The following is a 72,089-nucleotide window of genomic DNA, read 5'->3' as shown; positions in this document are numbered from 1 at the left end:
TCAGGGCCTTCTGAAATCTGGTGGTGGAATCCAGGCCTTCCCCTTCATGCATTCTCAACCCACACTGGCTGGAAGGCAGAGCCTGACAAGGCTGGCAGCCTGCACACTGGAGAGGCTCCAGCTCTGCCAAGGTGATTGGAAAGGGCTTCTTAGAAATAGCACTTGTAAAGGGTGTCTTGCTTAACAAGGAGGATCTGAAGGAAGCACAGAGTGCAAAGGTGCTGCAGATGATGGACAATGTAGCAGAGCGTGTTCATTTCCAGCCAGGGCTGCTGGTGAGAGACTTGGTATAGATGTGCGAGACTGTCCCAAGAAAGGCCTGAGGGGTCACAGAAGAACAGCTATCTAGGGCTGGGATTACGTCTTAGAGGTAGAGGGCTCGCCTAGCACACAGGAAAGCATGGGTTCGATTCTTAGGTCCTGCATACACAGTAAAAGCTGGAAGTGGCTAAGGTGAAAGAGCACTGCCCTGGAGATGAAGAAAGTCATGGACAGTGCCGGTCCATGAGGTCAGGCCCCAGGGCTGTCACCATAAAACAATTCTCCCAGGGACCTTGGTGACAGTTGGATGGCTATGCCCTGAAGCTCTCAGTAGATCCATCCGTGCTTTGTGTGTCCTTTGACAGAGGGGACCTGGACACTCCTTCTGCCCTGGGCACCCCTGGGCCTGGTTATCAGTAATCCATCCAATGTCTTCCACTGGGACGTGGAGCAGCTGGCCCCAGAAGTCCTCAGGTATCAGTTGGGTGGGGCAGGGGAACATAGGGCAGGCCCCAGAATTCCTCGTGGGTCTGATCTGCCCTGGAAGACCAGGCAATCCAGAGGAGGCAGATAGGAGCTTAGAGGGGGTTATTGATGTGGAGGGGGCTTTTTAATCCCCATGGCCCCACCCAGATTCTAGCAATCCTTTGCTGTCCCTGAGGGAGGTAGAGGGGTGTCTAGGTGGTAGTGTCTAGAAAAGGACTAGGTGGAAATTCTGAAGGACTAGACACCTTAAGCTATGAGTCGATGGCTCATGCCTGTCATCCCACACCTGTCATCCTGACCACTAGGGAGGCTGAGATCCAGCGGATCTCATTTCCCAGCCCAGGCAGGAAAGTCCCACCAGAGACTCATCTCCAATCTCCACCGGAAGTGGCACTGTGGCTCAAGTGGTAGAGCACTGGCTTTGAGGAAAATTAGACATCAGTGACAGTACCCAAGCCCTGAGTTCAAGCCCCTCAACCAAAAAACAAAAACAAAAAACCAAACAAGAAAGAAAGAGACCCCTTCCTTGCTTGCAAGTGATAGTGAAGTAGTAGGTTTGCTGTGGTTGTGAGACTAGGTGCTGGCCTCACTGTACAGACATTTCTAATAACTCCCCAGGTTTACCCCAGTGTGAAGCCATAGCAGGGTGGGTGGTGTCTTACCAAGAACTCCAGAGGTCATGGCCTGTGGCAGGCAGGGAGTGGGTGAATGGGAGCAGCGGTGGGATGGTAGTGTCAATTATATGCTCTCCATCCATGGAAGAATGGTTTTAAATGCTGGTGACCAAGTCTGAAGTGTAGGATTACATTTGGTCTGTGTCTTGATCAGTTGTGTTTTCCCTTGGTATAAGGTGGCTGCAGAGGAGGCTACAATGCTTGATGAGAAATGTATTCCTTATCTGGCCCATGTAACTGTAACCCCTCTGTACAGTATTTTCACAATAAAAAAAAAAAGAAAGAAAAGAGCTGAAGATAAAAAAAAAAGTTGGGTGTAGCCTGGTGCTGCCAGTGGTTCATACCTGTCATCCTAGCTACTCAGGAGGCTGAGATCTGAAGGTCACTGTTTAAAGCCAGCTTGGGCAGGAACGTCTGTTAGACTTTACCTCCAATGAACCACCAGAAAATTGGATGTGGTGCTGTGGCTCCAGTAGTAGTGCGCACACCTTCATCTGAAGAGCTGAGGTCCTGCTGGCAGGCCCAAAGTTCAAATCCCATAATCTACAATCAAATAAAATTTAGCTGAATTTTTTGCATAACTGTGTACAGTAGAAATGCCATGATGTGTTGTGAACCATTGCAGACATGTGAGAGGCTCTGAATTTTGTCTACATTGGCTCTGATGATGGTAATGCCATCTTCTCTGGGGTGGAATATTCAGGGTGCTCAGGGACTGCTGAGGGTTTGGGCTACCAGTGTGTGTGACTGTGTGTTTGTGTGTCTTTTGTCTGTGTGTGTCTGTATCTGTGAGTTTGGATGTAGAAGACGTGGGCCTTGAACTCAGGGTCTAGGTGAAGTTTCTATGCTTCTGTGCTCAAAGCTAGTGCTCTAACACTTGAGCTGCAGCTCCATTTCTGGCTATTTGGTGGTTCATTGGAGATAGAAGCCTCACAGACATTTCTGTGCTGGCTGGCTTTCACCTCAGCCTCCTGAGTAGCTAGGATGACAGGTGTGAGACACCAGTGCCATATTTGTGTGTGTGTGTGTGTGTGTGTGTGTGTGTGTGTGTGTGTGTGTGTTTTCCTCATCTTTCTCTATCCCCTTCCTGGGTGCCTGTCTGCCTCTTTCTGACCTGGGATGGTGCCCCTCCTCCACACCGACCTTGCCTTTAGCCTCCTATCAGGGTCTACAATGAGTCCTAAATGGCCAGAGACCTGAGTTCAAGCTTTTCTTTGGGGCCAAAGTCCAGCTGTCCAAATCTTTGGCCACCTGCAGGGGATTCTGGGTCAGCCAAGCCAGCTGCAATAGAGTCTTGCCTATCTCTGGGTGGGGAACTCAGACATAGGATGTCCTGCCCTTTTCCTCAGCTAGACCTCTGGCTGCATGTTCCTCTCAGCAGGCTGGCAGTGGAGTCGGGGAAGGGGATTGCAGGTGGCTCTGACCAACTCTGGCTTGATAGTGGACTGAAGGCCGCCCAAGCAAGGAGGATTTCCGGCTGCATTGGAGGTGAGGCCAAGGTGGCTTGGAAATATCTGTTGGTGTCTAGGAAATGTCCACGTACTTTATCACAGGCAAGTCTATCTTCCAGCCCCAGCTGGGCCTCTCCAATTCTTCTAGAGAATTCTGGATGCCCAGAATACAGAGGCACAGACTTTAGATTCCAGGGCCAGGGAATTGGGGGAGGAGAGACTGGTGTGGCCAATACCTCAATTTTCTGGGGCTTTAGCCTTGACCTGGGTATGCCCCCTTGTGTGCATTCACTTCTTAACCCAGAGCTGGCCAGAAACAGGCCACTTGTGGTGGTCCTGTAGAAGTGGCCGGAATGGAAGTGAGACCTAGGATGACCAACATCTGGATTTATGGCCTAATGGGGGGAGGGGCAAAAGGTATCTTTAAAAAAAATCTCTTTGAGCTGGAACTCAGGGCCTAAGCACTGAGCTTCCTTTGCTCAAATCTAACACTCTACCATTTAACCACAGCTCACATTTCATCTTTTTTAGTAGTTTAGTGGAGATAAGTGTCTCACGAACTTTCCTGCCTGGGCTGGCTTCAAACTGCCATCTTAAGAACTCAGCCTGTTGAGTAGCTACGATTGCTGGTATGAGCCACTGGCTAAGAATGTTAGTGTGTGTGTGTGTTTGTGTATGTGTGTAGGCCAGGGGGTGAGATGAGATGGAAGAGCTCTGGACTAAAGGAGGTACTGCTTTGTCTTGGAGCACTTGATCAATTCCAATTATAATTAAATCCAATTATATTTGGCCCATGCCAATCCCAAAGACAACATGCAATGCCTCTCCTTGTTGGCCATGAGTGCTGTCCCTGAGCTCTTTTGCTCAAGGCTGGCACTCTACCACTTGAGCCACAATGCCACTTTTGTTTTCTGATGGTTCATGGAGGCTAAGAGTCTCACACACTGTCCTGCCCAGACTGGCTTGGCACCCTGATCCTCCAGATCTCAACTTCCTGAGTAGCTAGGTTGACAGGCATGAGCCACCAGTGCCCAGTATGTGATGCCTTTTGAAGGCATCTTGGAAAGTTTGTAAAGGATCCCAAAGGGCCTGGATAGACCATCACACAATCAAGGAGCAGGGATGGGGGAAGGTTGACCTTCTAACCATTCTGTTCTCCCAAAATTAAAGATGTCAGGTGCTGTTGTCTGCATCAAAAATCTAGGCCAGCAGACACCAGGGTTAGTGGGGGAAAAGTAGAGAATACACAAAGATCGCAGTGTAGAAATCTCTGATTTTGCATGCATGTGGTGTGTGTGTGTGTGTGTGTGTGTGTGTGTGTGTGTGTGTGTGTGTGTGTGTGTGTGTGTGTGTGTGTGTGTGTGTGAACTCAGGGCCTAGGCTCTATCCCTGAGTTTTCCTGCTCAAGGCTAGTGTTGTGCCACTTGAGCCACAGCCCCACTTGATTGTTAATTGTAGGTGAGAGTCTAAAGGACTTTCCTGTCCAGGGTGGCTTTGAAGCATGATGGGGGCCCTAGGGAAGCAAGAGTAAACACAACTTGCAGATACAATCCCTATGGTGGGGCACTCCTGCCGCCGGTTGGCCATACCCGGAACATGCGACCCGGTGCCATCATCCTCTAGAGTTCAATTTGGGGAAGTGACCAGAGGCAAGCTGACTTTTGCTCACTCTGCTGATGCCAGAGCAGGTCTTTTCCACCATAGGCCAAGAGAGCTCCAGGAGGTCCGGCTTTCCAGGGACACAAGGAAGGGAGAGGTCAGCTCCAGGCTGAGCTAAGAGCCTTTGCCCACAGATACCCCAATTGGCCTTATTTATCACCATAAGACCTGTGAAAGAACAAACCCAAAAAAACAAAATTGGATCTGTGCCTCCAAGTGGTAGAGCTCTAGCATTGAACCAAAGAGCTCAGGGACAGGGCCCACAAGCTTTGAGTTCAAGACCTCCATCTGACCTTCCCCCATAAAACACAGGTTGTCTGAATGTGAACTAGTAGGGTTTGTGAAGTGTTTCTGAAGAATGGTGATACTGAAGAAAGCACCCTAATTCTAATGATAGCTGAACTTGTGACATACACCTATGTGCTGAGTCCTTCACAGGGAGCTATTTGCTGGGTCCTTCCCTCATGGGGGTTTTGTGCTGAGTTCTCAAAAAGGTGCTGTTTGCTGAGTCATCGCAAAGCATGCTATGTGCTGAGTCCCTGAGAAAAGTGCTGCTATGTGCTGAGCCCTTGAGAAGAGAGGGATGAGGTGAGTTTTTTGAGTGCTGTGTGCTGAGTCCTTTACACAGGGTGCTGTGTACTGTCTTTCAAATGGTGCTGTGTGCTGAGTGCTTCCACAGTGTGGTATGTGCTGAGGTCCTACAAAATTGTTCTATGTGCTGAGTTTTTCAAAGGGTGCTGTGCACTGGGTGTTTTACACAGGGTGCTTCATACTCAGCCCTTCAAAGGGTGCTATGTGGAGTCTTATAGGGTGCTATGTGATGAGTCCCTGGGAAAAAGTGTTATGTGCTGGTTTTTCAAAGCATGCCATGCATTGAGTCCTTTACACTGCAGGCTATGGACTCCCTCCTTCAAAGGGTGCTGTGTGCTGAGTACTCTACCCAGCGTACTACATGCTGTGTCCTTCAAAGGGATCTGTGTGCTGAGTCCTTTACACAGAGTGCTTTGTGCTGTTTTTGGAAGTGCACTGTGTGCTGAGTCATCCCAAAGGGTGCTATATTCTGAGTCCTTGAGAGGTAGTTATCCTCAACAATCACACAGACTGAAACACAAACACACATACACACACGAGTGTCACCATGCACCTGCTTGGAGTGTGGAGTGAAAGGAATGGAGGAGAGTGCCCTCCAGGGGTGGGGCTGAGGGGAGATTCAATCCCCAGTGCAGGTACTGGGAGGGGGGGAGTGAGAGTGCTGAGCTAAGGCTGCAATTGCCATGGTCTGGAAGCCTTAGGGCCTAGTCAGGGCTGCAGTTGTGGCTAGCGGTGGGGGGCGGGGCCCAGGGGAGTAGGGGGCGGGGCTCATGGGCACAATTTGGTGGCAGCAATGGCCAGGGGCCCAAGGGAGCAGGGGCCTGTGTGCATCAGGGCAGCGTGGCCCAGGAGAGGAGTGTGGGGCTGAGAGAGAGCAGAGAGAAGAGTGAGCAGGAGCACAAGTGAAGTAGGCCCTGAGAGGAGACTCGAGCTGGGACAGCTTCTTTACAGGTTTTGTTTTTGTTTTAGGGATTTAAGAAAAAAAAAACAAAACTTGGCTCCAACCTGCCCAGTTCTTGGAATGAAAAAAAAATCCTGTTGGTCCCCCTCCCCTTAATAACTTAACCCACCTTCATTGTTCTGTTAAGGACTGACAAACTAAACAGTTAGCCAGTAATCCTGCTCAGGCTGGCAGGCTGAAACATCCTGAATTTACTATAAACTCCACCTTTTTCACATGCTTATGTTAAACTGCACTAAACTCCTTTGTGTATTTTTACCTTAAGCTCTGCTTTACCATTGAATTCTCGAGTCATTTAAACCAAAAAGTGATAGGCTGGTTTAAACAGCCATTATGTGACAAAGTGTAACCTCACTGGCCACCTGGGTGTGGTCTGGTATGACTGTGCAATCTTTTGGGTGTGTGAAAATCTCATTGGTCACCTACCTGACCAGGCTTCACCTTGTGATTTTTGCCTTTAAAAACCTAAGCACATGGGCCGCTTGGGGTCGCAGTATCAGCTCCTGAGCCTGTGCTGCGGCCCTGGCCGGTCAGTGTAGGAACCTTCTAAATAAAGTTGCTTCTTTAATAACAACTTTGTTGCGGTGGGCTCTGTAACTCCAGATGAGTAGGTGGGCTTGCCTGCCTGAGTAGGGGGTCTTCCTACTGTAAGGTCCACTCCTGGATGGCTAGCAGACTCCACCCTCCTTGCAGCAAAGTCTCCACCCAGTACCTGCGTTACCTAGGCAACTGGGACACCTGGAAGAGGTCACATCTGCATCCCCTGAGGTCACATCTGAATTTGATGTGGCCACACCTTTCCCCCGATACCCTAGATAAGGCCTAGCGCAGGCCCAGGCTCTCTCTCTGTTCCTTTCTAGCTCTCTGCTCTCTCTGCTTTCTCTCTCTTTTCTAGCTCTTTTCTCTCTCTTTCCTTTCTTTCCTCTTTCCTTTCCCAGCCACGTGGAGTGCCAACCTTGCCTGGTCCCAGCAGGTCTACTGAATAAACCCACCCCTTACCTGAATACCACGTGAGTGCTGCTGTTCTTACTCAGCTACCTCCTTTTAAAAACCGAACACCTACTACACAAGCACCAGTGAAAACGGCTTCAGTGGCTGGCAGCTGCTCCGATCATAGTGTGGGTCCTGGCCCGGAAGTGCAGAGCATGCGGCGGCGAGGCAGCTATGGCTGCTGAGGTGGAGGCAGCAGTGGCGGCTGACACAGGGGAGGAGGCCGCTGAGGCGGCGGCGGCTGAGAAGGATCAGAGGCTGCGCGCAGCCCCGCCATGCGCCCGCAGACACCCATGCCCCCTCTCAGCAGCGCTGCTTTTCAAACATGGCACTGCCAGCTCTGAACCAAAGAGCAGCTTGCAGTCACCTGGTGGAGATTGCCCGCCCCTGGCATGCTTGTGGTCCTGGCCCCGGGTCCTCAGATGCCAGGTGCGCACCCGATCGCAGCCTACAGCTTCTTCCAGCAACACATGTGAGTGGCTGCCCTGCGGGCCAGAACCCCACGACCCCACTCCCTGCGACCCCACACTCTATCCAATTCCCCACCCCAGTGGAGCCAGAACCCCGCCTCTTGCTTCCCCTTTCCCATCACGCATGCACCTCACCCATGCGCCACAGTATGCCCTGGCTCTGCCACAAATGCACCCCAGGGGTGGGGGGTAGAGTTGGGTGTTCACCCGGGGATCCCACCCTCATCCCTAGCAGTTAGTGTCCCAGGAAAAGGGGATCTTCAGGGATGGGTGAGGAGGGGTCACCATAGATCCTCTAGCCTGGAGCAGTGGGAGCCACACAGCCTTGCATCTGCATCCTTTCTCTCCAGGTGAAAACCTGGTGGCTTTCATCAGAGATGGGGAGCAGCAACCAACACCTGCCTTCTTAGGTCTTTTCCTTTTTGCTGGGGAGGGAGGTGTTGGATACAGAAGATAGCCTCCCCTTGCTGTGTGAGACCTTGTCTTCTGTGCTCAGTCACCCTTTCACCTGAGGACATTCCCAGAAGAGCCCACTAGAGAGGTGAGGGCACTGGGGTCAGATAGAAGGTGGGTATTTGGGAGAAAAACACACCCCCTTCTGACACACATACAACCTCCTGTACCCCCAACCCTAGCTGTCAACAGTTCTGACTGGGTGATCACATTTCCCAGTTCTGCCAGCTTCTGGTAGTGCTCCCAGTCCATCTGGTCTCCTTGTACTCCCCAAGAATCTGCCAAGTAGCCCAGAAGTATGTAGGCTGGAAGTAGGGAGTCCATCCATGTATATAGCCTTTAGGACCTCATCAAAGTCCCCAACAACGCCCCCACCCCAGGTCAGACAGCTCTCTGGAGGCACCATGACCCCCTGCTTTATTTTCTGTCCAGGCTCTGAGGAGCCACATGTCTCCGGACTCCTTCACCCAGAGTCCTAGCCTAGGGTTTTGGTGAATGGGGAGTCAAGGCTGGTTGTTCCCAAGGGGAAGGGTCTGTCCCTGGAGAAAGGGGGAGGCAGGGTGGCTCTGCATTATTAGAGCATTGTTCCCCTTGGGTGGTTGTCCCTGGTTCTGACAAGGGAACCCCCGTGCTTGAGCTGGTACGTTGCCTAGATGAGAAACCAACAAATTCAGGAGAGGCATTGCTTAGAGTCTGTGTTTAGGTGTGTATGAGACAGAGAGAGAGAGATCATCTTTCTCATTGTGCAGTCAGCATGTCTAAAAAGAGGACAATAATTTTTTTGCGGGGGATCCGGTTGTGGGGTCTGAACTCTGGGACTGTGTGCTGTCTCTCAGCTCTTGAGCTCAAGGCTAGAACTGTAGCACTTGAGCCACAGCACCACTTCTGACTTTTTTCTTTTTGCTTATGTGGTGCTGAGGATTCGAACCCAGGGCCTTGTGCATGCAAGGAAAGCACACTACCACTGAGCCAACTTCCTTGCCCGAGCAAAAACATTTTATTTGTGTGCATGTGTGTATTTGTTGTTCTTTTTTAATTAATGCCCAGTATGAGCCCAGCCACAATTTTTGTTTTCTCTTTCACAGTGTCATGGCTCCTTTAGAGAAGGTTTCATTAGATGTTCCTTCCCACCACTTTCTTCCCCTTTCCTTCAGGCCACAGTAGCTGTTGGGCCTGCGTGGGTCTCTCCTAGGAGGCCTGTGTGAACCACAGACCAGATTGGACACCTGCCCTTCTGTCTTTAGCCAGAAGGCTCATGAGGTTACTATGATCACAGCTGCATTCTTGCAGCTAGACAGTCTGCTCTCATGTGTATAGTTGGAGCTAATTCAAAGTTGGGAATGTGTCTGCCCAACATAATTAGGGAACGCGATAGGGAGTGTACGGCAGGGGCTGTGAAGTTAGGAGGGTCTGGGAATTGATGAATGGTGTGACATGGCAGATGGTTCACCATGACCCAGGATGAGAGGGGAATCTTACACAGGGCATTGATGGTGTCCAAGGGCATCTTAGCAGGGAGTTCCAGGTCCCAATTGTTGCCATGGATTTCCTCCCAGGGCAGTGCACTGGTGGGCAGTCTTCCCTGGAGTCCTGCAGACTCCAATCTGTGTCCCTCCTGAGCTATTTCCAGCTGGGCAATGGTAGGCAAGTGTGGTCCCCCTGCTGGACCCTGCGTGGGATCGGGACATGGCAGTTACCTGAGGCTCTCTGAATGCCATTTTCTGTAACCTGCTGTAGGCTGTCTGGAAGGAAGTGGGGACTACTGATTTTGGAACCCATTAAGTTTGATTGGGACAAGTGAAATGCCAGCTTTTCCAGGGTTTTTTCTTGAAGCTGGCAATTTCAACTAATGCTTGGGATTCTGGGTCAAATTAGATGGACCATTTCAGCCACCAAACACTGACTTTCAAAGCGGCACAAGCAGATTTCCTAAGCCAGAAGGTTTCATGCTATGAACGTCGTGCCTTGACTGCCTTTCTCCCGCAGCTGCTGATTCTCCACCGGCTCTCTCTAGGGTGACAACCACAGATGAGGAAGTCTTGGGGAGCAGAGATTGTGACCTCGCCATCTGCAGCCTGCCAGCTGTGAGCAGAGACAATTCCCAGCACCTGCACTGGAATCTGGGAGATTCAGAAACCTGGAATGCCTCATGGTTCCTTTCTCTGCAACATGAAACTTGGGGGGCAGATATAGTGGACCATCCTGTTTGCCCCAGGGAGTGGAGAGGAGGCCCCTTGAGCCTGGCGTTCACCTCACAGCAACCTTGTTCACAGCTGAGTGGAGAATGGAGTGCCACAGAGCTAGTCAGTGGCTGGACAGAGATCTTGGAGAAGATAGGCATCCCAGAGGCCCTGGAATCCAGTGAAGACATCATGGCTCACGTCCGTGGAACCAAAACAGATAAGTGCAGTGGCACCAGGAGGGTGGGAAGAGGGAGGAGGGAGAACTGTTGGAGAGCTACATCAGGATTTGCCCCTACCCAGGATGCTTACCTGAATTAGGGACTTTGCTGTAGTATTGTCATAGACAGATGCTCTTTTATTCATGCAAAAAATGATTACAGTGTGTGCCAAGCCCGGGGGGGAGGGGGGCGGGACATACACGATGAAAGGTTCCAGTGCTGGATCCACAGCACATGAAGAAATCTTGGTTTGAGTTGGATACCATTGCTTCACTTCTGTCATCCTAGCTACTTAGGAGGCTGAGATGGGAGGATTGAGGCTTAAGTCCCATGCAGGAAAGGCTGTAAGAATCTTATCTCCAACTAACTGCCAAAAAGAAAATGCCAGAAGTGGATGAGTGGCTCAAGCCATAGACTGTTGGCCTTGAGTAAAAAGGTTCAGGGACAGCACCCAGTCTCTGATTTTAAGGCCCAGGAGAGACACAAAGAGAGGACAGAGAAAGAGTGGAGGGAAGGGTGCAGGGAGAAAAGAAGGAAAGGAAGGAAGAAGGGATCATGCAGGCCTTGGTTTGGAGTTCCTGGATCAAGGGAGCCAACAATTCACAATCTCTGTGGGGACAGTTTCAGAGCCTAAAGCCAGTGTGGAGGAGCAAGCCACTGTCCCCTCAGCAACTTCATGACATCCAGGATCTGAGTGGTTTGCTTACTGCAGAGGGAAACAGTCTGGGGTAGACCCTAGGGCTCAAGGTAAGTCACCGAGTTTCAATCTCCCCTGGCTCACCGAGTTTATTTTCTGGTCAGAAAAGAAGAAAGTGTCCAAAGGCTTGGGAGAATAGGGAGAGGGAATGTCCAGAGGGGTGTGGCAAGGGATAAGCAGGAATATGAAGAGGGAGAATGATCCCAGATCAGGTGTTTCAGGCCATTGAAGCCATGACCTCACCTTACAATCTATACCATCAGTGATAGAGCATTCAACCCAGCCACATGGCTATTAAAAGTACTGGCACTCTGGGTTCACCCTTGACATCCTCACTGTCATCCACTGCAGGATACCTGTGCAGTACGTCCTTGGGGACTGGGACTTTTGCTGGCTCAATCTGAAGATGACACCCCCAGTATTCATTCCTCAAACAAAGACAGGAAACCAGGCCACTGGCACAGGACAGTCAGGAAATGAGGGAAAGAGTCAGATGCATGTTGCTCTGAGACTTCATCTAAGGGACTCTAGGGCCCCAGGACTGCCATTCTCAGAGTTAGAGTTGGGTCTCCTTGCTGAGTCAGCCTTTAGTATAGATGGCAGATGTGGGATTTAGAGAGGGTGGACTGAAGGTCGAGGCTTGTGGGAAGACCAGAGGCACTGGGCTCTGAGCTGGGTTGTTTCTTTGAGGATACTCACAACCCAGGATCATTCCTGAGATGGATCAGCCCTTTTCCCCTTCCTGAAAGAGAGGGACCTAGAGCCTGCCAGTCTGCATCCCTTGGCTGAGAAATTCATTCATTCCAATAGCCTTTGGTTGGATAACTGGATCTCACGTGACTGTCCAGTGCCAAGGCAGGACAGTGAGAGATCTTGAGTCCTTGATGAGGTCACGGGATCCTCAGTATGAGATTGTACTTGAATGTCCTGACTTGGTGCATGGTCAGTCCCATCTAAGACTGCCATGACCTAGGACATAGAATCTAGAGAATCAGAGCAGGACGGGATCTATTCTGAGAGTCTTTAGTATTATGTGTGAGCTTTGAGCTCCCGTGTGCTCACCTGCTTCCCTTTCTTGGGTGGGTTTAGGCTAGAAAAAGTTTAAAACTAGGGCCTGGTTCCCATCCCTTGTTTTATGCTCAAAGCTAGCACTCTACCATTTGAGCCACAGCTCCACTTGCAAGGTTTTTGGGTGTTTAATTGGAGATAAGAGTTCTCAATGACTTTGCTGCCAAGGGTGGCATTCAACTGCAGTCCACAGATCTCAGTCTCCTGAGGGGATAGGATGACAGGCATAGAAAAGCCTCTTTGGCCGGGTGCCAGTGGCTCATGGCTGTCATCCTAAGTACTCAGGAGCTGAATCTTAGGATCACGGGTGAAAGCCAACTTGGGCAGGAAAGACTCTCAGACTCTTCTCTCCAATAAAGCACCAAAAAACTGGAATGGGTGCTGTGGCTTAAGAAGTACAGTGCTGGAATTGAGCTGAAGAACTCAGGGATAGCACCCAGGTCCAGAGTTCAAGCCCCACAACCAACAAAAAGAAAGAAAGTAAAACATCTTTGCCTGCAAAGGACGGTGGAGGTGTGTTTGTGTGTATGTGTGGGGGGGGAGGTGGGGGCTGATAGACATTTAGGGCTCAGCCCAGTCATTGAATTAGACGGATTGTCCCAAACTCAGTTCACGGCTGCTGATTCTTGACCACAGGTGAGGCTCTGGGTTGGATGTCGACCATCAGACCTCAGTCTCCTCATGGGACAGTTGTGAGTAAATAAAGGACTAATACAGAGGGATCTCTGGAGCAGGGCCAGGAATAGAGGGAGCCGGTGTCACATACAGGTCTCAACAATTCTGTGAGCATATGACAGGAAGTTGCCAGGAAAGGGCTCAGATTGGGTCTGTTATTAATCATGCAACAGGTGTGGGATCATGAAACAAAACATGGCTGTCTTTCATCATTACCCTATCAACATGAGGAAGGGATCCTTCACTCTATTCATTTTTCCAGTTGGGGAAAATGAGTCATGAAGGACCCAGGTGACCTACTCATGATGCCCACCTGACAGGAATCTTGGCCTGATTTCTCTGCCATGCTTCCTAGGACAGTGGGTGTTATTCAGTCCACTTCTTGTGGTGGGAAGTCCACTTCTTGTCATTTGTGGGGCTTGAATTCTGGATCTAGATGCTGGCCCTGAGCTCCTCAGATATAGGCTACTGCTCTACCACATGAGCCACAGCATCACTTCCCATTTTCTGTTAGTTCTTTGAGGATAAGAGTCTCAAAGACATTCCTCCCGAGCCAGATATGAACCAAGATCTTCACATGTCAGCCTCCTGTATAGTTAGGATTATAGGTCTGAGCCACCAGCAACTGGCTTAAGTGTAATTTTGTCCCTCTGTCTCTGTCTGTCTCTGCTTCTGTCTCTGTCTCTGTCTCTCTGTCTCTCTGTCTCTGTCTCTGTCTCTGTCTCTGTCTCTGCCTCTCTCTCTCTCTCTCTCTCTCTCTCTCTCTCTCTCTCTCTCTCTCTCTCTCTCTCTCTCTCTCTCTCTCTCTCTCTCTTTCTCTCTCTCAGGAATTGGTAGAATGAGTGTTGGAGGAGGTGGCCCAGCATCCCCATGTGGCTGGAACCCAAGGTGGCTCTCTCATTCTGGAGGTGGGCTGTGGGTCAGGCGCTGTTTTGCTCAGCCTGTTGAAGCAGCTTCATGAGGTAAGCCCCTCTGTGCCCTGGCTAGACCGTGATGGTTATTCATTTTCCATCCCATGAGTCCTTCCCCACATCCCTCAGCTACACCGTTAAAGGAAAGTGGATGAGAAGGTGTCACCTTGTCCCTCTGCCCAGCACAATCCAGAGCCTCTGACCTATACCACCCCCTATCTGACAAAACCTTGGCTATAAGACAATAAAAACACTCTGTGTGTACTACGCTTTGCTGGGGAGTGTTATTTTGGTTAGGGGGCGGGGTTCAGAGGTAAGACCCCAGACCTGATTCCTCCTGGGGGACATTTGTTCTTGTGACAGAGCCAAGTCAATGCTTTGGATAAGGAAGAAGCCTCCATCAGACTGACCCAGAACAATGCTCAAAGATAGGTAGGTTGTTGAAGTATCAAACCCACTCATGTCTGCTTCCTACTCCCAACAAGGAGGTGTAGAGTGGTGGCCTGGCCCTGGGCCTAAGGGACTATAAATGGATGGTGGCAGTCAGGAGCTCATGGCTCCCACCCATCATCCTGGCTCTTTGGGAGGCTGAGGTCTGATGGTTGTGACTCAGAGTAACGTGGGCAGGAAAGTCCGTGAGAATCTTATCTCCCATAAACCACCTCCCTCCCCAAAACCACACACAAAAAAGCCAGATGTGGTGCTGAGGCTCAACTGGTAGAGCTCAGCCTTGAACAAAAAAACTCAGGGATAACACCCATGCCCTGAATCCAAGCCCTAGGATTAACACAATCATGAAATAAATGAACACTTTACACCTTTTATCTGACTTCCACGAAAGATGTATTCAGTTTTCTCGCTGGTACATGTAGCCAAAAGTAAGGGGCTCCCTTTCATGTTCCCCTAACCCTCTCCTTCTCTCCTTTATCTGTGCAGGCTTTATCTGTTGCAGGACAGAATTCGGATCACCCCGTGGATGTGACCTTAGGTACCCTCCCTCATCCACCTCCCTTGGGGTCAGGATCCTGGATGCACTCTCTGCTCAGAGGATCAGACACCACAGAGTTGAGGGTAGGTATCCCCAAACACTCACAGACATACACACACACAAACACCCCTAATCCAACTCAGACTAGCCTTTTCCAAAGACACTTTATCTCCTTGGATTAACTGACCTAGGAGAGGAATTTGATCCCCTGTAATGATTATTTTAACTTGAGTTTGATAGTTGATAGGAGATAAATGGGAGCAAAAAAAAAAACCAAAAAGCCTTTGGTGCGCATCACCTGGGGTTCGGGCTCATGCCTATCACCCTGGCTACTCGGGAGGCTGAAATCTGAGGATCACAGTTTGAAGCCAGCCATAAGCTGGAAAGCCCGTGAAATTCTACTCTCCATGGAACCACCAAAAAGCCAGAAGTGGAGCTGTGGCTCAAGTGGTAGAGCACCAGCCTTGGGCAATAAAACTCAGAAAGACAGCTCGCAGATCCTCAGTTCAAGCCACAACAAAGAAATGACCCTGTCTTTTTGTCTACATCTTGCCCATGCCTCAAGTCCCCTCTCACGGAGTGTGGTACAACACCTGCCCATTGGTGGTGTATCAAGGTCTTTACAAATGGGTTGGTGGAATCGAAGTCTTCCCCTTCGTGCATTCTCAAACCACACTGGCTGGAAGGCAGAGCCTGACAAAGCTGGCAGCCTGCACAGAGGAGTGGCTCCAGTTTTTCCAAGATGATTAGAAAGGGCTTCTTGGAGACAGCACTTGAAAAGGAGGTCTTGCTTAACAAGGAGGATCTGAAGGAAGCACAGAGAACAAAGGTGCTGCACATGATGGGGAACATAGCAGAGCATGTTCATTTCCAGCCAGGGCTGCTGGTGAGAGACTTGGTTTAGATGTGTGAGACTGTCCCAAGACAGACCTGAGGGGTCACAGAAGAACACCTATCTAGGGCTGGGATTTTGTCTTAGAGGTGGAGGGCTCGCTTAGCACACAGGAAAGCATGGGTTCGATTCCAATGTCCTGCATACACAGAAAAAGCTGGAAGTGGCATGGTAGCTCAGGTGAAAGAGCACAACCCTGGAGACAAAGCAAGTCAGGGACAGTGCCGGTCCATGAGGTCAGGCCCCAGGGCTGTCACCATAAAACAGTTCTCCCAGTGACCTTTGTGACAGGTGGATGGCTATGCCCTGAAGCTCTTAGTAGATCCATCCATGCTTTGTGTCTCCTCTGATAGAGGGGAACTGGACAGTCCTTCTGCCCTGGGCACACCTGAGCCCGCTTATCAGCAACCCTCCCAATGTCTTCAACCAGGACATGGAGCAGCTGGCCCCTGAGGTCCTCAGGGATTGGTTGGGCGGGGCAGGGGGACACAGGGCAGGCCGCAGAACTCCTTGTGGGTCTGATCTGCCCTGGAAGACCAGGCAATCTGGAGGAGGAAGATGGGAGGATAGAGGGTGTTAGTGATGTGGAGGGGGCCCTTTAATCCCCATGGCTCCACCCAGATTCTAGCATCCCTTTGCTGTCCCTGAGGGAGGTACAGGTGGTAGCTTCTAGAGGAGGACTAGGTGGAAATTCTGAAGGACTAGACATCTTTAGCCATGAGCCAGAGGCTCACACCTGTCATTCCACACCTGTCATCCAGGACACTAGGGAGGCTGAGATCCAGAGGATCTCATTTCCCAGCCAGGCAGGAAAATCCCTCCATACCCTCATGTCCAATCTCCAACCGGAAGTGGCACTGTGGCTCAAGTGGTACAGCACTGGCCTTGAGGAAAATTAGACATCAGGGACAGTACCCAAGCCCTGAGTTCAAGCCCCTCAACCAAAAAACAAAAACAACAAAAACAAAAACAAAAAACCAAACAAGAAAGAAAGACACCCCTTCCTTGCTTGCAAGAGATAGTGAAGTAGTAGGGTTGCTGTGGTTGTGAGACTAGGTGCTGGCCTCACTGTACAGACATTTCTAATAACTCCTCAGGTTTACCCCAGTGTGAAGCCATTGCAGGGTGGGTGGTGCCTTACCAAGAACTCCAGAGTTTGTGGCTTGTCGCAGGCAGGGAGTGGGTGAATGGGAGAAGGGGTGGGGTGGTAGTGTCAATTATATGCTCTCCATCCATGGAAGAATGGTTTTGGATGCTGGTGGCCAAGTCTGAAGTGCAGGGTTACATGTGTTTTATGTTTTGATGAGTTGGGTTTTCCCTTGGTATAAGAAGGTGGCTGCAGAGGAGGCTACAATGCTTGATAAGAAATGTACTCCTTATCTTGCCCATGTAATTGAAACCCCTCTGTACAGTATTTTCACATTAAAAAAAGAAAGAAAGAAAAGAGCTGAAGAAAAAAAAAGATGGGTGTAGCCGGGCGCTGCCAGTGGGTCACAACTCTCATCCTAGCTACTCAGAAGGCTGAGATCTGAGGATCACTGTTCAAAGCCAGCTTGGGCAGGAAAGTCTGTGAGACTTTTATCTCCAAGGAACCACCAGAAAATTGGATGTGGTGCTGTGGGTCCAGTAGTAGAGTGCACACTTTCATCTGAAGAGCTGAGGGCCTGCTGGCAGGCCCAAACTTCAAACCCCATAACCTTCAACCACACAAAAGGTAGCTGAATTTTCTGCATAACTGTGAAATGCCATGATGTGTTGTGAACAATTTCACACATGTGAGAGGCTCTGACTTTTGCCTACAGTGGCTCTGATGATGGTAGTGCCACCATCTCTGGAGTGGAATATTCATGGTGCTCAGAGACTGCTGAGGCTTTGGGATACCACTGTATGTGTCTGTGTGTTCATTTGTCTTTTGTCTGTGTGTGTGTGTCTGTGTGTTTAGATGGAGAAGACCTGTGCCTTGAAATCAGGGCCTAGGTGAAGTTCCTATGCTTCTGTGCTCAAAGCTAGAGCTTTAACACTTGAGCTGCAGCTCCATTACTGGCTATTTGGTGGTTCATTGGAGATAAGAGCCTCACAGACATTTCTGTGCTGGCTGGTTTGACCTCAGCCTCCTGAGTAGCTAGGATGACAGCTGTGAGACACCAGTGCCATATTTGTGTGTGTGTGTGTGTGTGTGTGTGTGTGTGTGTGTGTGTGTGTGTGTGTGTGTGTGTTTTCCTCATCTTTCTCTGTCCCCTTCCTGGGTGCCTGTCTGCCTCTTTCTGACCTCGGTTGGTGCTCCTCCTCCACACTGACCTTGCTTTTAACCTCCTATCTGGGTCTACAATGAGTCCTAAATTGCCAGAGTCCTGAGTTCAAGCTTTTCTTTGGATCCCAAGTCCAGCTGTCCAAATCTTTGGCTGCCTGCAGGGGATTCTGTATCAGCCGGGCCAGCTGCAATAAAGTCTTGCCTGTCTCTAGATGGGGAACTCAGACATGGGATGTCCTGCCATTTTCCTTAGCTAGACCTCTGGCTGTATGTGCCTCCTAGCAGGCTTGCGTTGAGTGGGGGAAGGAGGTTGCCGATGACTCTGGCCAACTCCAGCTTGGTAGTGGACTGAAGGCTGCCCAAGCAAGGAGGATTGTGGGCTACTTTGGAGGTGATGCCAAGGTGGCTTGGAAGTGTCTGTTGGTGTCTAGGAAATATCAATATACTTTATCTCAGGCAAGTATATTTTCCAGCCCCACCTGGGTCACTCAAATCCTTCTAGAGAATTCTGGATGCCCAGAATACAGAAGCACAGACTTTAGATTCCAGGGCCAGGGAATTGGGGGAGGAGACACTGGTATGGCCAATACTTCAATGTTCTGGGGCATTAGCCTTGACCTGGGTATGTCCCACTTGTGTACGTTCACTTCTTAACCCAGAGCGGGCCAGAAACAGGCCACTTGTGGTGGTGCTGTGGAAGTGGCAGGAGTGGAAGTGAGATATAGGAATATCAACATCTGGATTTATGGCCTGAGGGAGGATGGGGGCAAAAGTGTCTTTAAAAAACAACTCTTAGAGCTAGAATGCTGGGCCTAGGCACTGAGCTTCCTTTTCTCAAATCTAACACTCTACCACTTGAACCACAGCTCACCTTTCATCTTTTTTAGTAGTTGAGTGGAGATAAGTGTCTCACGAACTTTCCTGCCTGGGCTGGCTTCAAGCTGCCATCTTTTTTTTTTTTTTTTTTCAATTTTTAAAAGTAGCATTTATTTCCATATATCACAGAAAGTATACCAATATTAGGTATTGATCTCATTGTCTGGGTGCTGTACCTGATCATTTTATCTTAAGGATCTATAACTTGAGCCATCCATTAGTTTTTGCTCCTGGATTTTTAGGTGATTAACTGTAGATAAGAGTTTCATTGACTTTTCTGAAAGGGCTGGATGAAAGCTCAATTCTCAGGTCTCAGGTTTACCACCATGAGACACTTGTGTCCAGCACCTTTGTGTCCAGCACCTTTAAATATTATTATATGCACTATGTTATTTGTGATATGTTTTTTTCTTTTCATCATTCACACTGCTTGATCTTGGGCCTGGGCTGCAATTACATGGGCAGGATAATGCATACATTTCTTACCAAGCATTGCAGCCTCCTCCTTTGTTTACCCTTCACTTCCCTTCCCCGCCTCCCCCTCCCCCCACCCAATTTTACCCCCCTCCCCCCACCCAATTATACCCCCCTCCCCCCCCCACACCGACATTGTAAAGCTGGTTTTGACATGACATTTTGTACTTCTCATTGTTGCAACAGGTCCACCTGAATCCTTAAACGACTTGTTTGTCCCCATCTCCTCCACATGTTATACTGACATCAAATATAGTGAAAACAGGGGTTACACTGTGGGGGAGGGACATACAAAGCAACAAAGAAATAATCTTATAAATGCGTTAGAAACACATGCATGAAAGAAACGAAAACATTAAAATACATATTTAAGGGTTCATTTTCCTAACATCACATTATCTGACCTTTTCCACTTGACTTATACCTATACTAGATATTGCAAATAAGGGAAACCATGGGACCTATGCTTCTTTGGGCCTGGCTTACTTCACTTAATATAATTTTTTCCAAACCTTTCCATTTCCTAACAAATGGGGAAATGTCATTCTTTCTGATGGAGGCATAGAATTCCATTGTGTATATATACCACATTTTCTTGATCCATTCATCTACTGAGGGGCATCTGGGTTGGTTCCATATCTTAGCTATGGTAAATAATGCTGCAATAAACATAGTTGTGCTGGTAGCTTTAGTGTGGTCTTGTTTGTAAACATTTGGGTAAATGCCCAAAAGTGGGATTGCTGGATCATAGGGGAGATCTATGTGAAGTCTTCTGAGGAACCTCCATACTGCTTTCCAAAGTGGTTGAACAAGTTTACATTCCCACCAACAATGAAGTAAGGTTCCTTTCTGTCCACATCCCCTCCAGCATCTGTTGTTGTTAGAGTTCTTGATTTTTGCTGTTCTAACTGGAGTGAGGTGATATCTCAATGTTGTTTTGATTTGCATTTCTTTTATGGCTAGGGATGTTGAACATTTCTTCATGTGTCTATTGGCCATCCTTGTTTCTTCTTCAGAGAAGCTTCTCTTTAAGTCTTTCGCCCACTTATTTATTGGGCAGTTGATTCTTTGAGGATTTGTTGTTGGGTTGTTTAATTTTTTGAGTTCCAAGTATATTTTAGATATGAGACCCTTGTCCGTTGTATGGCTAGTAAAGATCTTCTCCCAATCGGTGGGCTTTCTATTGATCTTGCCAGCTATGTCATTTGCCCTGCAGAAGCTCTTCAAGCTGCCCTCTTAAGAGCTCAGCCTCTTGAGTAGCTAGGATTGCTGGTATGAGCCACTGGCACCTGCTAAGGAAGTTAGTGTGTGTGTGTGTTTGTATGTGTGTGTGTGTGTGTGTGTGTGTGTGTGTGTGTGTGTGTGTGTTGTGTTTTTACAAGGGCTTCAACTCAGAGCCTAGGTGGTATCCTTTAGCTTGTTTGCACAAGGCTCGTGCTCTACCACTTGAACTACAGTAGTTCTGTTTCCCAGCTTTTTGGTGATTCATTGGAGATAAAAGTCTGCCCACCAAGGCTAGCTTTGAATCTTGATTGATCCTCACGGGTCAGCCTTGAGTAGCTAGGATTATAGGCATGAGCCACTGGCATCCAGCTGCAAGGATGTCTCTTCTTACTGTCTTCTGTTCTAACAGCTGTCTACTTGCCCTGGCCTAGATCTCTGATCTCCACATCAGCTCCCAGCAGCCCTTGACTGTGTGGAGAACATAAAGCTCAATCCTCTCAAGCATCCAATTTCTATGTCCTCAGGGGAAGGGACGGTTCCTCTGAAGCCTGGAGGAGTAAGGGGAGGGGAAGAAAGGTTAGCTGTAGATGGATGCTAGGCTGGAAGGGAGGTACACTGTGTTAGCCAAGAAGAAAAGTGTGACCAGATGTTAATATCTCATGCTCTCATATTCCTAGCTCCTCAGGAGGCTGAGATCTAAGGATTGGCATTCAGAGGCAGCCTAGCTCACCTTTTCTTTTCTTTTCTTTTTTTTTTAGTATCAGTAGTATCTTTTTTTGTGTGTGAAAATACTCTACAGAGGGGTTACTTTTACATGGGCAAGATAATGAGTACATTTCTTAGCACCAGCTCACTCTTCTAAAGTGTGTGAGACTCTCCTTTCCCAATAACCACCTGAAAGCTGGAAGAAAAGCTATGGCTCATGTGGTAGATTTGCTAGCCTTGAATGAAAAAGTGAGGGACAGAGCCCGGGTCCTGAGTTCAAGCCCTAGTACCAAGATGTGCCCATGCACACACACACAGAGGAAGGTAGTAATGATGAGCTGAGCTGGAACTGGGGGCAGTCCAGAGGCACAGTCATAGTAAACTCTCGACACACAAGTTATTTCTCCCCAACTCCTTCTTGGGCTGAGGAGTATGGGCTATGGCAGTAAGTCCCATGGAACCTGCACTTCCATGTAAGCATAGGGTACAGGACCAAGGGAAGAACACTATGGATGCTGGTTTATACTCAGTGCATGATTGCAGACCTTCATCTGCCGCTTAACACTGGTGAGCAAAGCAGGGATCTGAGACCTGGGACTTCTGGGATAACCACTACTACAAGTAGCAACCAGCCAGCTGTGGATTCCTGAGCCTACAAGTCTTTCATAATCCCAACTCAACACCCACTCAAGGTGTGCCTGACAAATTTGCCCCCGTGAGTAAGCATTACATGCTGTGCCATCTAGCAGTCTTGCCCCTCCTGACCCAGAAACCTAGTCTGAAATATTGACTTACTGCTCAGATCCACACTGCTCCCATGATAGATGCCATGCTGATGACCTGGCCAATGACTTCTGTGCCCTAAGGCTAGAAGATTCTCTGATACTTTGGCCCACTCTGTAGGCAAAGGCTCCCAAAGAGGCTGCTTTCAAGACTTGTAGGACACGTAGATATTGGGAGACCCTTAGCAGTCCACTGGAAATTACTCTGCCTAGATCCACAGAGTGAGGTTCAAGCAGGTCAGGTGGGCCTTGAACTGTGGGTCAGGGCACTGTCCCTTCAGCTCTTCAGCTTACCACTTGAGCCACAGTACCACTTCCAGTTTTCCTGTGGTTCATTGGAGATCAGAGTCTCCTGGACTTTCATGGCCAGGCTGGCTTTGAACCATGATCCTCAGATCTCAGCCTCCTGAGGAGCTAGGAGGATAGGCATGAGCCACCAGCACCCAACTAATTTGGACTTTCACCACAGTGGACTAGGAACTCCTGAAAGCTTTTCTTTATTTTTTATGTGCCAGTACTGGGGTTGGAACTTAGTGTTTGGGCTCTGGTCTCTTTAATTTTTGTCTCAAGGCTGGCACTCTACTACTTGAGCCACAGCTCCATTTCTGGCTTTTGGTAGTCCATCGGCAAGAATAGTCTCACTAACTTTCCTCCCTGAGCTGGCTTTGACCCACGACTTCTGATCTCAGTCTTTTCAGTAGCTAGGATTTACATGGGTTGAGCCACCACTGGCATTGGGCTAGAAGCTTTTCTTTTCTTTTCTTTTTTTCGGGGGGGTCTGATTGTGGGGACTGAAATCTGGTCTTGGGGGCTATCCCTCAGCTCTTCAGCTCAAGGCTAGGGCTCTACCACTTGATTCACAGTGCCATTTCTGGGCTTTTTTTCTTTTTGCTTATGTGGTGCTGAGGAATCGAACCCAGGGCCTCAGGCATGCAAGGCAAGCACTCTACAACTGAGCCACCTTCCCAGCTCCTAGAAGCTTTTTTTAAGCAAGTGTTCTTCCCTGCATTTTCCCTGACTCCTCCATGTAAAGGAGGACTGAGGATCAGGAGCTGTGAAAAATAGGCTTCCAGCCACAGGAAATGGCTGGGGTCCATGGTGCAAAGCCAAACTAATCTTCTCCTGGGACCCATTCTGGGACCTCCATCCTCTGTCCTCCCAGTGACTCAAGTACAAACCTTGACCCAGCCTTTAATGTCCTGCCGGACAGGTCTGAAGCCACAGAACCTTCATTCCACCCACACCACCTATTCTACACCACACCTCAGGAAACTTTGTGCATTGTTGTACTTTCTGCCTGCGGCTCTCTATCTTGATCCACATCTTAGAACTCCACTGGAATTTTGGCACTGGTTATATCACCTCCAGGAGCAAATCTTTCCTTCCCTTCTCTCTCTTTTTTTTAACATTGAGTTGCTAGAGATGGAACTTGTGCAGGCTGACTGGCAAATGCTCTGGCTTGGTGTGTGTGTGTGTGTGTGTGTGTGTGTGTGTGTGTGTGTGTGTGTGTGTGTGTGTGTGTGTGTGTGTGTGTGCGTGTGTGTGCGTGTGCCAGTCCTGGGGTTTGATTTCATGGCCTGGATGCTATCCGTGATGTTTTGTGCTCAAGGCTAAGCACTCTATTACTTGAACCACAGCTCTACTTCTGACTTTTGGGGTGTTTAATGGAAGAAAAGTGTCTCATATAGACTTTCCTGCTTGCAATTGTGATCCTCAGAACTCAGCCTCCTGAGTAGCTAAGATTACAGTGGTGAACCACCAGCAACTGTCCTCTACCCTACCTCTTACCTCTAACCTTGGCTCTCCTATGAGTACCAGAAGAATATCTCACCAGGCTCACTTATTCGCCAGTCTTGAGGCTTGAACGCAGAGTCTGGTCATGTTCCTGAGTTTCTTTTGGTCAAGGCTAGCACTCTTATCACTTAAGCCACGGTGCCAATTTTGGCTTTTTCTGTTTCTGTGATACTGAGGAATCAAACCCAGGGCTTCATGCGTGCTAGGTACGCACTCTACCACTAAGCCCAAGGCTCATTTCTGACAGGAACTATGAGGGTGGGATTTATTGGCTTCCCCCTTTTGGTGCAGAAATCGCTGGCTATTTCATATCTTTGCCAAGATTTGGGACCAGTCTTTGACTCAGCAATGAGGAATGGAGAATGAGGGATAGTCACCAGACCCCAGAGGAGTAGGCTCACATATTCTACAGAGAGATAGAAAATATGGAGCCAGAATCTTTGACAACTCCTACAGCCTAGGAACTGTGGTCTCCCTGGAGGCAGTGGCTGGCTGCTAGGTGTCCCAATGGGACATCTCAGCCGGAACATAAGGCACTTGTTGCACCACACAGCAAAGCCGACAGGGCTTCAGTTATTAAATGGCAGGGAAGGATGCTTTGTTCAAGCTGCTGGCTCAGACTTAGGACTCTCTGAGGCCTTTCCCAGGTTGGGGGAGTGGACATGGGCAACCTGCTGAATGCCTATCATCCATACATCATCCATCCATACACAGAGACTTGGAATTATTGCTTCCTTTGGAGGGGGGGGCGGTGAGGCACGTCCAGGCTTGTAGTATGAGCCTAGGCACTGTCCCTGAGCTCCTTTTGCTCAAGGATAGCACTATGCCCTTGAGCCACAGCCCCACTCATGATTTTTTTTTCCCCTATGATTTCTTAGAAACAAGAGTGTTGTGGACTTTCCTGCCCTGGATGAATTCAAATTGGCATTCTCTACATCTCAGCTTCAGGAGGAGTTAGGTTCATAGGCAGGAGCGACTGACACCTGGCTTTCTTTTCTTCTTGTTGTTCTTTTTTTTTAATCATGACAATCTGAAATCTTCACGGTGTCATTCCAATGGTTTGCATTCAAAGTAATCTACCCAGGCCTGGAATTCGAATGCTATGACTACCTCCCACAAATGGAGGGACATACTGATGAACTAATTCCTGTTCATGTGAATGCTAATGGAATGTAATAAAAGTAATAATTAAATTTGCAGTTAATTCATGATTCTATTTTAGAATGCCACACAAAAATTATTGGATTTATATCTTCATTCTAGCACCATGGTATGATTAAGGATATTGACTAATTTGTAATTAATGCTTTTATAAGTATTCAACCATGATACTTCATTAAATGGAGTCATAATTTAGTAACTAATAATTGGTAATTATGTATATATATATAAAATAATAATATCCTCACATTGTTTCTTTGTATGTGTGTGTGTATATATACATGTATATACATATAAATGCATTTATATATGAATGTATACATATATATATATATAATATCAATCTACACATCTATTTATTGGGCACTACTGTGGCTTGATTACAGGTGCTCAGAATTTCCTGGATTCTCAGTTTGGTGGAGGCTGGTGTGCTAAGACTGTTCCCCATTTATGGATTGGGCATTGTAGGTGAGTTGAAATCCCAGCATGGCCAAAAATTTATTTGTGGAATAAGAAGCCAATTTGACACATTGTTTTCCTTCTCTGTGAAATTCCTGGGTCTCAATATGATGTATAAACCATATGCAAATATGTCCTATGAAATATGATGTAATAAAAGAAATGTTATATGTGTAATAATGCTAAATAAATAAGGGTAATAAATGTCATATGCAGTAGAACCCATGTATGCTGGTCTGAATTTCTTTTTTTTTTTGCCAGTCATGGTGCCTGAACACTGGGCCTGGGCATTGTCCCACAGCTCTTCAGCTCAAGGTGAGCGCTCTACCACTTGAGCTTCAGTGCCACTTCTAGCTTTTTCTGCTTATGTGGTGCTGAGGAATTGGACCCAGGGCCTCATGCATGCAAGGCAAGCACTCTACCACTGAGCCACCTTCCCAGCCCCATGAATTTCTTGTCTTCAAGGATGGTGAGCTTTCCCCTTCACACACAGTGTCACAGAGTCACCCAGACCCTGAGTTCAAATCCCAGGCCTGCTACAAAAATAGTGCAATTTCCTAGCCATGGTCTTATTGTTATTATTACATGTTTTTGGCCTAGCACAGGGCTTGAACTCAGGTCTTCACATCTCTGCCACAGCTGATCATTAGATCCTATGACCCTACTTCAAATTTCGGAGCTGGCAAAAATAAAAATAAATGGAGAAGGATAAAACTGAGAAGTTCAAGAAGGTGGTTTTACTTTTTTTTTCCTTTGTATTGTGACCATCCTGGGTCTAACTGACAAGCCCCAGAATGTGTACATGACATTGCATTGCTAATGTTTGGTGGGCTATTAGGGAAGCAATAGCTGAAACAAGCAACTTAGGCCTGGAGGTCGAATCTTAGAACTGCCACTAATGAATGGTGGGTGGTTCTAAGAAATGCATTCTGATATACATCCATACAAATGGAATGTTATAAAATTAACATTTAAATTAGTAGTTAGTATATTATTATATTCTAAAATTATACACAACAATTATTCTAGATTGACTAATTTTCAATTAATACTCTATTATGTATTCAATCATGATACTTAAAAAAGGAAGGAATAATTTAATTGCCAATAATTGTTAGTAATATTATATATGCAGTTTCATAATATATAGATATCTCTTTTGTTTTATACATATACATCTATCTATCTATCTATCTATCTATCTATCTATCTATCTATCTATCTATCTATCTATCTATCTATCTCTATCTACCAATCTACACATTTACCTGTTTATACACTTGTCACTCCTGGGGCTCAGTGATAGAGTCCCCACCGAGTATGTACAAAGCCCTGGATTCCATTCCTCACTACAAGTTGCACAGAAAAATCCAGAAGTCATGCTGATGCTCAAGCAGTCGAGTACTAGTTTTGAGCATAAGAGTTTAGGGACTGTGTCTTGACACTTACTCAAGATGCACTTACTCAACTGCCAAAAACTTAAGTAATCCTGGTGGAAGAAGACAAATGTCCAATTTGTCTTCCTTATCGGTGAAAGTCCTGGGTCTTAGGAATGAGGTATAGTACATTGGCAAATCTATGTCCTATGTAATAAGATGTAAAAAAGGTTATGTATGTAATCATACTCACTAAAATACATAAGAAATAAAGAAAACACAAAATAAAATGAGTAACCACACTAACTGTAATATGCAGTAAACGTGTATGTAAATATGAAGCCTGTATTTAAAATGCATACGATTATTATTTTTGCAAGAGCTAGGACTTGAATTCAGGCCCTGGGAACAGGCCTGACTTTCTTGTCTACCAGCACGGTGAGCTTCCCCTTCTCCCACAGTGCTGTAGATGTACCTAGGCCCTGAGATCAAATCCCAGGACTGGCAGAAAAAAATGGCATGAATTCCAAGCCAAGCAGCCTCATAATTTTCAAAATATTTTAATGTGTTTATTTATTTATTTATTTATTTATTTATTTTTATTTTGTCAAGCACATAGCTTGAACTCAGGGCATGGCAACTCTGATGCAGCTTAAATCTCTCCAGGCTGGGGTGCCGCCACTGGACCCACAGCCAAACCTGAGTTCCTGGGCCCAAATGCTGATAGGAATAATAAATAATTAAAACAACACAGAAACAAAAAAGAAAAACCGGCAACTTGCAGATGGCTGCCGGTTTTACATTTGTTTTCGTTGCAAGGTGATCTTCCTGGGTCTGAATGACATGGCTGAAAAGTGTTGGAAACCTGGCATTGCTGAAGGCTGGAGGGCTACCAGGGAAGCCATAGAAGAACACGGCAACATAGGCCCTGGGTTCAAAGCTTGGTCCTGACCCCTACAATTGGTGGGAGATCCTAATAGTCTTGTTCCTATTCATAGGAATACCGATGGAAGGTTATGAATGTCAAGGTTGAATAAGTTGTTCCTGAATGATGCTACTATAAAATTAGAGTGATTTTAGGAGGCCGATGGATTTTCATGAATATTTTTGACACGTTAAAAGAATACTATTAATTACATGGACGCAATAGTTTCGGTACAGTGGTTGATTTAATTAATAATTCATTAAGATGAAAACAATAATATAAATGACATGGAGGCATTAAAAATACCCAAATATTGGTAGGAATGTAGCCTATTTAACTGAATAATGGATAGACATCTCTGGCACTCTATAAAGATCTATATTTATTTGTGTACTACCATCTGCATGTCAATCTTCTTATTTTGTCAACCTCTGGGGCTCTATCTCAGGTGCTGGAAACTGCTTGTCAGCTCAATATGCCCCAGGCTGGTGTACTGACACTCACCCATTCATGAAATGGGCCTTGTAGGTTGTGAGTTCAGATGCCAGCACTCACAAAAATTGATTCATAGAGTAAGAAACCCTTGGTGACACAGGTTTTCCTTTGCTGTGAAAGTCCTGGATGTCAGGTGTGAAGTTTGATACATAGGCAAATCTATCCTATGTAATAAATAGTCCATGTGTAAGAACAGTCAAGAAAATAAATGGTAAATAAATGAATAAAACAAAAAAAATGAATAGCTACACTAAGCACAATATGGAGTCAATATATGGGGCTCAATCTCAGGGCCTGGGAACAACCTGGCAGCTGAATTGGCTAAAGGCTGCTGTGCTGGCAGCCACACATAAATGAATTGAGCCTTCTAGGGCCTGAGTTTAGATCCCAGCACTGCCAAAAATGTAATCATAGAGTGGGAAGCCGAGTGTGACACATGATTTTCTTTTCTTTGAAAGTGCTCAGTGTCAGGTAGGATGTATAATTTAGATGCAAATCAATATGCTATGTAAGTAGAATGTCACAAAGGTAAAAAAAAGTCATAGGTAGAAGAATTGTCACTATAATAAATGATAGACAGATTGAATTAATAATGAATCATTCTAGGATAAAATTAGATGTGGTAATTATAGGATGTGGATTAAGTTTAATTAATATTTTATTAAGTATTAACAGAATAAAAATTGCATGGAGACAGAAATACCTAATAAATGGTAGTAGCACATGATGCATAATTTAATAATATATAGACATCTGTCTCTTTCTATAAAATATTTAATTATATGTATGGATGTATGTACATATATGATAAACAATAACAGGATATTGAGTGTTAATTAATGCTTTATTAATTGTTAGCTGGAACACATCATTAACTGGAGATATAATTTAATACCTAATAATTGATAACAACATTATCTATAATGTAATAATATAGACATCTCTCTTTTGTCTATATAATATTTATATACAACAATCTATTTATACATCCTTTACTCCTGAGGCTCAGTGATTGAGTGCTCCCCTAGTAAACATGAAGCCCTAGGTTCAATTCCTCAGTGCCACATAAGCAGAAAACCTGGAAGTTCTGCTGTCTTTCAATCAATTGAGTGCTAGCCTTGAGCACAAATGCTTAGGGACAGTGTCTAAGCCCTTACTCAAGCCACCTTACACTGCCACCAAAAAAAGGTAGAATGTTCTAGTTGCAATTATAGAAGGACAGGACTTCAAATACCACATCACAGAACAAGCTAGGAGTCTGGCACTGACAGTTGCCACCTAACCTGACGTAGGCACATGTAAACAGCTGCAACCCAACTCCACAAAAGCAGATGCTGTTGGCTTACCCCCATCGTCCTGGCTGCTTGGGAGCTTTAAAACCAAGCCATGGTAGGAAGTTTGTGAGACTCTTGGAGATGTGGCTCTAAGTAGTAGAGCCTTAGCCTTGAGCAAATGTTATTAGAACAGTATCCCCATGCGTTCAGTTCAAGCCCTATAGGTAGCCTGCCCCCCCAAAAACCACCCCACTAAACCATTAGATGTGAACTTGTGTGATTTGTGAAATGTTCCTCAAAGAATGGTGATACTGATGAAAGCAACCTAATTCTAATGACAGCTTGTGGAATAGAGCTGTGTGCTGTGTCCTGCATTAGGTGCTGGGTGCTAAGTCTTCACAGGATGTTGTGTGCTGAGTCCTTCAAAGAGTGCCATCTGCTCTCTCCTTCAAAGAGTGCATTCTTTCATATGGTCCTTGTAAGAGCTACACAACTGAGATGATTATGCAGACAAGAATATGGAGATGCAGATATGTCCCCATGGCAGGGACAAAATTATATATTACTGAAGAGTGGGTGAGTTGTTTACTGCAGACAATTGTTTCGTTTTGTTTTTTCTCAGTCATGAACCTTGAACTCGCGGCATAGGCAATGACCCTTACCTCTTGGGCACATGGCTAGCACTTTACCACGTGGAGCCAAGGACCCCCTTGCAGTAGAATGTCACAGCCTAGGGGTCTATAGCTGATGTCTGTCAGCTTGCCTTCTCAGGAAGCTGAGATCTGAGGATCTGGCTTCCAAACTATGCCAGACACAAAAGGTCACATGAGACTATTATCTCCAATTCACCAATAAGAAACCTGAAGTGGAAGGTGGATGCTTGTCACTCATGCTTGTCATCCTAGACCCTCAGGAGGATGAGATCTGAGGATCATGGTTCAAAGCTAGCCTGGGCAGAAAAGTCTTTGAGCCATTTAGCTCCAATGAACCATGAGAAAACTTGAAACGGTGCTTTGGCTCAAGTGGTAGAGCACAAGACTTGAGGGACAGCACCCAGGCCCAGACTTCAACTGCTACAACCAACAACACCAAAAGAGAAAAAAAATAACAAACCTGAAGAAGAGGCTTGGGAATGTACCTATGGTAGAGTGCTTCGCATCTATGAAACTCTGGACTTGATTTCTCAGGTACACATCACTAGAAAAAAGCCTGAAGTGTTTCTGTGGTTCAATTGGGAGAGGGCTATACTTGTGCAAGAGGAATTAGGTACAATGCTCAGCTTCTGAGTTCAAGCTCCAGGACTGGTGTATGTCTGCATGCGCCCCCGCACACACACACACACACACACACACACACACACACACACACACACACACACACACACACACACACACACACACACACACACAGACCAGAAGTAAAGCTGTGACACAAAATGGTAAAGCACTGGGCTCCTGCACTGAGCTTATGGTCAGCACCCATGCCCTGTGTTCAAGCCCAAAACTTTGCCACGCAGGGCTCAGCTAGCAGATGTCAAAGTTTTAAAAACTAATGTGCTTCAGCAGTCCTAGATGACAGGAAGCATGGTGATATCAGACATGTGCTTGGATTTCCAAAGCTTCCGGAAAACTAGCAGAGGCATCATAGGCCCATCATCATCCTGAATGGAACATTTCTTGAGTTAAGTGTCCTAGTTGTCTGCCATAAGGACTCCTGAATTATATTGAGCACTGTATCTGAACACCAGAATATAGACTTACAAAGACAAAATAAGTGCTGGGAACTTGGCCTGCCACAGGAGGTGGCACAAATGAAGGCTTCCTGTCAAAATGGAGCACTGGGGAGAGAGATAGCTTGGGGTAAAAAGAAGCCTTTTTGTCCTGACCTTCAGAACCCATCCACATTCATCCTCACTAATTGGCCCATATGGAGTTGTTTGTTACACAGCTGTACAGGACTGAGGCCTTTTGTCTGCCTGTCCAGACAATGAGAGAGACTTCTTCCAGCAGGCATGGGAGGCAGAGGAACCCTCCGGCTGCACTGGGAACTGTGAGGGGCGTCCAGGAACATGCACTGTCATGAAAGCAGTCTCTGTGTTATGAAATCATTGTATTGAAAACAAATTTTCTAGCTTGGTGCCTTTCATCATAGCTACTAGGGAGCTTCACGTATAGGAATAAATCCACACATACAGAAACACATGGAAGCAGGTCCTGGGGTTGAACTGTGAGCATAGTTGTTGTCCCTGAGTTACTTTTGCTCAAGAGTAGTGCATTAACGTTGAGCCACAGCCCCACTTCTGGGTTTTCTGTGATCTCTTAGAAATAACAGTGTCATGGACTTTCCTATGCTTGCTGGATTCAAACTCAGATTCTCTACATCTCAGCCTCCTGAGGAGCTAGGATTACAGTCAGCAGCCACTGGCACCTGCCTTTCTTTTCTTCTTCCTTTTTTTAAATTTGGACAATCTGACTACTTAACAGCATCATTCCAATGCTTTGAATTTATAAGTAAACCACCCAATGTTCTTTATAGGTACTTTCTCTGAGAATGATTTTCTCTCATCTTCCCCTCTGGTCACAGGTTTAAAGCCAAAAGTGAGAAATGAGTGTCACATGATATTGGCAGAAAATGTCCACAGGACATGCCAGTTCAGTCACTTATCCTTGAGCTGCAGTGAATTTACTGTCTCAGGACAAGAGGACCAAAAGCTGGAATGATCCTCATGCTGTCTGCATTGCTCCATAGGCCTATGAAATTATCTAATAATTATGAGTGTTTTGTGTCTCCAACCTTAATTATCTAGAACATACTAGAAGCATCATCATGTTTCCGTTGTTCTCTAGTACCTCTGGAGATTTTGACTAAGGGTTTGTGTGGAGCAGATCCTCCGTGAATCCTGAGGAAAGCCACTTGAAGTCTCCTCAGGAGATCTCTGTTCAAAGCCCGCTCGAGCAGGAAAGTCTGTGAGACTCTTATTTCCAATAAACCACCAGAAAACCAGAAGTGTTTCAGTGGCCCAGAGGGTAGAGCTCCAGCTTTGAGAAAGAAAGCCAACCAGGAGATACAAGCCATACAAATCAGGAAAGCCTGGCAAGCGCTTATGTCTAATTAATGAAGAGATGGCTGGAAGTGGAGCTGTGGCAGTGGGAGAGTCTCAGCCTTGAGCAAAACAGCTGAGGAACACATAGGGCCCTGAGTTGAAGCCCTGGGATTGCCATGAAAAAAATTTAAAAAGAGAAGGCCAAGTTCATGTATGAGTGTCCTACCTACTTACGTGTGTATATTACCTCCCTGAGTGAAAAGAGATTGTATGCAATGCTTCTACTTTCATGTACAGATTTATTTTTCAGATAGGCTTGTTGCCCATACTGCATCATTTTCTCCTTTTCAGACCCATGGCTTTTCTCTTCCAGAGTTCCAGGACAGTGTCCTTACATGATGCACACATAAGGTCTCAGTAGCTTTTATTTACATTTTATTATAAGACCGAGGCAGGAACAGTCACAAATCAGGCAAGGGAAGGGATCAGGGTTTTTGAAATAACCAGTATTCAGAAAATTAAACTTGGGGGATGTAAAATGGTAGCATACTTAGGTAGAAACTACCATTAAGAAAAAGATGAGAGGACTGGGAATGTGGATTAGTGAGAGCGTTCTTGCCTAGCATGCAAGAAACCCTGGGTTTGATCCCTCTGTAGCACATGCACAGAAAAAGCCAGAATTGGTGCTGTGGCTCAAGTAGTAGAGTGCTAGAGACAGTGCCCAGGCCTTGAGTTCAACTCAAGTCCAAGTAACTTCTCATCACAAAGGGAAATCGAGGAAGCTCTTGAACATCTGCCCTTTCAGAAATGGAAGTCAGAGTGTCATAGACATTTCTGCCCTGGCTGGCTTCACCCTGTGATCCTCAGACCTCAGCCTCCTGAGCAAGGGAATGGGCCTTAGCTACTGGTGTTCTGCTAGGTCAGAAGTATAATGACAGTGACAATACAAGTCAACTGCTTATCACAAAGGGCTTGGGGAACATATTAAGCCTTTCAACAATGGACCTTTCAGAACCCTGTAGGACACAAGGTTATAATGCTAGAGTCTGAGAGGCTGGGCATATGGATCTGCTAAACTTGAACCTTGAGCTCTGACTCCAATTCTGGTGTACATCATCGTTCATTTTCCAGAGAATGTTCTTCTAATTAGCAAATAGGAAAAGTACTTTGATTAACCCTCACTTTTTCCCATTGTGTGTCTCAAACTCAAGCTTGGGCACTGTCCCTGAGCCCTTCATCTCAAGGAAAACACTCTACCACTTGAGCCACAGCGCTACTTGGGGTCTTTTGGTGGTTCATTGGTGATCAGAGTCTAACAGGCTCTCCTTGCCTAAGCTGTCTTTGAACTCTGGTCTTCAGATCTCAGCCTCCTGAGAAGATAGGGTTCCAGGTGTGAGCCACTGGCATCTGGCCTATTGTTTTTGCCAGTGCTGGGGCTTTAACTTAGGGCCTGTGTACTGTCTCCATGCTTCTTTTTCTCAAGGCTAGTGCTCTACCACTTGAGCACTCCACAGCTTCTGGCTTTTTCTGAGTATGTGGCACTGAGGATTCAAACCCTGGCATTCATGCATGCTGAGCGAGCTTTCTACCACTAAACCACATTCCCAGTCCCACCCTTACAATTTTATCCCTCAACTTGCCTATCCTCAAGGAAAGGCTTCTGAGTATAAATCATCTAAAAAAATCCCTATATGAAGGCATTAAAGATAAACAAGACACAGCTCATATTTGGGAGAGACTAAACATGTGAAGGCTGTGACAAATGCTTCCATTTAATTTTGTATCATGTTTCAACACTTAATAAAGTATTAATGAAAAATGAGTCAACGTCCTAAATTATTGTGTACAATTTTATAATAGATGCTCAAAATATAATGAATATTATGTGTATAATAATACTAATACAATAAAAAATAAGTAAATGAAAAAAATTGGAATTACAGAAATACAAAATCAATAATAAAAATCATAGTTTGTAATAAACATACACATGTAAAATGTAACATATATTACACATGTACATAAATATTATTTTCCATTATAGGGACTTAATTCAGAACCTGGGAACTGTACCTTGAATTTCTTTTCCTCAAGGGCACTGAGCTTCCCCTTCATCTACGATGCAAAGGAGTTACCTGGATGGTGAGATCAAATCCCAGCAGTGGCAGTAATATTAACCCCAGTTCCAAGACAGTGAGAATTACTTTTAATAGATGCAATTATGTTTATTCAGTTCCAAATGGAATATTTTAAAAGCAGCAGTGTATAATTTTGTATAGCTATTCAGACATCCTTCCCTTACCTGCAAAGTATTTATCTGAGCTCTAAGTTGTTTCCTTTTTTGTACATTTTTTGTTGTAAAAATACTGTATAGAATGCCGGGCGCTGGTGGCTAACGCCTGTAATCCTAGCTACTCAGAAGGCTGAGATCTGAGGATCGCGGTTCAAAGCCAGCCCGGGCAGGAGAGACCGTGAGACTCCTATCTCCAATAAACCACCAGAAAACAGGAAGTGGTGCTGTAGCTCAAGTGGTAGAGCGCTTGCATTGAACTGAAGAGCTGAGGGACAGCACCCAGGCCCAGAGTTCAAGCCCCACGACCGACCAAAAAAAAAAATTGTATAGAGGGATTACAGTTACATGAGCAAAGTAATGAGTACATCATTTACTATTGACCACTGTTGCCTCCTCCTTTGTTTTCCCCTTGCCATCCCTTCCCTCCCACCTCCACAGCTACCCCCCCAACCCCCAGGTGAGGTCAGTGATTTAATTTTTTGTTTTTGGCTAGGTACAGGATTTGAACTGAAGTAGTAGAAACTCTGCACCTTCCCTCACATTGTTACAGATTTACCAAGATCCTGAGTTCAAATCCCAGGCTAGTAAAGAAAACTGGCAGAAATTCCAAACCAGTGGGATTTTTTTCATTTTAGTTAATTAATTAATTATTTTTTTATTTATTCTTTTTTTTTTTTTTTGCCAATCATGGAGATTGAACTCAAGTTGTGGCAAATATACCTCAACTCTGATTGCCTTAGACTGGACTGCAGCCTCTCACCCATAGTCAATCCTGGGATCCTAGGCCCAGAGGGCTTGCAGGAAGAAAAATAAAAACTGGAACAGCACAAAAAATGGTGAACTGCAGAGGACTGGGGGTTTTACGTTATTCTTTTCTTTACAGGGTGACCATCCTGAGTGTGAATGGCATGGCTGCAAAGTGGAGCTGTACTGCTATTCCTGAAGGCTGGTGGGCCATCAGGGAAGCCATAGGCCAACCTGTCAACATAGGCCCTGGGTTAAAAAGCTAAGTCCTGACACCTACCAATGGCAGGACAGCACAAGAGACTCATTCCTATGCATAGGAATACTGATTAAAAGAGTAGTTCCTGCATCAGTCTAGTCTAAAAGTGGATGTAATAATCCTAGGATGCTGATTGATTTTAATTGATAGTTTATTAAGCATGAAAAGAATAATATTACTTCAAAGGCAGTATAATAAATACCTAAGAGTTGGTAGGAATGTAGTAGGCGTCATTCAGTCAGATAGATGGCTCTGGCACTCTATCAATATGTACTAATTGTATACCACCATCTGCCAATCCATTATCACTGTTTTGGCCAATCCTGGGGCTCCATCTCAGTGCATGGGAACCACCTCACAGCTTCATTGGCTAGAGGCTGCCGTGCTCACCCTTACCCATTCATGAATTGGGCCTGCTAGGCCCCGAGTTTGTATCACAGCACTGCCAAAAGTTTAATCTTGGAGTAAGAAGCCTAGTGTGACACATGTTTTCCTTTTCTGAGAGAGTCCTGGGTGTCAGGCATTATAGTGAACACATCTACCAATCTAGATGCTAGGTGATAGGAAGTAAACAATGTAATAAATGGTATAGGGGTTAAAGAATCAATAAAATAAATGGTAAATGAATGAATAAAACAAGAAATGAAATGAATAACCATACCAAACATGATATTGTCTGACTATATGGAAGTATAAATCCTGTCTTTAAAATGTAAATAAAATGCATATAAGGAGTATGTTTTGCATGACTGAGGCTTCAATTCAGGCCTAGAGAACAGGCCTGACTTTCTTGACTTCAAGTATGGTGTGATTCCCCTAGCCCGACAGTGCTGCCTATTTACCCAGACCTTGAGTTCAAATCCCAGGCCTGGCAGAAAAAATGGCACTAATTGCAAAACAGGGAGATAAATAATTGTTTTTTAAATTTTTTAAATTGTTTTTATTTAATTTTTTGTTTGCTTTTGGCCATGCACGTGGCTTGAACTCAGATTGTGACAGCTCTGTCTCAGCTTCCATCACACTAGCCTGGGTTGCAGCTTCCAGAACTAAAGCCGATCCTGGAATCCTAAGACCTGATGTCTGACAGGAAAACAAAATGAAAATGACACTAAAACAATCCGCGAGCCGTACATGGTAGGCGGTTTCTTGGCTATGGTTCCTTGCACGGTGACCATCCTAGGTCTGAATGACATGGATGCCATGCACAGGTGACCTGTCATTGCTCAAGGCTCCCGGACTGTCAGGAAAGCCATAGGCCAACACCGCAACACAGTCCCTGAGTTCAAATCCTGGTCCTGACACCTACCAATGGCAGGAGATCCCAAGAGACTCCTGCCTGCGCTTAGAAATTCCGATGGAAGGGCTGGGAAAGTGGCTGAGTGGTAGGGTGCTTGCCTTGCATGCCTGAGGTCCTGGGTTCGATTCCTCAGCACCACATAAGCAAAAAGAAAAAAGCCGGAAGTGGTGCTGTGGGTCAAGTGGTAGATCACTAGCCTTGAGCTGAAGACCTAAGCGACAGCGCCAAGGCCCAGAGTTCAAGCCCCATGACTGGACCCAAAAAAATTAAAAAAAAAAAAAAAAAGAAATTCCGATGGAATGGTATCCAACTCATGATTGAATAGTTCGTGTAGCGGTCTGCACTCAAATTAGACACAATAATCCTAGGACGCTGATTAAACTTAATGAATGGTTAATTAGGCATGAAAAGAATAATACTCCTTCAATGGAGGCATAATAACTACCTAAGACTTGGAAGGAATGTAGCAGATGTCATTGAATTACTAGATACACGGCTCTGGCACTCTGTACTAATATGTATTTATTGGTGTACTACCACCTGCCTATCCATGTATGGCTGTTTTGGCCCGCCCTGGGGCTCAATCTCAGAGCAAGCCAAAAATTTCATCCTGGAGTAAGAAGCCAAGTGTGACGCCTGTTTTCCTTTTCTGTGAGAATGCGGGATGTCAGGCATGATGGAGAACAAGTCTACAAATCTAAATGCTATGTGATAGCATGTAAACAATGTAATACATGGTTAGGTGTCCTCACAGTCAATAAAATAAATAGTAAATAAATGAATAAAACAAAAAGTACAATGAATAACCACACCAAACATGATATAGACTGAACACCTGTCTGGAAGTTCAATCCTATCTTTAAAATACATGTGAGGACTAGGATTTCCAGGGTTGGGGCCTAAATTCAGGCTTAGGGATGAGGCCTGACTTTCTGATCTTCAAGCATAGAGAGCTTCCCCTTCACCCAGAGTGCAAGATTTACCCAGACCCTGAGTTCAAATCCCAGGCCTTGCAGACAAAAAATAAAACACATTTCAAGCCAGGGAGCTTCATTAGCATTTTTCATATTTTTTAAATTTCATTTGGTTTTTATTTGATACATTTTGACTTTATAACAAGAGAGTTTTTCAAAAAGGGGTTTAAACATTTACATTTCAGCATAGCACATTAGTGTTCCCATTTTCACCATCTGCCATGAAGAGTGAGAATGAAAATGAGTACATCATTCCTCCCTAGAGGGACAGTTGATGTTATTTCTATTTAGAGTTATTTCTATAACTATAAACTCTCTGCAATTGCATCATGTGAGTTTTCCTCAGTGCCTACCACAAAATACACTAGGAGAGTTCTCATACCACAAAAGGTTGGGTTTCTGAATAAAAACTCACTTCTGTGAGGACAGTAGGTACTTGTAAGCATTTTGGGAATAAAGTGAATTGTAAAATGAAAAACAAAAACATTGGGACTGGGATGTAGCTCAGTAGTGGAGTACTTGCCTAAAGAGCATAAGACCCTGGAAGAAAAGGAAGGCAAGTTTCCTAAAGCTCAGAAGTTTAGAATTTTATGATCTTTATGAACAAACTTCTTTCTTCTTTTTTTTTTTTTTTTTTTTTTTTTTTTTTTTTTTTTTGTCGGTGGTGGGGCATGAACTCTGGGCTTGGCTGCCCAACTTCAGCTCTTCAACTCATGGCAAGTGCTTTACCACAGTGCCATTACCGGTTTTTGGAGATAAGGGTCTCACGGACTTTCCTGCCCAGGCTGGTTTGAGCTCCCATACTCAGATCTCAGGCTCCTAAGTAGCTAGGATTATAGGCGTGAGCCAATGTCGCCTGGTTTATGAACAAAGTTATTAAAGACGGATCCTGAGGAAAGAAACTTGGAATACACTTTTAATATAAATAATTTATAAAGCCATGTTTAAGGCACTAATTCAGAAGTATTTATGCATTGGCTAGTTTCTTAGTTTATTTAAAGATATATATATATATGTATATAAATAAAGTTTTAATATATCAACATATATATTATTAAAACATAGCTTTGAAGTGTACCTAAATACATATGTGCTCATGTAATGTTATACAACTGCACAAGCTTGATTTTTTATTTTCAGTTTGTTGGTACCATAAATTAGGTGGGATGTGTGTACGTTTTTTTTTCCTCTGTTTTTGGAGGATTTCTCTCTGCTTTCTTCCCCTATCCCCCTCTCTCTGCACTTGAATTCAGCTTGCTCTTTCTTGGCTTGATTGTTCATAGCTGATTTTCTACCGCTTCAGCCATACCTGTAGCCTGGCTTTTTGCCAGTTAATTGGAGATGTCATCTCTCAGGCTTTTCTGCCTGGATTGGCTTTGAAACTTCATCTTCCAGTTCTCACCTCTTGAGTAGCTGGGATTACAGATGTGAGCCACTGGGGTGCCTAGGGATGAATTCGACTTTGGTTGGTGTATTCTTTCTGTTTTTCTAAGCATGGAATCATCTACTATAGAATTTCTGTGAATGTCCTGGGTCTGAAATAAGATATATAATACATATGCTAATATGTGTAGTTCTCATAAGATGTAATCAATTTAATACATGTTATAAGTGTAATAATAGTCAATATAAATAATGTATGAATGAATAGTGCAAAAAATAAAATAAATACACAGTAAAATAATATGCAGTAAACATAAATATGTAGATATTAATCATTATTTCAAATGTGGATGAATATTACTTTAACAGAGCTGCGGATTGAATTCTGGCCTAGGGAACAAGCCTGAATTGCTTGTCTTCAAAGATGGTGAGTTTCCCCATCCCCCAAAATGCATTAGATTTACCCAGACTCTCAGTTCAACTCCCAGGTCTGACAGGAAAAATAAAAGTTATGAATGCCAAGCTGGGGAGCTTCATTAGTATTTTTACAATTTTTTTTCATGGGGCTTGAGCTCTGGCCTTGGGCGCTGTCCCTGCACTCTTCAGCTCAAAGCGAGTGCACTACCGCTTGAGCCACAGCACCACTTCTGGTTTTCTAGTGCTTTATTGGAGATAAGAGTCTCATGGGCTTTACAGCCTGGTTGGATTGAACCACAATCCTCAGCCTCTTGAGTAGCTAGGATTACAGGTGTGAGCCACTGGCTCCCGGCTATTTCTAATATTTTAAAATTTTATTGATTGATTGATTGGTTGCCAATCACGGGGCTTGAACTGAGGTTGTGGCAACACTGCCTGAGATTCCATCACTCTAGACTGGGATGGTGCAGCCTCTGGACCCACAGCCGATCATGGGATGGTACACCTCGGGGGCTGACAGGAAAACAAAATGAAAACAGCACCTAAAAAAAAACACGATCTGTGGATGGTCGGTGGTTTCTTGGTTTTCCTTCCTTACATGGTGATCATCCAGGTTCCAAATGACACGGATGCATTCTGTAGGTTACCTGGCACTGCTGAAAGCTGGCAGGCTGGCAGTGAAGCCATAGGCCAACCTGAACACCTAGGTCCTGAGTTTGAATCCCGGTCACGCCACTTACAAAGGGCTAGGGAGCCTAAGAAACTATTGCCTGTCCATAGGAGCACCAGAGGAAGGTGAACAATGTCAAGGTTCCATGAGTAGTTAATCAATCAGTCTAGCAGAAAATTAGACCCACTAATCACAGGACACCGACTGATTTTAATTCATAGTTTATTATGCACTAAAAGAATACTATTGATTAAATGGAGTCCTCACTAAAGACCTGAGAACCCTTAGGAGCGTAGTATGTGTCATTGAACACTAAATAGACATTTCTGGCAGTATGTAAATATCTAAATTTATATTTATTTGTATACCATCATTTGCATAGAACATTTTTGCTATTTTGGCCAAACCTGGAACTCGATCCCAGGTCTTGAGTTCCACTTGGCACCTGCATGGGCTAGATGCTGCTGTGCTGACACTCACCCCTTCATGAATTGGGCCTCCTAGTTCTTCAGTCAAGGTCCCATCATTGCCAAAGTTTCTTCCTGGTGTAAGATTCCATGTGTGACACCTGTTTTCCTTTTCTGTGCAAGTGCTGGGTATCTGGTATGATGTACATGTTATGTATGTAAAGCTATATGCCATGGAATATATTGGAACAAATGTAATAAATGTAATAGGTGTACTCACAGTCCATAATATAAATGCTAAATCAATCAATCAATAATAATAAAATATAATGAATCACTCCAACAAACATGAATATAGAGATATAACTCAAATATTTAAAATGTCTATAAATGTTATGTTTTTCAGTACTGGTGCTTGAATTCAGGCCTAGAGAAGAGTTGAGAAGTTCATGCAAGATTTACATAGGAAATGATAGGCAAGATCTTAATTAAGACTGGCTGAAGTGTGACAATAATTACATTCTGGAAATCAAAGCATTGGGAAAGATCCAAGAATCGGTAGTAACGTGGAAGATAGGATTCCAACACAGCTCACCACATCTCCTACTCTATACAAACAGGCCTTCATTAGCATATTAATTTCAGCTTATGAATGGATGAATATGGTGCTCCACCCCCACCACGAGGCTAGATCTCAGGTCCTGGGTATGGCCTAGCTCCTTAGTGGCTCACAAGAGGGTGTGCTCATGTGGACCCCTTTGGCAGTTGGTTCTGCTAGGCCCTGAGTTAAATTTCCAGCACTGCCAAATGGTTTATCCTGATGTGACATGCCAAACCTTGCAGATGTTTTCCTATCCTATGCAACTCCTGGGTCACAGATAGGATCTAGAAAGCATAGACAACTCTATACCCATGGGAATGGGTTGCCATCCATGTCAGCACAGTTATATCTGTCATCAAAATCAATAAAATACACATTGCATCCATGAATAAGGCACAAAATAAAGAAAATGAGTACAGTGAATGCAAGATGTCACCCATCCATGTATGATAATATAGATCCTGTATTTAAATTATGAATTCATTACTATATTGATCCCCCTTCCAGGGCTCAGTCTCAGGACCAGGGTACATCCTAGCTCTGTAGTGAGTCACAGGCTGGTGTGCTCAAATTGACCATTCACCAATTGAGCCTGCTAGGCCCTGAGTTCAAATTCCAGCACTTCCAAAAGATTCATTGTGATGTGAGAAGCCCATCGATCCACCGGTTTTCCTATCCTGTGAAAGTCCTGGGCCTCAACGAGGATGGAGAATGCTATATAGACAACTCAATAGCCAAGGTAATAATTTTCATCCATGTCAGCACAGATATACCTGTCACCATACTCAATAAAATATACAATACATCCATGAATAACACTCAAAATAAAAAAAGATAACTACATTGAATGCAAGATGCATACCACACCTGTATGTAAATAGAGATCCTATGTGTTAATGAGGTGGGCTTGTTATTTTGTCAAGTGCTTGGGCTTCAAATTAAGTCCTGGACCAGGCCTGACATTCTAGTCTTCAAGGATGGTGAGCTTCCCCTTCTCCCACAGTGCAATGGGGTTCCCCAGACCTGAGTTCAAATCCCAGCTCTATCTGTGTAACAGTGTGAGTTCTTAGCTAGAGTGCTTCATTCATAATTTTTTAATTTTTTTTTTGTCAGACCCGGGACTTGAAGTCAAGTCATGGCAACTCTGCCTCAGCTCTGATCATCCTAGGCTGCAGCCTCTGGAACCACAGACCTCGGACCCTAGGTTCCCGGGGTTTGCTACAAAAAAAAGTCGGGAGGGGGAATAAAAGCACTGGGAAGTTCCACCTGGCACTTTTACATTTATTTTCCTTTGCATGCTGACCATGTTGAGTCCAAACACGGTAGCCTGCAGAGTGAAGGTGATCTTGTGTGGTTGATGGCCTGTTGGCTATCAGAAGAGCCAGAGGCCGACCCACCAACGTAGGCCCCGAGTTCGATTCCCGGTCAGCCCCCATACATTGAGGGAATTGCAGGAGATCCTGAGATACTCATTTGCAGACCTAGGAAGAGTCATGGAATTCGATGGATCTCATCTTTGAATGAGTAGTTCCTGCTTGATGCGAGTAGGAAATGATAGGCAAGACTCATGGGGTATCAATTATTTTTTAATGAAGAGTTGATGAAACATGGTCATAATCATCACAGTCATGAAAGGAAGCCATTGGGGAAGATCCAAGAATCGTTAGTCACAAGGTAGATTGGATTCCATCACTGGTCGCCATCTCTCCTACTCTATACAAATATGTACTTATTTACATACTACCTTCAGATTTTGAATGCATGACTATTGTGCTCCCCCCAACCCCCCCCCCTCTTGCGGGGCTCAATCTCAGGTCCTGGGAATGACCTAGGTCCTTAGTGGCTCACATGCTGGTGTGCTTACCTGGACCCATTTGCCTATATGGCCTGCCAGTCCCCGTGTCAGATCCCAGCACTGCCAAAAGATGAATTCTGATGTGAGAAGCCAATCGTTGCAACTGTTTCTCTGTCCTGTGAAAGTCCTGGGTCTCAGCTAGGATGCAGTATGCTATATAGGCAACTCTATATTCATGGGAATCAGTTGCCATCCATGTCAGCACAGTTATAGCTGTCATCATATGTAATAAAATACAAAATGCATCCATGACTAAGACACACAATAAAAAGAATAACTACACTGAATGCATGATGCATTCCACATCTCTATGTAAAGAGAGATCCTATGTGTAAAATAGGTGAGCATATGATTTTTGCCAGTGCTGGGCTTCAGTTCAGGCTCTGGGACTAGGCCTGACCTTGTAGTCTTCAAGGATGGTGAGCTTCACCTTCCCCCACAGTGCAACAAAATTACCCAGACCTGAGTTGGATCTCAGAAGTGGCAGAAAAATGGTGAGAATCCTGAGCCAGGGTGTGTTATTATTATTATTATTATTATTATTATTATTATTATTATTATTATTGCCAAGCATGGCATTTGAACTCAGTTCATGACAACTCTGTCTCAGCTTTGATCACCTCAGACTGGCGAGCTCCCATGGGCCCATAGCCGATCCTGGGATCCTAGGCTCTGAAACTTTGCAGGAAAAAATGTCAGAAAAATGACAGGAGAAAATGACAGAAAAATGACAGAAAAAATATTGCAGGATGGATATTCTATATATTCTTTTGCACGGTGACCGCCCTTGGTCTGAATTACATGGCTGTAAAGGGTACTTCACCTTGCATTGGTGAAGGCTAATGGGCTATCAGGGAAGCCATAGGCCCATGTGGCAAAATAGGCCCTGAGCTTAAGTCCTGCTCCTGATACCTACCAATGGGGGAGATCACAAGATACTTGTTCCTATGCATGGGAATAACAATGAAATGTTAGCAAACTCATGATTGAATGAGAAGTTTCTGCGTGTATTGGTATAGTCCAAAATTAGATGCAATGATACAAGGACGATGATTCATCTTAATGAATGGTTTATTAAGCACAAAAAGAATACTATTTCTTCAATGGAGGCATAATAAAGACCTAAGAGTTAGTAGGAACGTAGTTCATGTCATTGAATCCTAGGTAGATGTCTCTGGCACTCTGTACAAATATATATTTATTGGTGTTCTACCACCTGTCTATCTATATATGGCTATTTTGTCCACCCCTGCAGCTCAATCTCAGGGTCTGGAAATTTCCTGGCAGCTTCATTGGCTTGAGGTTGCTATGTTGACACATCTATTCAGGGTCTGCATTGGGTCTGCCATGCCCTGAGTTCAGATCCCAGCACTGCCAACAATTGGATCATGGAGTAAGAAGCTGAGTGTTATACCTGTTTTCCTTTTCTCTGAGAGTCCTGGTTGTCACACATGATGAAGAACACATCTACAAATCTAGATACTGTGTGATGGGTTGTCATTAATATCATAAATGGAATGTGTGTCATCACAGTCAATAAAAAATCTCATATCTAACATATACTTGGAACTCAAAAACTTAAATCCCCCAACAACAAATGCTCAAAGAAACAATTGCCCAATAAATAAGTGGGCAAAAGACTAAAAAATAATCTTCTCTGAAGAGGAAAGAAGGATGGCCAATAGACACATGAAGAAATGCTCAACCTCCCTGGCCATAGAAGAAATGCAAATCAAAACAAAATTGAAATACCACCTCACCCAGTTAGAATGGCTATAACCAAGAACTCCAATAACAACAGATGCTGGAGGGGATGTAGACAGAAGGGAACCTTATTGCATTGTTGGTGGGAGTGTAAACTTGTTCAACCACTTTGGAAATTAGTATGGAGGTTCTTCAAAAGATTCCACATAGAGGCCCCCTATGACTCAGCAATCCCATTTTTGGGCATTTACCCAATTGTTTACAAACAAGACCACACTAAAGCTACCAGCACGACTATGTTTATTGCAGCACTATTTACTATATCTAAGATATGGAACCAACCCAGATGCCCCTCAGTAGATGAATGCATCAAGAAAATGTGATATATATACACAATGGAATTCTATGCCTCCATCAGACAGAATAACATTGCCCCATTTATTAACAAGTGGAAAGTCTTGGAAAAAATGATTTTAAGTGAAGTAAGCCAGGCCCAAAGAAACATAGGTCCCATGGTTTCCCTTATTTGCAATATCTAGTATATGGCTGAGTCAAGCAGAAAAGGTCAGTTAAGGTGAAGTTAGGGAAATGAACCCTAAGATACGTGCTCAAATGTTTTTTTTTCTTTCTTGTGATTGTTTCTAACACATTTATAAGATTATTTCTTTGTTGCTTTGAATGACCCTCCCCCACAGTATAACCCCTGCTTTCACTGTATTTGATGTCCATATAATTTGTGGAGGGGAAGGGGAAAAACAATTCATTTAAATTGGGACCTATTTCAACAATGAGATGTACAAGTCGTTATGTGGAAAACGAACTTCACAACTTTGGTGCAGGGTGGCAGGGGGGAGTGGGGAGGATTGGGTGGAGGTAGAGGGGAGGATGGGAAGGGATGGGAAGGGGAACCAAAGAGGAGGCTACAATGCTTAATAAGAAATGTACTCATTTTCTTGTCCATGTAATTGCAACCCCTCTGTACAATATTTTCACAATAAAAAAGGAAAATAAATGAATAAAACAAAAATACAATAAATAACCACAACAAACAGGACATGGACTGAACATTTATACATAAGTACAAATCATACCTTTACAATGTATATAAATAGAATGTTTCCAGTGTTGGGACTTGAATTCAGGCCTAGGGACCAGACCTTACTTTCATGTCCTCAAGCATGGTGAGCTTACCCTTCATCCGCCGTGCTTCAGAGTTACCCAGGCCTTAAGTTCAAATTCAAAGGTAGGAGAAACAGCGTGAATTGCAAGCCAGGGAGCTTTTTTTTTTTTTTTGCCAATCACAGTCTTGACATCAGGTCAAGGCAACCGTCCCTCAGCTTTCATCACCATAGGCTGGGGTGCAGCTGCTGAAAACACAGCCTATCCTGGGATCCTAGAACTTCAGGCCTTGTGCAGGGAGGGAAATGCACAGAAAAAAAATTGGCCAGATGGCGTTTTTACATTTTCTTCCTTTGCACTATGGTCATTTTGGTCTGAGTGATGGGTTTCCAAAGGATACTTCACCTTGCAATGCTGAAGGCTTGTAGGCTACTGAGGAAGCCATAATCCCGAACAATGATTAGCCAGGCACCAGTGGCTCTCACCAGTCCTCCTTCATACTTACAAGGCTGTGATAGGAGGATCATGGTCAAAGTACCCTAGGAAGGAAAGTCCTTGAGACACCTGTCCAACCTCAATGCCAACAAAGCAAAGATAGAGCTGTGTGGCTCCACTGGTAGAGGGCTAATCTTGAGCAAGAACAGCTCATGGACTGTGCTCAGATCCTGAGTTCAAGGTCCAGGATTGGCAACAAACAGACATACACAACAATCTGTGCAGCCATCTGGATAAAGCAGGTCTCCCTCTTTTCCCCAACTGGATTTGACAGAGTTTCCTGGTAAAGGGGCTGCTGTCATCTTGACTCTGTCCATTCTGTCTGCATCACAGGATTCCAGGCACACCCCCATTCTTTCATGGTTCTTTTTGACCAATGGGAAACAAGAATAGTGGCCACGCCCATATTCCATGCTTCCCAGTTACACCTGGATTCCCTCTGTTGGTTGACACCACTACCAGCAGTTAAGGAAGGTAGAGGTGGGTGAGTGGTGAGCAAGAGACTCCAGGTGACTTTGAGGTAGAGTAGGAAATGATGTCCTAGTCAGTGAGTGGGAGAATAGAGGATTTCCTAGGGCCTGGGAATGTGGTCAGCCCAACTTTCCTGTCCCATTGCTCAGATATCTGAAACAATAAGAATCACGGAAAGAACTGTGGGCAAGAAACTCCCACAAGAACACCAGCAGTATCCTCCTGACAGACCTGAAACATTCAATAAAACAAAGAACACGAAAAAGGGAGAGATCCCCAAGACAAACACCACTGGGGAGCTGGATTGAATGGAGAGTCCGGCCAAAGGTGATGCCGACCATGGGCCTCCCCTGCCTTTGGACACAGTCACAGCCACTAGGGTCCAGAGTGTCAAGGGTCCCAATCCCACCAAGGATCCACAGAGGTGCTACCTTCATGTGGTGCCCACCCTGGACCACAGAAAAGAAGAAACCAGGCCCTCTGGGCCAAGATCCAACCACTGAAGCAGGGAAAGACAGACCCGCAGGGTCAATGGGAGTAAGAGAGGGAGAAGATAGACCAGATACATGCAGCACCAATAATGTAGGTAGAGATCCACAAGGCACCCATACAGCGGTTGGTTTCAGCAGAAAGCGGTTTACAATGTGCACTGGCCCAAGTGCAGCAGGCCACTGATGACAGAGAAAGGGAGCACGAAGCTCTCACCAGCTGCCTGCAAGCTACAGAGTGGCCTGTGGCAGAGCTGGAGATAGTGGCTTCTGTGGTCACTGTCGCAAAGGAGGAGACCAAAATGTTCTTCGAATAGCTGAATGATGTGACCCTTCAGCTCGAGGAAAATACCAGAAACTTTGATGACCTGGAGCAAGTGAACACAGAGTTTCAGGAGAAGCTGGAAGTGCTGTAGATACAGAGGAGCAACATGAAGAAGAGAATATGCAAGTTCCAACAAGTGCTGGAGGGCGTTAGTTACTGAAGATGGAGTTGAAAAACCTGAAGAAACAACTTCACATCTAGGTCCAGGAAAACCGGTCTCCGCCTTCAGAACTTGGAGCAGCAGGAGCAACTGCAGAGATTGGAGGAGAAAGCCTAGGATCGGCAGGAGATCCCTGAGACCCCATGATGTGCATGTGTGTGGGATGGACAACTGGAGGAAAACCTGGCCCTGCTATGGGATGCTCTCCACATGGTGAGCAGTGAGAAGGAGGAGCTTGCCAGCATCCTTGACTCAGAGCAGCAGATGAAGAAACATCTGCGGGAACAGTAGGACTGCTCAGAGAAGAAGATAGAGAAATGGATAGTGGTGACTGAGAGAGCCAAGCAGCTCAGGAGCAGCAGGAGCAGTCCCTGGGCCAGTGCAGGAGTTCAGAGCCCCCTGTGAATGGCACATTGTCTAAAATGAATGACTGTGCTCTGAGAAGGAGGCCCTGCAGCAGCACTTAGAGGCAGACCCAGCTCCGGAGCAGCTGAAGCAAGTGCAAGGGTCAACAAACTAGAGGGACCAGGTGATGTCCCTGAATTGGCAGGACACTCTAAAGTGCCTGGAAGCCACCAGATCACAGGAGGAGTGCCTGCAGACCCAGCTGATCTTCCTGGCTTTCCCTGGGGAAGGGGAAGGCATGAGTCCTGGAGAAGCAAAAGGTAAGGAGGCGAATTCCCCCCCCCCCATGTGACCATCACACAGCATGGACATGTCCCCCAGACCAAGAGTGATATGGCTCTGAGAGTACTCTTGAAGGATGAGAACCACAGGGGCAAATTCCTGACACAAGAATGGCAGGCCAGCTGCAGGCACCCCCTGGCCAACCCAGGGGGTCAGACTGAGCTGGAGCCACAGGCCCTCAACCCCATGAGCTGCCACCACAGCATGCATGGGAATGGGAAGCGGGACACGGGCATCTGAGAAGAAAATCTGCTTCATCCATTACCTGCCTGATGAGGTGGACTTCCAGAGTCCAGCAGGTGAGCTCCACCACTGATGCAGCCAGCTGACGGCACACATCTAAACTATCAAGGAGTCCCTCATGGTGTGTAAAGAGCAGATGTTGGTCCTGAATGAGCTGTGTTGGGAGAAAGCCCAGTGCACGCACTGGCTGTCCCAGGAGAAGATCGAGAAGAGGAGAGTGTTGCGGAGCTGCTGTTACTCCTAGCCAGGGAAGGCAAAGACAGCAGTCTCCAGATGCCAGCACAGGCTGAGCCTCCCACCCTCCTCCCCAACACTGCTTCAGAAGCAACTTGAAGACAGCATGGAAACTGCCAGAGGAGAGGTCAGGGTTCCAGACCCCATAGTGGACTCCCTCAAGGAGTATGTCCTGCCCCAGATGCCCCACATCCAGTTCCGCCCTCAGCTCCCAGGCTCAGGGGCGGAGTGCTCCCTCACTTTCTCCTGTAGATTGATGCAGATGATGACTCTCTATGTGACATACTGACTCTCAAAAGCCTTGGCAGCCACCAGAAGTAGGTGATCAAGTGGTTTTCTCTCAGGCCTTCATCTGCCAGGCAAAGGGAAGGTTAAACTGGGGGTAGGGTAGGGCAGAGGCTGAAGGGAGTTGGCCCAAACTCAAGGTGTTGTGTCTTTGTCGGTCCCACAAAAGATGGGCAGGGTCCAAGGAAAGGAAAGTGCAGCACTTGCCTGTTCCCCAGCCTCCCTCAACCGGGGAAACAATCAGACACAGCGAAGAGCCAAATCCAGCAGAGAGCAGCCCCTTTTAAAGACAAAAAAGGTGAGTGGCATGGCAAGGGAGGAAGAGTAACCAATCACTGTCAAGGTCACACCCTATCATTCACCTGAGCCTTCATGGGCTGGTTAGGCACTGATCGGCAGATCAATTGGGGTCTGCCCACTCTACTCTCTCCCAGAGCCATCTTGGCTGCCCCTGTGCTCTACAGTAAATTAGGTCCTGCCCACTCAACCCCCTCTCAGCACCATCTTTGCTGCCCATGTGCTCCACATCAAAAGACATCTAATGGCCCATTGTTGGCCAGGTAAGAGGCCTATGTTTTGCTTATTACAAATAATAAATTGTGTTCAAAGCAAAAAAAAAGCCTAAAAACAAAGATTTGTTCTTCCAGCCCTGGGGCTTGAACTCAGGGCCTGGCCACTGTCCCTGAGCTCTTTTTGATCAAGGCTGGCCCCACCTCCCCTTCAAGCTTTTTCTGTGTGTAATAGAACCAAGGGCTTCAGGCATGCTAGGTGAAAACTCTACCACTGAGCCACATTCTCAGCTAGGATGATTCTCCCCCCTCCCAACCCCATATGGCCATTCCTCAGATAAATAGGAAGTAGGGGCTAGGATGAATATGAAGCACAAGTCTGGTTCATCCCAAAATATTCACCTGACCTCTCTTCCCACACCCTGAGTTGAAGTTTCTCTTCTACCATTGCGGGATGAGAGAGGGAGAGGGGAGTCCCAAGAGAGTACCAAAAAATGTGGCCCCCTGAGTCCCACATCATTCCCCACACAAGTGGTCCAACATTGTGATCTTACCTGACTCATTGTAAAGTCTACACTGTCTCCCCACCACTGCAAGGCTCAGGATGAAATAAGGGTCAGTCCAGGCCTCAGTCCACACCCAAAGTGGAAGCTCTTAGTCCCAGACCTACTTCCACCTCTGACTGCCCCTAGTTAGGCCAGACCCACCATTCACCACTATGTTGGTGGTAATGACCTCATGGATGGATTCCAGGAAGAAGGTCTATGGCAAAGAGCAGAAGCAGCAGGGTGAGCAGGGCAGAAGAAAGTGGGGATGATTGCTCTGGGATCTTCCTTGGAGCCCTCCTGTCCAGCCAGACCCATGTTGACCCAAAGCACAGACAAGGCCAGGGGGTGAGAAGAGATGGAGGAGCACAGGACTAAAGGAGGTACTGCTTTGTCTTGGTGCACTTGATCAATTCCAATTACAATTAATTCCAATTATATTTGTCCCATGCCAATCCCAAAGACAGCATGCAATGCCTCTCTGTGTTGTTGTTGGCCGTGAGCGCTCTCCCTGAGCTCTTTTTCTCAAGGTTGGCACTCTACCACTTGAGCCACAATGCCACTTTTGTTTTCTGATGGTTCATTGATAAGAGTCTCATACACTGTCCTGCCCAGACTAGCTTGGCACCATGATCCTCCAGATCTCAGCTTCCTGAGTAGCTAGGATGACACGCATGAGCCAACAGTGCCCAGTATGTGATGCCTTTTGAAGGAATCTTGGCGAGTCTGTAAAGGAGCCCCAAAGGGCCTGGATAGACCATGACCCAATGAAGGAGCTGGGATGGGGGAAGGTTGAACTTCTAGCCATTAAGTTCCCCCAAAATTGAAGATGCCAGGTGATGTTATATGCACCAAACAGCTAGGCCAGCAGCCACCAGGCTTAGTGGGGGAAAAAGTAGAGAACACCCAAAGACTGCAGTGTAGAAATCTCTGATTTTGCATGCATGTGGTATGTGTGTGTGTGTGTGTGTGTGTGTGTGTGTGTGTGTGTGTGTGTGTGTGTGTGTGTGTGTGTGTGTGAACTCAGGGCCTAGGCTCTATCCCTGAGTTTTTTTGCTAAAGGCTAGTGCTTTGCCACTTGACCCACAGCCCCACTTGCTTTTCTATGGTTAATTGTAGGTAAGAGTCTCAAGGACTTTCCTGCCCAGGGTGGCTTTGAATCATGATGGGGGCCCAAGGGAAGCAAGAGTAAACACAACTCACAAGTACAATCCCTATGGTGGCCACTCCTGTCCCCTGGTGGCCACACGTGGAACATGCGGTCCCATGCCATTATCCTCTAGAGTTCAATTTGGGCAAGTTGCTAGGGCCAAGCTGACTTTTGCTCACCCTTATTGCTGATGCCAGAGCAGGTTTGTTCCACCCTTGGCCAAGAAAGCTCCAGGAGGCCCAGCTTTCCAGGGACACAAGGAAGGGAGAGGTCAGCTCCAGGTTGAGCTAAGAGCCTTTGCCCACAGGTACCCCAACTTAGCCTTACTTATCACCATAAGACCTGTCAAAGAACAACTTCAAAAAACAAAATTGGAGCTGTGCCTCCAAGTGGTAGGGCTCTAGCATTGAACCAAATAGCTCAGAGACAGGGCCCCCAAGCTTTGAGTTCAAGACCCCAAGCTGACTTCCCCCATAAAACACAGCTTGTCTAAACGTGAACTAGTAGGATTTGTGCAGTGTTTCTGAAGAATGGTGATACTGAAGAAAGCACCCTAATTCTAATGACAGCTGAACTTGTGACATACAGCTATGTGCTGAGTCCTTCACAGGGCGCTATTTACTGGGTCCTTCCCTCATGGGAGTTATGTGCTAAGTCCTCAAAAAGGTGCTGTTTGCTGAGTCATCCCAAAGGGTGTTATGTATTGAGTCCCTGAGAAGAGTGGGCCATCCTGGTTTTTTTAAAGGGGGCTTTGTGCTGAGTCCATTACACAACGTATTGTTTGATGAGTCCTTCAAAAGTTGTGGTGTGCTAATGCATCCTAAACGGTCCTGCTATATGTGAGCTCTTGAGAAGAGAGGGATGAGGTGTATTTTGAGTGCTGTGTGCCAAGTCCTTTACATAGGGTGCTCTGTACTGTCCTTCAAATGGTGTTGTGTGCTGAGAGCTTCCACAGTGTGGTATGTGCTGAGTCCTTCAAAATTGTTCTGTGTGCTTAGTTTATCGAAGGAAGCTGTAGACTGGGTGTTTTACACAGCGTGCTTCAACAAAGAGTGTAATGAGTCCCTGGAAAGTACTGCTATGTGCTGAGTGTTTCAAAGCGGTCATGCACTGAGTCCTTTACACTGTGGGCTATAGACTCCCTCCTTCAAAGAGTGCTGTGTACTGAGTACTCTACCGAGCATACTACATGCTGAGTCCTTCAAAGGGAGCTGTGTGCTGAGTCATTTACACAGGGTGCTTTGTGCTGATTTTGGAAGTATGCTGTGTGCTGAGTCATCCCAAAGAGTGCTATGTTCTGAGTCCTTGAGATGTGGTTATCCCCAACACTCACTCACACACAAACAAAACACACATACACACACCAGTGTCACCATGCACCTGCTTGGTTTGTGGAGTGGAGGGGCATGGAGGAGAGTTTCCTCCAGTGGTGGGGCTGAGGGGAGATTCGATCCCTGGGCCGGTACTGGGGGTGGGGGGTAGTGCTGAGCTGAGGTAAGGCTGCAATTGCCATGGTCTAGAAGCCTCAGGGCCCAGTCAGGGCTGCAATTGTGGCCAGGGGTGGGGGGCAGTGCCCAGGGGAGGAGGGGGTGGGGCCCAGGAGCACACTTTGGTGGCAGCAATGGCCAGGAGCCCTAGGGGGCAGGGTTGTGTGTGCAGCAGGGGCGGGGTGGCCCAGGAGAGGGAGTGTGGGGCCGAGAGAGAGCTGGGAGAAGAGCGAGCATGAGCACTAGCACGAGCACTAGCACCCGTGGAAATGGCTTCAGTGGCTGGCGGCTGCTCCGCTCATAGTGTGGGTCCTGGCCGGGAGCGCAGAGCATGCGGAGCTTGCACTGCAGACATATCGCCACATGCAGCCCCTCGGAGGCGCCCAGCCATGGTGGCCCTGAGTCTGAGGTCCCGGTGTGGGGAGCACGGCAGAGGCAGTGGCTGCTGAGGCAGCTGCGGCCACAGGTTAGGAGGCCACTGAGGCTGCGGTGGTGGCTGAGGAGGAGCAGAGGCTGTACGCAGCTCCAACATGCGCCCGGGCTGCATTTCAAACATGGCGCTGCTGGCTCGGACCCGCGGAGCCTCTAGCAGTCACCTGGCGGAGTTGTTGCGCCCCTGGCCTGCTAGTGGGCCTGACCTGGTTCTGGCCCTCGGTCCTCAGACTCCCGGCGCGCACCGGGAGTCGCAGCCTACAACTTCTCCCAGCAGCACATGTGAGTGGCCGACCTGCGCTCCAGCACCCCACAATCCCCCCCGTACCCCACTCTAACCTTCCTCCCCACTTCGGGGAACAGGATCCTTGCCTCTTGCCTCCCCCTCCCTTACTGCCTGTGCCTCCCCTGTGCCCCACAGTCTATCATGGCTCTGCCACAAATATACTCCAGGGGTGGGGGGTGGTGGTGGGTGTCCACCTGGGGATCCCACCCTCATCCCTAGTGGCCAGTGTTCCAGGAAAAGGGGAGCTGCAGGGATGGGGAGGTGGGGGCACCACAGAACCCTGGCCTGGAGCATTGGGAGCCACACAGCTGTGCATCTGCACCCTTCCTCTCCCTGGTGGGAACCTGGTGGCATTAGTCAGAGGTGGGGAGCTGCACCTCCACACCTGCCTTCTTGGTTATTTTCCCTTTTGCGGGGGAGGGGGATGTTGGATGCAGAAGATAGACCGTGTTGTTATGTGAACCCTTGTCTTCTGTGCTCAGTCAACCTTTCACCTGAGGTCATTCCCAGAAGAGCCCACTAGAGAGGTGAGTTGTATGTTTGTCATACAACAGGGGTCAGATTGAAGGTGGGTATTTGGGAGAAAAACACACCCCCTCTGACTAACATACAACTAGCCTGTACCCCCAACCCCAGCTGTCAACAGTTCTGACTGGGTGATCACATTTCCCAGTTCTTCCAGCTTCTGCTAGTGCTCCCAGTCCATCTGGTCTCCTAGTCCTCCCCAAGAATTAGCCAAGTTGCCCAGAAGTATGTAGGAGGGAAGTAAGGAGTCCAACCATGTATATAGCCTTTAGGAACCCATCAAAGTACCCAACAACACCCCCACCCCAGGTCAGACACCTTTCTGGAGGCACCTGCTTTGTTTTCTGTCCAGGCTCTGAGAAGCCACGTGTCTCGGGACTCCTTCACCCAGCGTCCTGGCCTAGGGTTTTGGTGAATGGGGAGTCAAGGCTGGTTGTTCCCAATGGGAAGGGTCTGGCCCTGGAGAAATGGAGATTCAGGGTGGTTCTGCATTATTAGAGCATTGTTCCCCTTGGGTGAGATCCCCTGGTTCTGACAAGGTAACCCTTGTGCTCCAGCTGGTACATTGCCCAGATGAGAAACCAACAAGCTCAGGAGAGACACTTCTCTGAATCTGTGTGTGTGTGTGTATGTGCGACAGAGTGAAAGAGAGAGAGAGAGAGAGAGAGAGAGAGAGAGAGAGAGAGAGAGAGAGAAAGAGAGAGAGAGAGAGAGAGAGAGAGAGAGAGAGAGAGAGAGAGAGAGAGAGATCATCTTTCTCATTGTACAGTCACCATGTCTAAAAAGAGCAAAAGCATTTCATTTGTGCGTATGTGTGTATTTGTTATTCTTTTTCAATTATTTTGCCCAGTATGAGCCCAGCCATAACTTTTGTTTTCTCTTTCACCGTTTCATGGCTCCTTTAGAGACAGTTTCAGTAGATGTTCCTTTCCACCTCTTTCTTCCCCTTTCCTGCAGCCCACAGGAGCTGCTGGACCTGCGTGGGTCTCCCCTAGGAGGTCTGGGTGAACCGCAAACCAGAGTGGACACCTGTTCTTCTGTCTTCAGCCAGAAGGCTCATGAAGCCACTGTGATCACAGCTGCACTCTTCCAGCCAGACAGTCTGCTCTGGTGTGTATAGTTGGAGCTAATTCAAGGTTGGGAATGAGTCTGCCAAACATAAATAGGGAACGAGATGGGAGGTAGTAGGGCAGGGGCTGTGAATCTAGGAGGGTCTGGGAAGTGACGAACGGTGTGACATAGCAGATGGTTCACCACAACTGATGATGAGAGGGGAATCTTACCCAGGGTATTGACGGTGTAAATGGGCATCTGGGCAGGGGGTTCTGGGCACCAAATGGTGGCCCCCAAATGGGGACAGTGCACTGGTGGGTAGTCCTCCCTGGAGTCCTGCAGATTACAATCTGTGTCCCTCCTGGGCTGTTTCCAGCTGGGCAATGGTAGGTAAGTATGTTCCCCCTGCTGGAGCCTACTGGGGATCAGGACATGGCAGTTAGCTAGGGCTATCTGAATGCCATTTTCTGTAACCTGCTGTAGGCTGTCTGGAAGAAAAAGGAGACCACTGACTTTGGAACCCTTTAAGTTTGATTGGGACAAGTTGAAATGCCAGCTTTTCCAGGGTTTTTTCCTTGAAGCTGGTAATTTCTACTAATGCGTGGGATTCTGGGTCAAATGAGATGGACCATTTCAGCCACCACACATTCAAGCAGCACAAGCAGAGTTCCCAAGCCAGATGGTCTCCTGCTATGAACGTCGTGCCTTGACTGCCTTTCTCCGGCAGCTGCCGATTCTCCTCTGGCTCTCTCTAGGGTGATCACTACAGTCGAGAATGTTGTGGGGAGCAGAGATTGTGACCTTGCCATCTGCAGCCTGATCGCTGTGAGCAGAGACAATTCCCAGGACCTGTACTGGACTCTGGGAGATTCAGAGACCCAGGATGCCTCAGGGATCGTTTTCTGCAACATGAAAATTGGGGGCTGGATATGGTGGACCATCCTGTCTGGCCCCAGGGAGTGCAGAGGAGACCCCTTGAGCCTGGCGTTCACCTCACAGCAACCTTGTTCACAGCTGAGTGGGGAATGGAGTGCCACAGAGCTGGTCAGTCCCTGGACAGAGATCTTTGAGAAGATAGGCTTCCCAGAGGCCCCAGAATACAATGAGTACATCATGGCTCACGTACTTGGAACCAGAACAGTTAAGTGCAGTGGCACCAGAACGGTGGGAAGAGGGAGGAGGGAGAACTGTGGGAGAGCTACATCAGGCTTTACCCCCACCCGAGATGCATCCCTGAGTTGGATGGGACTTTTCTATAGGATTGTCATAGACAGATGCTCATCTATTTATCTAACAAAATGTTACAGTGTGTGCCAGTTCCTGGGGGGGAGAGAGTGGGGGTCATACACGATGAAAGGTTCCAGTGCTGGTTCCACAGCACATGAAGAAATCTTGGTTTGAGCTGGATGATGGTGCCTCACACCTGTCGTCCTAGCTGCTTAGGAGGCTGAGATAGGAGGATTGAGGCTTAAGGCCCAGGCAGAAATGCCTGTAAGACTCTTATCTCCAACTGACAACCAAAAAGAAAATGCCAGAAGTGGATGATTAGCTCAAGCTGTAGACTGTTGGCCTTGAGTTAAAAGGCTCAGGGACAGCACCCAGGCTCTGAGTTCATTCCCAGGAGTGACACAAAGAAAGGAAAGAGAAAGAGAAGAGGAAAGGTTGGAGGGAGAAAAGGAGGAAAGGAAGGAAGCAGGGAGCATGCAAGTCTGGGTTTGGAGTCCCTGGATCAAGGGAGCCAACCATTCACAATCTCTGTGGGGACAGTTTCAGAGCCTAAAGCTAGTGTGTAGGACCAAGCCACTGACCGTTCATGACATCAGCAACTTCATGACATCCAAATCTGTGTGGTTGCTGACTGCAGAGGGAAGCAGCCTCGGGTAGACCCTAGGGCTCAGGATGGGTCACAGAATTTCAGTCTACCCTGGCTCAAAGAGTTTATTTTCTGGTCAGATAGGAAGAAACTGTCCAAGGGCTAGGGAGGTATAGGGTGAGGGAGTGGCAAGAGGTGGCGTGGCAAGGGATAAGCAAGAAGATGAAGAGGGAGGACAATCCCAGATCCAGTGTCTCAGGCCATTGGAGCCATGACCTCAACTGACAACCGAGACTATCAGTGATAGAATCTTCAACCCAGCCTCATGCCTATTAAAAGTCCTGGCACTCTGGGTTCACCATTGACAACCTGGTTGTCATCCACTGTAGGATGCCTGTGCAGTACATATTTGGGGACTGGCACTTTTTCTGGGTCAATCTGAAGATGACACCCCCAGTGTTCATTCCTCAACCAGAGACAGAGGTAAGCGTGCCACTGGAACAGGACACCCAGGGAATTAGGGCGAGAGTCAGACCCATGTTGCCCCAGACTTCATCTAGGGGACTCTAGGGCCCCGTGACTGCCATCCTCAGAGGTAGAGGTGGGTCTCTTTGCTGGCTCAGCCTTTAGTCTAGATGGCAGATGTGGAAGGGGCGAATGAAGGTCGAGGCTAGTGGGAAAACAGGAGGCACTGGACTGGGAGCAGGGTTGTTTCTTTGAGGATACTCACAACCCAGGAATATTCCTGAGATGGATCAGCACTTTTCTCCTCCCTGAGAGAGAGGGACCTAGAGCCCTCCAGTCTGCATCCCTTGGCTGAGAAATTCATTCATTCCCATATCCTTTGTTTGGATAACTAGATCTCACCTGACTGCCCAGTGTCAAGGTAGGACAGTGAGAGACCTTGAGTCCTTGATGAGGTCATGGGATCCTCAGTTTGAGATTGTACTTGAATGTCCTGACTTGGTGCATGGTCAGTCCCATCTCAGCCTGCCATGATCTAGGACATAGAATCTAGAGAATCAGAGCAGGATGGGGTTTATTCTGTGAGTCTTGAGTATTATGTGTGAGCTTTGAGCTCCCGTGTGCTCACCTGCTTCCTTTTTTTGGGTGGCTTTATGCTAGAAAAATCTTAAAACTAGGGCCTGGGTCCCATCCCTTGTTTCATGCTCAAAGCTAGCACTCTACCATTTGAGTCACAGCTCCAATTGCAAGGTTTTGGGGTGTTTAATTGGAGATAAGAGTTCTGAATGACTTTGCTGCCAAGGGTTATATCCTACTGCAGTCCTCAGATCTCAGTCTCCTGAGGGGATAGGATGACAGGCATAGAAAAGCCTCTTTGGCCGGGTGCCAGTGGCTCATGGCTGTCATCCTAAGTACTCAGGAGCTGAATCTTAGGATCACAGTTCAATTCCAGCTTGGGCAGGAAAGACCCTCAGGCTCTTCTCTCCAATAAAGCACCAGAAAATCAGAAGTGGTGCTGTGGCTCAAGTAGTAGAGTACTGGACTTGAGCTGAAGAGCTCAGGGATATCACCCAGGCCCAGAGTTCAATCCCCACAACCAACAAAGAAAAATAAAGTAAAACATCTTTGCCTGCAAAGGACGGTGAAGGTCTGTTTGTGTGTATGTGTGTGTGTGGGGTGGTGGTGGTGGTGGTGGTAGACATTTAGTACCCCACTCAGTCATCGTTTTAGATAGATTGTCCCAAACCCTTATTTCACGGCAGCCTATTCTTGACCACAGGTGAAGCTCTGGGTTGCATGTCGACCATCGAACCTCAGTCTCCTCATGGGAAAGTTGTGAGTAAATAAGGGACTAATACAGAGGGATCTCTGGAGCAGGGCCAGGCACAGAGGGAGTAGGTGTCAGATAAAGTTTTCAACAATTCTGTGAGCATGAGTCATGGAGAAGCCAGGTGCCCTACTCATGACCTCCAGCTGACAGGAATCTTGGCCTGATTTCTCTGCCATGCTTCCTAGGACAGTGGGTGTTATTCAGTCCACTTCTTGTGGTGGAAAGCACACTTCTTGTCATTTGTGGGGATTGAATTCTGGGCTTGAATGCTATCCCTGAACTCCTCAGAACAAGGCTAGTACTCTACCCCCTGAGCCACAGCATCACTTCCGGTTTTCTGTTGGTTCTTTGAGGATAAGAGTCTCACAGACATTCCTCCCAAGCCAGCTATGAACCACGATCTTCACATCTCAGCTTCCTGTGTAGGTAGGATTATAGGTCTGAGCCAGCGGCATCTGGCTTAAGTGTAATTCTGGCCCTCTATCTCTCTCTCTCTCCCTCTATGTCTCTCTGTCTCTGTCTCTCTCTCCCTCTCTCTTTCTCTCTCTCAGTAATTGGTTGAATGTGTGCTGGAGAAGGTGGCCCAGCATCCCCATGTGGCTGGAACCCAAGGTGGCCCTCTCATTCTGGAGGTGGGCTGTGATTCAGGAGCTGTTTTGCTCAGCCAGTTGAACCCGCTTCATGAGGTAAGCCCCTCTGTGCCCTGGCTAGACCGTGACAGTTATTCATTGTCCATCCCATGAGTCCCTCGCCACATCCCTCTGTTACACTGTTGAAGGAAAGTGGATGAGAAGGTGTCACCTTGTCCCCCCGCCCAGCACAATCAAGGGCCTCTGACCCATACCCCCACCTATCTGACAAGACCCTGTCTATAAGACATTAAAAACACTCCAAGTGTACTACCCTTTGCTGGGGAGTGTCATTTCGGTTAGGGGTCGGGGTTCAGAGGAAAGACCCCAGACCTGACACCTCCCCAGGGACATTTGTTCTTGTGACAGAGCCAAGTCATTGGTGTGGATAAGGAAGAAGCCTCCATCAGACTGACACAGAACAATGCTCAAAGATAGGTAGGCTGTTGAATTATCAAACGCACTCATGTCTGCTTCCTAATCCCAACAAGGAGGTGTAGTATGGGTGGTCCGGCCCTGGACCTAAGGGATTATAAATGATGGTGGCGGTCAGGAGCTCATGGCTCCCACCCACCATCCTGGTTCTTTGGGAGGCTGAGGTGTGATGGTTGTGACTCAGAGTAACGTGGGCAGGAAAGCCCGTGAGAATCTTATCTCCCATAAACAACTTCCCTCCCCAAAACCACACACAAAAAAGTCAGATATGGTGCTGAGGCTCAACTGGTAGAGCCTCAGCCTTGAACAAAAGAAGCTCAGGGTTAACACCCAGGCCCTGAATCCAAGCCCTAGGACTAACACCATCATGAAATAAATGAACAGTGTACACCTTTTATCTGACTACCAAGAAAGATGTATTCAGTTTTCTAGCTGGTACATGTAGCCAAAGTTAAAGGCTCCCGTTCGTGTTCCCCAACCCTCTCCTTCTCTCCTTTATCTGTCCAGGCTTAGGTTGCAAGACAGAATTCAGATCATCCCACTGGATGTGACCTTAGGTACCCTCCCTCATCCACCTCCCTTGGGGTCAGGATCCTGGATGCACTCCCTGCTGGGAGGAGGAGGCATCACAGAGATGAGGATAGGTATCCCCAACACTCACACACATACACACACACAAACACCCCTAAGCCAACTCAGACTAGCCTTTTCAAAACACTTTATCTCCTTAGATTAACTGACCTAGGAGAGGAATTTGATCCCCTGTAACTGATTATTTTAACTTGGGCTTGCTAGTTCACAGGAGATAAACGGAAGCAAACAAAAACCAAAAAGCCTTTGGTGCCCGTCACCTCTGGCTCAGGGTCAAGCCTGACATCCTGGTGACTTGGGAGGCAGAGATCTGAGGATCAAAGATCAAAGCCAGCCATAAGCTGGAAAGCCAGAGAGACTCTTCTCTCAATGGAACCACCAAAAAGCCAGAAGTGGAGCTGTGGCTCAAGTGGTAGAGCACCAGCCTTGAGCAATAAAACTCAGAGAAACAGCTCTCAGATCCTCAGTTCCAGCACACAATAAGAAATTGCCCTGTCATGTTGCCCAAAGATTGCCCAGTCCTCGAACCCCCTATCACAGAGTTTAATACAACACCTGCCCCTGGGTGGTGTATCAGGGCCTTTTGAAATCCGGTGGTGGAATCCAGGCCTTCCCCTTCATGCATTCTCAACCCACACTGGCTGGAGGGCAGAGCCTGACAAGGCTGGCAGCCTGCACAGGGGAGAGGCTCCAGCTTTTCCAAGGTAATCAGAAAGGGCTTCTTGGAGACAGCACTTGAAAAGGGATGTTACTTAACAAGGAGGATCTGAAGGAAGCACAGAGAACAAAGGTTCTACAGATGATGGGCAACTTAGCAGAGCGTGTTCATTTCCAGCCAGGGCTGCTGGTGAGAGACTTGGTATAGATGTGCGAGACTGTCCCAAGACAGGCCTGAGGGGTCTCAGAAGAACAGCTATCCAAGTCTGGGATTGCGTCCTAGAGGTAGAAGGCTCGCCTAGCACACAGGAAAGCATGGGTTCAATTCCTAGGTCCTGCATACACATAAAAAACTGGAAGTGGCATCATGGCTCAGGTGAAAGAGCACTCCCCTACAGACACAGAAAGTCAGGGACAGTGCCGGGCCATGAGGTCAGCCACCAGGGCTGTCACCATAAAACAGTTCGCCCAGGGACCTTTGTGAAAGGTAGATGCATTGAAGCTCTTAGTAGATCCATCTGTGCTTTGTGTCTCCTTTGACAGAGGGGAGCTGGACACTCCTTCTCCCTTGGGCACCCCTGGGACCAGTTATCAGCAACCCTCCCAACGTCTTCCACCGGGTCATGGATCAGCTGGCCCAGAAGTCCTTAGGTATCGGTTGGGTGGGTCAGGGGGACATAGGGCAGGCCCCAGAACTCCTTGTGGTTCTGTTCTGCGCTGTAAGACCAGGCAATCCTGAGGAGGCAGATGGGAGCTTAGAGGGGGTTAGTGATGTGGAGAGGGCCCTTTAATCCCCATGGCCCCATCCAGATTCTAGCCTCCCTTTGCTTTCCCTGAAGGAGGTAGAGGGGTGTCTAGGTGGTAGTGTCTAGAGAAGGACTAGGTGGAAATTCTGAAGGACTAGACACCTTAAGCCATGAGCCGGTGGCTCACACCTGTCATCCCACACCTGTCAACCTGGACACTAGGGAGGCTGAGATCCAGAGGATCTCATTTCCCAGCCAGGCAGGAAAATCCCTCCATACCCTCATGTCCAATCTCTAACCGGAAGTGGCACTGTGGCTCAAGTGGTACAGCACTGGTCTTGAGGAAAATTAGACATCAGGGACAGTACCCAAGCCCTGAGTTCAAGCCCCTCAACCAAAAAAAAAAAAAAAAAAAAAAAAAAACCAAAAAACCAAACAAGAAAAGAAAGACACCTCTTTCTTGCTTGCAAGAGATGGTGAAGTAGTAGGGTTTCTGTGGTTGTGAGACCAGATGCTGACCTCACAGTACAGACATTTCTAATAAGTCCCCAGGTTTACCCCAGTGTGGAGCCAAAGCAGGGTGTGTGGTGCCTTACCAAGAACTCCAGAGTTTATGGCTATGGTAGGCAGGGAGTGCGTGAATGGGAGCTGGGGTAGAATGGTAGTGTCAATTATATGCTCTCCATCCATGGAAGAATGGATTTGGATGCTGGTGACAAAGTCTGAAATGTAGGGTTACATTTGGTTTGTGTCTTGAAGAGTTGCGTTTTCCCTTGGTATAAGAAGCTGGCTGCAGAGGAGGCTACAATGCTTGATAAGAAATGTACTTGTTTTATGGCTAGGGAGGTTGAGCATTTCTTCATATGTCTATTGGCCATCCTTCTTTCTTCTTCAGAGTAGTTTCTCTTTAAGTCTTTAACCCACTTATTTATTGGGCAGTTGTTTCTTTGAGGATTTGTTGTTGGGGGATCTAATTTTCTGAGTTCCAAGTATATTTAAGTTATGAGACCCTTGTTCATTGTATGGCTAGTTAATATCTTCTCCCAATCCGTGGGCTTTCTATTGATCTTGCTAGCTATGTCCTTTGCCATGCAGAAGCTCTGCTACATCATGCAATCCTATTTCTCCAACCTTTCCTTGATTTGTTGTGTTTCTGGGTCTCTATTAAGAACATTTTGGCCTGCGCCAAGGAGACCTAGGGTTTCTCATATTCCATCCTGTAATGTTTTCAGATTGTCTGCTTTGACCCCGAGGTCTTTGATCCATTTGGAATTGATTCTGGTGCAGGGTGATATATAAGGATCTAGCTTTAGTTTTCTACAAGTAGTTAACCAATTTTGTTAGCACCATTTACTGAAGAGGCTGTCTTTCTTCCATTCTATTTTTTTAGCTCCCTTATCAAATATTAGATGGTTATAGATCTTTAGGTTCATTTCTGGGTTTTCAATTCTATTCCATTGGTCCTGAGGTCTGTTCTTGTGCCAGTACCAAGCTGTTTTGATTACTATGGATTTATAGTAGAGTTTGAAATTTGGTATTCCTCCAGCAGCGTTCTTTCCGTTGAGGAGCATTTTTGCTATTCGCGGTCTTTTATTTTTCCATATGAATTTTTGGATTGCCTCTTCTATTTCCTTGAAGAATGAGGTTGGAATTTTGATAGGTATCACATTGACTTTGTAGATAGCCTTGGGAAGTATTGCCATTTTCACAATGTTAATCTTTCCAATCCAAGCCCATAGGAGTTTTTGCTATTTTTGGCTTAAGGTGTCTAGTCCTTCAGACACCTTAATCCATGAGCCGGTGGCTCACACCTGTAATCCCACACCTGTCATCCTGGCCACTCGGGAGGCTGAAATCCAGAGGATCTCATTTCTCAGCCAGGTAGGAAAGTCCCTCCAGAGCCTCATCTCCAATCTCTAACTGTAAGTGGCACTGTGGCTCAAATGGTAGAGCACTGGCCTTGAGGAAAATTAGACATCAGGGACAGTACCCAAGCCCTTAGTTCAAGCCCCTCAACCAAAACAAAAAACAAAAAACCAAACAAGAAAGAAAGATAGCCCTTCTTTGCTTGCAAGAGATGGTGAAGTTGTAGGATTGCAAATCAAAACAACATTAAGATACTACCTCACCCCAGTTAGAATGGCAAAAATCAAGAACTCTAATAACAACAGATGCTGGAGGGGATGTGGACAGAAGGGAACCTTACTTCATTGTTGGTGGGAATGTAAACTTGTTCAACCACTTTGGAAAGTAGTATGGACATTCTTCAAAAGACTCCGCATAAAGCGTCCCTATGACCCACGAATCCCACTTTTGGATATTTACCCAAATGTTTACAAACAAGACCACACTAAAGCTACCAGCACAACTATGTTCATTGCAGTATTATTCACCATAGCCAAGATATGGAACCAACCCAGATGTCCCTCAGTAGATGAATGGATCAAGAAAATGTGGTATATATACACCATGGAATTCTGTGCCTCCATCAGAAAGAATGACATTGCCCCATTTGTTAGGAAATGGAAAAACTTTGAAAAATTATATTAAGTGAAGTAAGCCAAGCTAAATGAAAAATAGGTCCCATGGTTTCCCTTATTTGCAATAATTAGTATATATATGAGTCAAGCAGAAAAGGTTAGATAAGGTGATGTTAGGAAAATGAACCCTAAGGTTTATATTTAAATGTTTTTTTTCTTTCATGCATTTGTTTCTAATGTATTTATAAGATTATTTTTTTGTTGCTTTGTATGTCCCTCCCCCACAGTACAACCCCTGCTTTCACTGTATTTAATTATGGTATAATTTGTGGAGGGGAAGGGGAAAAACAAGTCCTTTATGTAAGGATACAGGCTGACCCTTGCATCAATGAGAAGTACAAGTTTTCATATAGAAAACAAACTTTACATCTTTGGTGCGGGGGGAGGGTTGGTTGGGGTGTAGGGGGAAGCTGGGAAGGGATGGGAAGGGGAAACAAAGGAGGAGGCTACAATGCTTGATAAGATATGTACTCCTTATCTTGCCCATGTAATTGTAACCCCTCTGTACAGTATTTTCACAATAAAAATGAAAGAAAGAAAAGAGCTGAAAAAAAAAAAAGAAGTTGGGTATAGCCGGGCATTTGCAGTGGCTCACAACTCTCATCCTAGCTACTCAGGAGGCTGATATCTAAGGATCACGGTACAAAGCCAGCTTGGGCAGGAAAGTCTGTGAGACTTTATCTCCAATGAACCACAAAAAAATTGGATGTGGTGCTGTGGCTCCAGTGGTAGAGCACACAACTTCATCTGAAGAGCTGAGGGCCTGCTGGCAGGCCCAAAGTTCAAACCCCATAACCTACAATCAAACAAAAGGTAGCTGAATTTTCTGCATAACAATGTCTACAGTAGAAATCCCATGATATGTTGTGAACCATTCCAGTCATGTGAGAGGCTCTGAATTTTGTCTACAGTTGGTCTGATGACTGTAGTGCCATCATCTCTGGGGTGGAATATTCAGGGTGCTCAGGGACTGCTGAGGCTTTGGGCTACCAGTGTGTGTGTCTGTATGTTCGTGTGTGTGTTTGTGTGTTTCTGTGTCTGTGTGTTTGGATGTAGAAGACGTGGGCCTTGAACTCAGGGTCTAGGTGAAGTTCCTATGCTTCTGTGCTCAAAACTAGTGCTCTAACACTTGAGCTGCAGCTCCATTTCTGGCTATTTGGTGGTTCATTGGAGATAAGAGCCTCACAGACATTTCTGTGCTGGCTGGCTTTCACCTCAGCCTCCTGAGTAGCTAGGATGACAGGTGTGAGCCACCAGTGCCATATTTGTGTGTGTGTGTGTGTGTGTGTGTGTGTGTGTGTGTGTGTGTGTGTGTGTGTGTGTGTGTGTGTTTTCCTCATCTTTCTCTGTCCCCTTCCTGGGTGCCTGTCTGCCTCTTTCTGACCTCGGATGGTGCCCCTCCCCCAAACCGACCTTGCCTTTAGCCTCCTATCAGGGTCTACAATGAGTCCTAAATGGTCAGAGACCTGAGTTCAAGCTTTTCTTTGGGGCCCAAGTCCAGCTGTCCAAATCTTTTGCTGCCTCAAGGGATTCTGTGTCAGCCGGGCCAGCTGCAATAAAGTCTTACCTGTCTCTGGGTGGGGAACTCAGACATGGGATGTCCTGCCCTTTTCCTCAGCTAGACCGCTGGCTGCATGTCAGCAGGCTGGCAGTGAGTGGGGGAAGGTGGTTGCCGGTGGCTCTGGCCAACTCCAGCTTGATAGCGGACTGAAGGCTGCCCAAGCAAGGAGGATTCCGGGCTACATTGGAGGTGAGGCCAAGGTGGCTTGGAAGTATCTGTTGATGTCTAGGAAATGTCAACATACTTTATCGCAGGCAAGTCTATCTTCCAGCCCCAGCTGGACCTCTCCAATTCTTCTAGAGAATTCTGGATGCCCAGAATACAGAGGCACAGACTTTAGATTCCAGGGCCAGGGAATTGGGGGAGGAGAGACGGGTATGGCCAATACCTCAATGTTCTGGGTCATTAGTCTTGACCTGGGTATGCCCCCAGAGCTGGCCAGTAACAGGCCACTTGTGGTGGTGCTGTAGAAGTGGCAAGAGTGGAAGTGAGATCTAGGATGACCAATATCTGGATTTATGGCATGGGGGGGGAGAGGTGTCTTTAAAAAAAAATCTCTTAGAGTTGGAACTTAGGGCCTAGGTACTGAGCTTCCTTTGCTTAAATCTAACACTCTACCACTTGAACCACAGCTCACCTTTCATCTTTTTTAGTAGTTTAGTGGAGATAAGTGTCTCACGAACTTTCCTGCCTGGGCTGGCTTCAAGCTGCCATCTTAAGAGCTCAGCCTCTTGAGTAGCTAGGATTGCTGGTATGAGCCACTGGCACCTGCTAAGGATGTGTGTGTGTGTGTGTGTGTGTGTGTGTGTGTGTGTGTGTGTGTGTGTTTGTGTGTGTGTACCATGGCTTGTACTCACAGCCTAGGTGGTATCCTTTAGCTTGTTTGCACAAGGCTCGTGCTCTACCATTGAACTACAGTAGCTCTGCTTCCCTGCTTTTTGGAGATTCATTGGAGATAAGAGTCTGCCCACCCAGGCTAGCTTTGAATCTTGATTGATCCTCATGTGTCAGCCTTGAGTACCTAGGATTATAGGCATTAGCCACTGGCATCCAGCTGCAAGGATGTCTCTACATAGTGTATTCTGTTCTAACAGCTGTCTACTTGCCCTGGCCTGCATCTCTGATCTCCACATCAGCTCCCAGCAGCCCTTGACTGTGTGGAGAACATAAAGCTCAAACCTGTCAAGCATCTAATTTCTATGTCCTCAAGGGAGTGTAAGGTTCTTCTGAAGTCTGGAGGAGTAGGGGGAGGGGAAGAAAGGTTAGCTGTAGGTGGGTGCTAGGCTGGGAGAGAGGTACACTGTCTTAGCCAAGAAGAAAAGTGTGGCCAAATGTTAATATCTCATGCTCTCATATTCCTAGCTCCTCAGGAGGCTGAGATCTAAGGATTGGCATTCAGAGGCAGCCTAGCTCACTTTTCTTTTCTTTTTTTCTGGTATCAGTAGGATCTTTTCTGGTGTGAAAATACTGTACATAGGGGTTACAATTACATGGGCAAGATAATTGTGAGGTTTTTAAAAAGTGGTTGCAGAGTAAGAACTGCACCACGCACGTGGTATTCATGTAAGGTATAGGTTTATTCAGTAGACCTGCTGGGACCAGGCAAGGTTGGCACTCCATGTGGCTGGGAATGAGAGGAAAGAGAGAGGAAAGAGCTAGAGCAGAGAGAAAGCAGAGAGAGCTAGAAAAGAGCCGCAAGAGAGCAGAGAGAGCAGAAAAGAACAGACAGAGAGAAGAGAGTTAGAAAGGAACAGAGAGAGCCTGGGCCTGAGCTAGGGCTTATCTAGGGTATGGGCGGGGAAAGGTGTGGCCACATCAAATTCAGATGTGACCTCAGTAGATGCAGATGTGACCTCTTCCAGGTGTCCCAGTTGCCTAGGTAACGCAAGTACTGGGTGGAGACTTTGCTGCAAGGAAGGTGGAGTCTGCTGGCCATCCAGGAGTGGACCTTACATTCCAGCCTTTTAATAATCATGAAATAGGGCATGGATTCGCTCTGGGTACTTCCTGCTGACAAGGGGCGTCGACAATAGTGGTAAAAGGCTGGAATTTGGTTTCCTCTCAGAGAAGGCAGTGAGCAGCAGCTGTCCCTTGGTGGCGTGAGTCCTTAGATGAAGTCTGGGGGAGTCTCATGAGCATTGAGGGGCTGGAAAAAAATACTAGAGAGCAAATAAATGGCAAGAGGAAGGACTTGGGGCTAAAAATGTTGGTAGAAATGTCCCTAGCTACTTCTGACATCTGGCGACTAGGTAGAGAAGTCAGATGACAAAGGCAAGAATATAAATTCCTGTTCAGTTAATAGGTAGACAGGTATAGACATTGAATGGGCAGGTTTCTTACTTCCACTGACCTCCGGGCTCTGGTTAATTTTGAAAGTGCAGGCACAAAGCAGTTGATGTGACATCATCTCCTCTTACTCCTCTCCATGTTCCATTGTTCCCCAGACTGGCTGAGTCTAGGTGCTCATTGCTGGGATGGTTTGTCCCAGTTGGTATTCAAGGAGGTTTGAACTCAAGGCCTGGGCACTGTCCCTGAGCACCAAGGCTAGCACTGAACCACTTTGAGTTATAGTACCACTAGTATTCAAGGAGGTTTGAACTCAAGGCCTGGGCACTGTCCCTGAGCACTTCTGCCCAAGGCTAGCACTGAACCACTTTGAGTTACAGTACCACTTGCAGAGTTTAGCTGGGAGATGGAGTCTTAGGGATTTTTCAGCCTGGGCTGGCTTTGAACTGAAGTCTTTGCCACAAAAGCCCTTTATTATTTCCAATTAAAGTAACAAGGAGATCAAGTAGAATAAGTAGAGCTTACCTGCTCCTTATCAAGAACTGACCAACAAATATTCTGCAATGACAAAACTCATTAGATGTGATGAGAATTTTAGCACAAATATGCCCAGTATTTTAGAACCATGTAGTCAGTAATCGAATACACAACACAAAACAAAAAAGGCAAAACTCAAAACCTAAAATTTTGATAACATTTACACATCTTTGCTAACAAAGCACATCAGATGGTTGGGCCTCAGTTACCAGGGCCTGTGAAAAGAGCAATTTGTTAGCAAGGCACCTTAGAATAGATGGATGGAGTAGTAAACTTAGTGGAAGGTTAAGGGTCAGATGGGGCCAAACCCTTAACCCACCACTTGGCCAAGATGGTGAATTCAGGATGGTGAATTTCTGAAAAAATGCAAAGAAACACTGAACAAATAGATCAAGACTACATTGGCTAGCCTTTGAGAGGGAACCTAGAGGGGGGCTCCCTGGGACCCAGCCTGCGTCGCACTCTTCAAGGCACAAGCCAAAATGTAGAAAAGAGAAAGGAAGAGATAGGGAAAGTTGGACATAAATGGCAGAGAGCAAAGAGAGCCTGAAAGTAAACAGACTTCTGACCTTTTACCATTGCAGTACCAAAAACTGTGCACATCTGAGACTGGCATAAAATGAGGCGCTCTAGATTTCCAGGGAGCACAGGAGGCATTTCAAAGGGGTTTCACGGCTCAGGCGTGATTCGCAGCACCCCATTACATGAGTAGGAGAGTCAGTCTGGTGAGTGAAGGAGAGCTGACCAGGAGGATAGACCATGACCCAATCAAGGAGCTGGGATGGGGGAAGGTTGACCCTCTAGCCATTCTGTTCCCCCAAAATTGAAGATGCCAGGTGATGTTGTATGCACCAAACACCTAGGCCAGCAGCCACCAGGCTTAGTGGGGAAAAAGTATAGAATAACCAAAGACTGCAGTGTAGAAATCTCTGATTTTGTATGCATGTGGTGTGTGTGTGTGTGTGTATGTGTGAACTCAGGGCCTGGGCTCTATCCCTGAGTTTTCTTGCTAAAGGCTAGTGCTTTGCCACTTGACCCACAGCCCCACTTGCTTTTTGATGGTTAATTGTAGGTAAGAGTCTCAAGGACTTTCCTCTCCAGGGTGGCTTTGAATCATAATGGGGGCCCCAGGGAAGCAAGAGTAAACACAACTCATAAGTACTATTCTTATGGTGGGCTACTCCTGCTCCCTGGTGGCCACATGCGGAACATGCAGCCCCATGCCATCATCCTCTAGAGTTCAATTTGGGGAAGTGACCAGGACCAATCTGACTTTTGCTCATCCTGATTGCTGATGCCAGAGCAGGTCTGTTCAACGCTAGGCCAAGAGAGCTCCAGGAAACCCGGCTTTCCAGGTACACAAGGAAGGGAGAGGTCAGCTCCAGGTTGAGCTAAGAGCCTTTGCCCACAGATACCCCAACTTGTCCTTACTTATCACCATAAGACCTGTGAAAGAACAACCCAAAAAAACAAAATTGGATTTGTGCCTCCATGTGGTAGAGCTCTAGCATTGAACCAAAGAGCTCAGAGACAGGGCCCCCAAACTTTGAATTCAAGACCCCCAGCTGACCTTCCCCCATAAAACACAGCTTGTCTAAATGTGAACTAGTAGGATTTGTGCAGTTTTTCTGAAGAATGGTGATACTGAAGAAAGCACCCTAATTCTAATGACAGCTGAACTTGTGACATACAGCTATGTTCTGAGTCCTTCACAGGGCGCTATTTGCTGGGTCCTTCCCACATGGGGGTTTTGTGCTGAGTCCTCAAAAAGATGCTGTTTGCTGAGTCATCCCAAAGGGTGCTATGTGCTGAGTCCCTGAGAAGAGTGGGCCATCTGGGTTTTTCAAAGGGTGTTATATGCTGATTCCATTACACAATGTACTGTATTCTGAGTCCTTCAAAAGATGTGGTGTGCTAATGCATCCCAAAGGGGTCCTGCTATATGCTGAGCCCTTGCAAAGAGAGGTATGAGGTGGTTTTTGAGTGCTGTGTGGCAAGTCCTTTACACAGTGTGCTCTGCACTGTCCTTCAAATGGTGCTGTGTGGTGAGTGCTTCCACAGTGTGGTATGTGCTGAGTCCTTCAAAATTGTTTTGTGTGCTGAGTTTTTTGAAGGATAATGTACAATTGGTGTTTTACCCAGCATGCTTCAACACAGGGTGTGATGAGTCCCTGGGAAAGAGTGCTATGTGCTGAGTTTTTCAAAGCATGCCATGCACTGAGTCCTTTAAACTGGGGACTATGGACTCCCTCCTTCAAAGTGTGCTGTGTGCTGAGTACTCTACCCAGCATACTACATGCTGAGTCCTTCAAAGGGAGCTGTGTGCTGAGTCATTTACACAGGGTGCTTTGTGCTGATTTTGGAAGAGTGCGTGTGCTGAGTCATCCCAAAGGATGCTATGTTCTGAGTCCTTGAGAGGTGGTTATCCCCAACACACACACACACACACACACACACACACACACATAAACACAAACATACATACACACATGTGTGTCACCATGTGCCCACTTGGTCTGTGGATTGGAGGGGGATGGAGAAGAGTCTCCTCCAGCGGTGGGGCTGAGGGGAGATTCGATCCCCTAGGCTGGTACTGGCGGTGGTGGGTAGTTCTGAGCTGAGGTAATGCTGCAATTGCCATGGTTTAGAAGCCTCAAGGCCCAGGCAGTGCTGCAATTGTGGCCTTGGGTGGAGGGCAGGGCCCAGGGGAGGAGGGGGCGGGGCCCAGGAGCACACTTTGGTGGCAGCAATGGCCAGGAGCCCTAGGGGTCAGGGGTGTGTGCGCAGAAGGGGCGGGGTGGCCCAGGAGAGGAGTGTGGGGCCGAGAGAGAGCTGGGAGAAGAGCGAGCATGAGCACAAGCACCAGTGGAAACGGCTTCAGTGGCTGGAGGCTTCTCTGATCATAGTGTGGGTCCTGGCCGGGAGCGCAGAGCA

Source organism: Dipodomys merriami, unplaced genomic scaffold (assembly GCF_024711535.1).
Source record: "Dipodomys merriami isolate MVZ:Mamm:240054 unplaced genomic scaffold, mDipMer1.0.p SCAF_166, whole genome shotgun sequence".
In the NCBI taxonomy this organism is placed as follows: Eukaryota; Metazoa; Chordata; class Mammalia; order Rodentia; family Heteromyidae; genus Dipodomys; species Dipodomys merriami.
Note: the sequence above shows the minus strand (reverse complement) of the source record.